General features: G+C 36.4%; 4 protein-coding genes, 1 long non-coding RNA gene, 1 other non-coding gene and 1 pseudogene across 6 annotated transcripts; 2 read left to right on the top strand and 5 right to left on the bottom strand.

The window, feature by feature from the left end:
• The first annotated feature begins 1,566 nt into the window (after nt 1-1,566).
• On the top strand, nt 1,567-7,250 carry LOC142181959 (uncharacterized). The gene is made up of 11 exons (XM_075255676.1): nt 1,567-1,671; nt 3,011-3,838; nt 3,942-4,145; nt 4,335-4,466; nt 4,549-4,654; nt 4,743-4,823; nt 4,940-5,020; nt 5,085-5,481; nt 5,585-5,711; nt 6,380-6,918; nt 7,004-7,250. Exons 1-11 carry the CDS (start codon nt 1,567-1,569, stop codon nt 7,248-7,250), a joined length of 2,847 nt encoding a protein of 948 aa, XP_075111777.1.
• Nucleotides 7,251-7,933: 683 nt separating this feature from the next.
• Nucleotides 7,934-10,771, bottom strand: LOC142181958 (uncharacterized). Its single transcript, XM_075255675.1, has 7 exons — nt 10,444-10,771; nt 10,067-10,271; nt 9,368-9,918; nt 9,061-9,192; nt 8,582-8,928; nt 8,299-8,377; nt 7,934-8,244 (listed from the first exon to the last, which is right to left on the bottom strand). The coding sequence occupies exons 1-7, from the start codon at nt 10,769-10,771 to the stop codon at nt 7,934-7,936; spliced, it is 1,953 nt and encodes a 650-aa protein (XP_075111776.1).
• Nucleotides 10,772-13,817: 3,046 nt separating this feature from the next.
• On the bottom strand, nt 13,818-15,723 carry LOC107772985 (transcription factor SCREAM2-like). Its single transcript, XM_016592441.2, has 4 exons — nt 15,495-15,723; nt 14,706-14,840; nt 14,389-14,562; nt 13,818-14,202 (listed from the first exon to the last, which is right to left on the bottom strand). Exons 1-4 carry the CDS (start codon nt 15,573-15,575, stop codon nt 14,107-14,109), a joined length of 486 nt encoding a protein of 161 aa, XP_016447927.2. The 5' UTR covers nt 15,576-15,723; the 3' UTR covers nt 13,818-14,106.
• A 4,623-nt stretch (nt 15,724-20,346) lies between these two features.
• Nucleotides 20,347-27,374, bottom strand: LOC107822964 (uncharacterized). Its single transcript, XM_016649549.2, has 6 exons — nt 27,220-27,374; nt 27,058-27,118; nt 26,477-26,584; nt 26,282-26,380; nt 25,285-25,410; nt 20,347-20,614 (listed from the first exon to the last, which is right to left on the bottom strand). Exons 1-6 carry the CDS (start codon nt 27,247-27,249, stop codon nt 20,469-20,471), a joined length of 570 nt encoding a protein of 189 aa, XP_016505035.1. The 5' UTR covers nt 27,250-27,374; the 3' UTR covers nt 20,347-20,468.
• Nucleotides 27,375-33,264: 5,890 nt separating this feature from the next.
• Nucleotides 33,265-43,761, top strand: LOC107785317 (ATP-dependent 6-phosphofructokinase 2-like; annotated as a pseudogene).
• On the bottom strand, nt 40,928-40,998 carry TRNAG-GCC (transfer RNA glycine (anticodon GCC)). The gene has a single exon. It is a non-coding gene; the product is annotated as a tRNA-Gly (tRNA).
• LOC142181659 (uncharacterized) lies at nt 43,222-47,369 on the bottom strand. The gene is made up of 3 exons (XR_012710547.1): nt 47,202-47,369; nt 46,354-46,453; nt 43,222-43,761 (listed from the first exon to the last, which is right to left on the bottom strand). It is a non-coding gene; the product is annotated as an uncharacterized LOC142181659 (long non-coding RNA).
• Nucleotides 47,370-72,089: the final 24,720 nt, after the last annotated feature.

Here is a 72,089-nt window from a genome sequence, read left to right as displayed (position 1 = left end):
TCATGTCCTTAACTTTTGAACTTAACTTCAGGACTACATGTCGTTAACTTTTGAACTTGTAACTATAAGTTCAGGACCAAGTATCCTTAACTTTTGAACTTGTTAGTCTAAGTTCAGGACATATTGTCCTTAATTTTTGGGCTTCTTAGCCTAAGTTCAGGACCTATGTCCTTAACCTTTGAGCTTGTTAGTCTAAGTTCAGGACTTCAAGACCTATTGTCCTTAACTTTTGAACTTGTAACTGTAAGTTCAAGACCTATTGTCCTTAACTTTTGGGCTTCTTAGCCTAAGTTCACGACCTATTGTCCTTAATTTTTGAGCTTGTTATTCGAAGTTCAGGACTTCAGTACCTATTGTCCTTAACTTTTGAACTTAATTTCAGGACTTCAGGACTACATGTCCTTAATTTTTGAGTTTCTTAATCGAGTTTCTTTTAATTTCTACTTAAATATGTCATCCTTTATGAAGACGATTTAATATGGAATGTGTTTTTCTATAAGTAAATTTACTCCTCCTTCCAAATTAATTGTCTTACTTTTATTGTGAACTGGACCAAATGCTTCATTTACAATTCAATACTTGTTTCAGTGTTTTGGTTTTTGGAAATAGAGAATAACTTTTGTTTTGAGAAACTAATTCTGTGTTTACAACGGAGAAGACAAAACCGGTATGCAGATTATATTTTAAGTGAATGCTTAACTGAATTTGTAGTAAAATTGGTGTTTGAGAGAAGAGAAATTAGGAGCGAGGGTTACTGAGAGAAAAAATACACAAAAGAGATTGAGAGAGAAACACACATAGCCAGTCACTTCTGTACAAAGAGAAGCGAGGGTTTGGGAAGAAAAGAAAGGGAAGAAAGGGTAAAAATGTCTTTTCGAAATAATTTTAATAGAATAGTGGCTATTTTTACTTAGCATTAGAATTGGTGAATAAAAAAAAACATCACCGTATTTAGTGGCTACCACACGCCATTTTTACAAAATTACATTGCTTCCTTGTTACTTTTATTATTGGGATTTTTACCTATCTATACCATACATCAAACTTTATTACCTTCATTATTTAAGGATTGTGTTAATTACATTTAAGCATACCAAATTACCTTTTATATACAAATTAAGGGTATAATTATTCCTTCATTTATTGTAGGCGTGATTTTAGGACAATATTTTCACGTTATTTCGTTTACCCGCCTTTCTCTCCTCCCACCCCCTCACGATTTACCTTCAGTTAATTCCCCCCCCCCCACCCCACCCCACCCCCACGATTTTCCTCCATTCTCGTACAATCTCTTCTCACCCACAATTACCATCACTTTCTTCTCCACTTAATTACCTTCAGTTGTATCCCCCACGATTTGAATTCACTTCCATCTTTGTCTTCAACTCCGAAATCATGAAAAAAAACAACACTCCCCAAAAAAAATCATCAAAAGCTATATTAGCTGATATTTCAACCTTTGATTTGGGTGTTTTAACACCAAAATCACCACCCAAAAACCCACAATCGACGCATGCAAGTGAACAAACTACTGGTATTTCATCTCCTAGACAAATTCGTGCGGAAATGAGAAGCAAGCATTTGCACGATGTTGATGTTGGTGGAGTTGATAAACTAGTCGAGAATCAACTCAAACGCAAGGGGAAAGAGTTGAGTGTAGATGACGATTTTGTAGATGATTCCCCAAAGTTCCATCTGTGAAAAAACACAAGGTCTCTCCTTCTTCATCAAAACCAAAAAAGAAGAAACCCTCAAAAAAAGTACCAAAATTGGTTCACCAAAAAATTTCAATAAAGGTAAACACTATTTATGTTTCCTCACTGTTTTGTAGTTTGATTTTGGTTGTAAAAAACTGTTGTTCAAGTGTTAATTTAGTGTTCAAGTGTTTTTTGGCCAAATGTGGTATTGTCCTAATTTTGTAGATTATTTGTCGCAATTTTGTAGGTTTAATGAAACTGTGATTATTAGACAGTGTATAACTGTAGTTAGTTTGTAGTTGATTTGTAGTCTGATCGTTAAATTGTAGAGATGGTATTTATCATTGCAACCTGTATTGCTGCTACATTTAACTTCATTCTAAATATAATTAATCTACATTTTGTGAGTTACTTGAAGTAACTGTTACATTCTGTAGATAATGTTTACACGTGCATTGTTCTTCCTTGATTGTTCAAGTGTATTTTGGTAAAATGTGGTGTTGTCCTAATTTTGTAGATTCTTTGTCTCAATTTTGTAGTTTAATTGGAACTGTGACTCTTAGACAGTGTATAAATGTAGTTAGTTTGTAGTTGATGTGTAGTCTGATGGTTAAATTGTAGATATGATATTTTTTATTGTAGCCTGTATAGCTCATATATTTAACTTCATTCTAACTACAGTTAATCTACATTTATGTGAGATATTTGAAGTAACTGTTTTGTAGATTCTTTGTCTCAATTTTGTAGTTTAATTGGAACTGTGACTCTTAGACAGTGTATAAATGTAGTTAGTTTGTAGTTGATGTATAGTCTGATGGTTAAATTGTAGATATGTTATTTTTTATTGTAGACTGTATAGCTCATATATTTAACTTCATTCTAACTACAGTTAATCTACATTTATGTGAGATACTTGAAGTAACTGTTTTGTATATTCTTTGTCTCAATTTTGTAGTTTAATTGGAACTGTGACTCTTAGACAGTGTATAAATGTAGTTAGTTTGTAGTTGATGTGTAGTCTGATGGTTAAATTGTAGATATGTTATTTTTTATTGTAGCCTGTATAGCTCATATATTTAACTTCATTCTAACTACAGTTAATCTACATTTATGTGAGATACTTGAAGTAACTGTTACATCCTGTAGATAATGTTTACACGTGCATTGTTCTTCTGTTATTGTTTTGTAGTTATAGGTGTGGGTAGGCTATTCTTCTTCTAGTTATATTTTGTATTTGTCATGTAGTTATATGTAGATTACTGCTTCCTTTTTATGCAAACTACTAATGTTCATTAATTTTATATTTTCTACAGAATGGACCTTACTTTGCACAACAAAATGTTGATTATGGTGTGCTTAGATTCCACAGTTTGTGTGATCCTAGCATACCTAGCCAGATACAAGCTTTACTCTCTCCGAATGCTTTAAGGGTTTTCAGAAAAATTTGTTTTGGTTACTTATTAGGTCTCCCCACAATCTGTATGCAAAACCAATCACTTCATCTTCTGATGAAGTATGAATTGACAAAGTCTACTGACTCATATTTTTCAGTACTATTTAAGGGTGAAAAATTGAATTTTTCCTTGAGAGAATTTGGGTTGATAACTGGTCTTAATTGTGTGAATAAGTTTTCAGACTATGGTTACACTTCCACCTATGTTAGCCCTTTAATGAATACATATTTTCCGAACAAAGAAAGGGTTGAGAAATGGCATTTGAAAAATGTAGTGACTAATAAAGCATGGGCAAACGATGTGGATGCGGTGAAGTTGTGCATTCTTTATATGTTGGAATTTTTTGTTTGTCCTTCTGATAAAGACCATGTGACTTTCATAGACAAGTTTATGTTCTTTCTAATAGAGTCTGGTAATTTTGAGTCATACCCATGGGGTATCAAATCCTTCAAGCAGGTTATTGAATCTGTCCGACATCGTCTTAATCCCCATGTATATTCTTATCTGATACGGGGATGCTCATTAGCCTTGCAAGTGTGGCTATATGAGTGTTGCGCGTCCGTCAGCACCGAGCTTGCTACGAGATGTTCTGAATCTATACCTCGCATTTTAAGATGGTCAGCTACAAAGGGGCAGATTTGGTTAACTTCAATTGAAGAGAAGATGATCAAGCCTGAGTGGATCAAGGTATTTTTTCCACTTTTGTATGATGCTACAATTACATTCATAATAACTACATTGAATCTACATTTTTTTGTCACTTGAATTAACTGTTATTTTCATCATTCAGTTCACAAACATGATTGAATCTGGAGAAGAGCTTGGAGTGCTTAATCTGCCAGACAAGATTCAGTATGAAGATGAACATGGTGCTCAACCATCACATGTTCCAACTGCTGCTTCTCCATCATTTGAACCCAAATATACAGATTGTCAAGAGGACATTGAATCTGTCAGTAGCAAGCTCATGAAGTTGGAAAAGGGGATTGAGCAGGTATTATGAATAACTACAATATATTGACATCATTTGCTACATTTTAACTTCATTACATAACAATTATAGTATGTTATACATTGTAGTTAATTTGTGGTATAAATCTATAACAATTATAGTTTGTTGAATTGTAGTGTAATTGTAGCAGTTAGAATAAGACTACCAACTAATTATATATTTAATTTTTAGGTTGATGGAAAGTTAGATGCCTATAGGAAGGCTGTTTTTGAGGAACTCTCAAGCCTTCGAGAGTTCATAGATCAATCTTTGAAGGGTGTTATGAATGTGATAAACAAGAGGTTTGATTTGGACGAGTCAAAGGTAAGAATTTACATATAATTTTGTACTAAGACTAATTAAGACATATGAATAAAGTAGTCTCAAATATTCCCCAAAATTGTAGTTTGCTGGTAGTTCAACAAAAAATAATTACCAACATCAAGGAGAGAACAACCAGCAATTCCAGTTCAATGCTGCTGATCAACTGCATGGAAGCACAAGCAATACATGTATCTACAAAATTCCTACATACATATCTACAAATTTCAAGACAGCATTATTTAATTATACTAATCATTTTTTTACTATGTGTTGCAGCTACAATTTCTCCAGAACATTTTCAACCACATGTTGACTTATATCCTGACTTCCAAGAAGCAGTTGAGGCATATAAAGCAGGTACAGAACCATTCCTTCATTACAATAAGGTTTTTATGCAAAATTTTAATAATTTACACCTTAACTACATATTCCTACATATATCTACAATTCTCATTTCTAATTATTCATTCAAGCTGAAGTTTCAGCAGAACATCTACAAGGAAATATTGAGGAAGAACCAGTAATTGATGAAGTAGCTGAGGCACAACAAGCAGGTAATATATTCTCTATAACTCCATAATACTGTTCATATCTACATAGATCTACACTTATCTACAGAAGGTGAAGTTCCACAGTCGCCAATTCACGGTGTGACTGTGACTGAAGTTGTTCCTGAAGGCATTGATAAAAAAGTTGTTCCTGAAGGCATTGACAACAAAGGTTTGACATTGGATGACTTTGAGCTGCCAGAAAACTTATCACAGTTGGTCATGTATGGCGAGCCCATACCAGATGAATCAACCCCTGTTCATCCCGGTAGAACCAGGCAACCGGGAAAACATGCACGATCACCTTTCACATCTTTGTATAGTTCTGGAGGCAGCACATCTGTTGGACCTAAATTTTTTTACCTCAAGCACCCCTTCACAAGTGTCATAGGTGAAAATGTAGATCCTGAATTGACAGAAAGGTTCACCAACTGGTTATACATTCGTAGTGATAAAGTATCTAGGAGGTATGAATGCTTCATTTTACACTGTTTGTTCACCATTTTTATACTTTAAAATTGTAATTCATTTTGTCAATTTTTTGTATTTGATATTTTTTTGTTATTACAGGAGGAAATATTACTTTTCCAAGAAGGATAACCAAATCAAGCCTTGGTTGGATTTTGGTTGTGAAAAGATTGATAAGAAGGACTGGTTTTATGATCTTGCTCACCCCGGACAAGTCATCAATAACACAGTAAGTATAAAGAACAGAATCATTCACAATATCTGTTTTATCTTCAGCTGTGTAGTGTAATTGTAGTTTATTTTTCAGCTATGATGTGTAATTGTAGTAATATTGTAGACAACATATATATGTTACTATATTTATGTCTCAGCTGTGAAATTTTGCTTTTTATGGACCTTATGTATCATATGTGATGATGATTGTATGTACAAACTAGAATTTTGGTACTTTTGACTGACTTGGAATATCTGTGTGCCACAACTGTAGTTACCTTGTAGTAATATTGTAGAGCTTGTGTTTGTGCCTATTAATATTAACTATAGGTTGAACTTGCTGATTATTAGGACCTTAAGTTAGGTGGTATGTTTCATTTGTTCCTCTGTATAGTGAATAAATGTAGACAGTGCATAAATATAGTTAATGTGTAGTTGTTTTGTAGTCTGATGGGTCAATTGTACATATAGTACTTGTTCACTATGGTTCATACAAACTACAATTAAATTACATTTTGTGAGGTACTTGGACTAACTGTAATATTTATGTAGTTATAGTGTAGCTAATTTGCAGCAATCTGTTAGAGTTTTTAATAAATTCAAATTGTAGTTAATCTGTAGCTGTCTTGTAGACAAGTGTGGTTACACCGTACCTTATTGTATATGTTTATTCTATTTTGGCAGCACATTGATGTTATTATGTATTATCTGCGAAAAAGAGGCAAATATAGCCCCAACAATAATACTAGGTTCACAACCACGGATTGCTTGTTCAAGACAAAGATTGAAAGAATCTATGACAAGTTCATAAGTTCTCCACCGGAACAAAGGTATTCGGTTATTAAACCCGAAGATGATGTTGGAGAATATATTCTCGGGTACAGAATTCTTGCTAATGTTGCCTGGGATCTTGTTGACTATATGCTCATGCCTGTGAACCTTGTAGAGAACTTCCATTGGTTGTTGCTAGTTTTTGACATAAAGGACAGGCAACTTTATGTTTATGATTCCATGGTGAGAGCAAACCGTCATAAAACAGTTGAGACATTGGTTGACAAGTTTTCAATCATTATCCCTCTGTATTTGTCATGCACTAGTTTCTATGGTAAACGTAAATACATTAACTTCAAGACAACAAAGGCATACATCGAGAAACCAGTTACGGACCCTCTCGACATACAATGGATGGTTGCTGAGATTCCACAACAAAAGGAAGGCTCAGTGTAAAAAAATAATCTCCCTTTCTATATGTTTAATTTTTTTATTTTAATCATTTGTTATATAATGAAAAATTCTCATCTTATGCAGCGATTGTGGTGTATTTGTGGCTGCATTTGCGGAGTATGTTAGCCTTGGAGATTTGGCAATCCCAAAGGAAGATCTTTCTGATATTGACCAACACCGTAGACGCTATGGAGCTCTACTGTGGGACTATGCAACAAAGAAGCAAGAAAATGGGTCAATCAGTGAGAGTGAGGTTACTGGCAGGCTAGCAAGAAGGAAGGGTGCTCCGGCAAAAAACGAGAGGACTAGATTGCAACGAAAGAAGAAATAGACTATTGTGTTCCTAGTTTGGTCTGTGAAATTTGGTAGTTGAATTGGAAAACAATGTAGGAAATATGTCGTTTTGGTTTTCTACAACACTTTTTGTTGATTACATTATACTCGAGTACTCTGATTACATTTTTACAGCAACAGCTTTGTCTTACAATTTGACTTTAATCTTCAAGTTATTTTTATAAATACCTTCAAGTGCCAAGTAATATCTGTATATAACTGTCATTTGTTACACAGCATAAAGATAAAATAAATATATGAATCATATAAAATAATTTAGCCATCTTTTATCAACAAGGTTTATCAAAAAAATTCAATTTATCTACATTTAAACTACGTCAAACTACATTTTAACTACAACTCCTCTACATATGAATAACAGGACTACAGTTCTAACACAGTTAAACTACATATTCACTACAATCTGGATACAATTTACGTTGAATGTATTCTTTATTAATATCAGTTTTTTTGTATACAGTAAATATTAAAGTTTAACTATTCTATAAAAAAAAGACAACTTTAGATGCTTGACAGAATACATAAAAACATAAATAGTGCAGATACACAAATTGATGTTTATACTTCTTATTCATCTTCAAAAAAACAATTACACAAGAAAATCCGATAATTTGAGCTCACTAACATTTATTTTGAATAACTATTCTAACTACATGATATTCATTTCTTTTTCGGCGCATTCTTGCAAGTTCTTTTGTTATGCTCTTCACCTCCATAATTTCCACATGACACCTTGTATTTCTTTGACTTTATTTCATCAAATATTTTATATCTTTCCTTGTGAGGTCTCCCTGGCTGCCTTTTATCTCCCGCCGGTGGCTTTACTACCTCATCCAAAATATGCTGTGGCACATCCCATTTGCCTTCATCAGGAAGAGGATTTACTGGCATTTCATAGGTAAGCAGAAGGCTCTTCCTTGTGTAATACGGAGAGCAATAGTTTTCGTATGTTTCATTCCTATGCCTTAATGCTGCCAAAGCATGCGCGCATGGAAGTTCATCAAGTTAGAATTGTCCACAGCTACATTTTTTGTTTTCTAGACACACAATGTACCGCTTCACACCATCTAACACAGTATGTATATGATCTGTTGAAGCCCTCACCTACAATTGAAGACCAAACAGAAATAATAATACATCAATCATTAAAATGGATTATCAACAATTTACCTACAAATCAGCAACAAATATATTACAACTCATCTACAAACTATTATTACCGACAATTTGAACACAGTTTAACTACAATCTGGAAACACTGCAGCTAGTACTTTTTTGATTCTACTGCACCAAAAAAAAATATCTTACCCTTAGTTTATGAGATAATGTACTGTTGTCTTCCAATTCTTTGTTGTATTTGTGACCAAGGTATGTGAAAGTACCATTTGCCTTCGATAACTTTTCTTTTATCCAACGTTCAAGAAGAGTCCTCATATACTCAAATAGATCAAATATTGGAAGCTCTCTTGCATCTTTTGTTACAGCATTCAACGACTCGGCAATGTTTGACGTCATAGTAAAAGTTCTATTCACCGTTGCATGTACTCTTGACCATCTATGATAGCCAATATCATATAGGTAAGACTTTACACGCAGGTCTACCTCTTCAATCTTCAACATCCTTTCATTAAATTCATCCAGAGTGTATGACCGTGCTGTAGCAAAGTACAATTCATGTAATTGTAGATGTCCCTTCTTGAATTTTGACCTTATATTTGTCTATATATGCCACATGCAAGAGTAGTGTGCCAATTCCGGATAGACAACTGATGTTGCCTTCAGTATACTCTCATGCCTATCTGAAACAACACACATTGAAGGTCTTTCACCATATGCCTCCTTGAATTGCTCAAAGAACCACTTCCAAGACGCGTCGTTTTCAGAATCAACCACAGCATATGCCAAGGGAAAAATAGTACCTACATTTTTAAGACATAAAATATGATTAAATAACAACTACAATATATATTGAGAAATATAGACATGTTAACTACATTCTTTTATATAACTACAAAATAACTACAACATAACTACAATTTAACTGCATTTTAAAGACTGTCTACAAAATAAGTACAAAATTATTCCATTATTTACCTGCTGCATCCATGGTGCTTGCTGTCAGCATAATCCCCCTGTAGGCTGACTTTAAGAATGTCCCATCAACCACTATTACTGGCCTACAATGTTGCCAACCATTTATTGATGTACAAAGAGTAACAAATGCGTATAAGAAGCAATCATCTGCTGCCTTCTTCAATTTAACAACAGAACAAGGATAATTCTTCTCAACAATATAAAAATATTTGGGTAATTTATTGTAAGAGTCACACGGATTCCCTCTCAAAAACTGTAAAGCTTTTTCCTTTGCTCTCCATGCTTGCATGTAGCTTAGGTTCAGTCCATGTTCGGATAACATGTCAGTTTGTATGTCCTTTGGTGTGTAAACAGTCTTAGGATCACAATACTTTGGAACGACCATGCTACCAAGTACTGCTGCAGTACGTTTGCGTTGTATGAATGTTTCGTCCATTAGGCAGCATGTGTGTTGACGGCTGAAACTTCTTATCTTGAACATTGCCGAATCATTAATTGAAGTTGCCTTGAAATGCCATTTACAACTTTCAGCAACACATATAAACCAGTAGCTACAAAAGAAATACAATATTTACACAAATTTATGAAAAACTACAATTAACTACAAACTGACTACAATTTAACTACAATTTATAAAACCCACCTATCTTCAATCATACACTAATTTTGCTGATATATTATCCACAAATAACTACATACCTTCTATGACTAGATCTTTTTACTCTGAACTGGAACTTGTGCATCACTGAATAATTCTTCATTGCAGCAGCTACTGTTTGCTTGTCCTGATAAACTTGTCCTTCTTCAATATATATTTGCGTAGATTCAGTTATTATTTCACTTTGATATTCCTCTATAGCTGGTGAGGATGGAAATTCAAGTAAGTTTAGGGATCCAGACGAACCTGCAAACAATAAATTCATAAATGTAGTTTCTATGTAGATAATTTTGAAAGCAACATTGCTTTATCCTTTTCAGTACTATGTGAGCTTTGTAGTTTAATTGTAGGTAATTGTAGTAATATTGTAGATAACATAGTAACACCATAACTCTCTGCAATGTCGAATCAAACATACCTGCACTGGTGCTTTCATTGTTGATTGCCAATTCCATATTGAAATCTCTTACGCTTATACATAAAGGATACAAACCTAAGTTTTTATTCTCCTTTTTGGTTTCCATGTACACACGAACCCCCATATCATTCCTAATCTCCATTGGAGGACAATTCTCGTTCACAATGTATTTGATTTCTATAATTTTATCCGATGTATCAATCGATAATTGTTCTGCAATTGTAGAACTGAGAATTCCGTAGCTTGCATTATCATCTACCACAATGGCATCAACTTCAAAATCTCTAAATCTGCCATAGTTATCCCAATTACCATTCGATTTCAGCATTATTGGGATTTTTGACATGATTTCATGTAGTTGATAGGAAAAAAGACGAAGAACAGATATAGTTTCTACAATTTAAGTACTGATATCGACGAAGAGCAATTTTGTACAATTTGAGACGAAGAACAGATATAGTCTCTCTTCAGTAATTGTACAATTTGATTGCGTTTTTTGTTGTAGCTGATATCAACAGAGATCTCTTTCTGTTGAGGAAGGAGAGAATTACGCAACTGGTGCCTTCATCAGGAAGAGAGATCTCCTTCAGTTTCAAAATTCCTTCAGTTTAAAAATTAGAATAAAATCGTTGACAGAATCACATCAGATATGGTGCCTTCATTTTAGGGCTTTTTAGTGGCAAAATCTACCTATTTTTGGATTGGTATATAATTTGTAGTAAAAGTGTGGACTACATGGGTAAATAACAAATTATGAACATTTTTGGTAATAAGATTTGATATATTGTATATATAGGTAAAAATCTCTTTATTATTTTTCTTCTTATTTTAGACTTCGGCGCGATATATTATGTGCGCGATGGGCTTAGAGTCAATATCGGGCCTCAAGCCATATCATAGCCCATGAAATTTGCTGCTCAGGCCCAAATTCCTTGTGGTGTAGGAACTTATGACACCAAGTTTCACGAGATCTTTATGCAAATAACCCGTTGGGTTCATTATTTATTTTTTTTAGTTAGTATACATAGATTATATATACACAGTTATACACATATTATAATTGTGTATATATTATATATCCGCCAATTATTTTTAATTTAAGCAATTAAATGAACAGTTATCTAAATTAATTCTTAAGTTTTTCAATATGGTGGGTTTGTTGACATATCTAGGAACTTGTTGGTTTCCTAATATAAGATCCTAAAGTACATTGTGTAATATTAAAAAAATGTTGCGCTTGGTGAAACTACATTGAATTATCATGAAGCAGTGATAAATAAAAACGAAATGCATATTTAATTTATTAACCTTGATCAGGAGTGAAGGTACATAGCCCTAAGGGTGGTCAACTGATTACCTTTCGTCCAAAAATTACACTGTATATATAGGTAAAATATTAGATTTAAATGGTATATAACATATATTGAACATCCTTTATTGAGGATTTTTTTTTACTTATTTCAAGTTTGAACACACTAGATGAAATTTCTGGCTTCGCCACTAATCTTGATTAAGTGATAAACGTGTATATATATGCATATATGTAATGCAGTAATGTGAAGAGTGTAACAATATTCCAAGCTGATATTGTCCGGGCGGGACCATCAAATTGAAACTCCAATTTTCATTTTCTTTAGGTCTTAGTTTTGTTTGAATGAAATGGAAATAAAAGCAAAAAAGTAAGTAGAAAAAGAGGAGAAGAAAAAGGTGATGGAGCTAATTCAGTGTGTCATGTTTGAATGAAAAGGAAAGGAATGATAAAAAGGGCTAAACCATCGCTCTACTTCTATACTTCCATGCATCTTTCTCCTTTCTTCTCGCCCTCGCTCCCATTTACCCCACAAATTTTAGTCCTCCGATCCTCTCCTTTTCTCATTCTTTTATTTTCTTTTAACTAAAACGAAATTCCTTGAAATCTGATTGATTACATGTAACTCTTCAGTCTCCTTGTTACAATTAGGTAGGGATACATTATATTTCACCCCTTAGTGGTCCTGCTTGACGCGAATCATATATAATTAGTCGAGTCAGTAGAACCAATTTGGAAACCGAATAGTTAAACGGAAAAAGAAGAAAAAACGTAATGAATGCTGTAAAAGATTTAGTCCCTTTAATCTAATGCGCACTTGTGTCATCAAATTGGATTTAAGATAAAGCTTATGCATGACTCCAGAGCTTAAACTACGACCATATCATATCTATCTAGTACACCTTAACCTTGATCATGACAATTCCAAGCATTTTAAAGGGAAAAAAAGAACAATTTTAGTACACTTTAACCTTTGATAATGACACATGTCTAGCCCTCTGGCCACTCAATTTTTAGCAAATTTCATTTTTGGTTTTTGATATGTGACTAAACACATTTAACTTTCACTTATAGGCTTGTGCTGCTCAGCCATGCATTAATTGTGTGCCGACTGTACTATGATAAGTGCCGAACAATTAGGTACTTTTCTTTTAGGCAAAAAGATGATAAAACTTTAGGAAATTTAGTCAATCTATAGAAATATGTTACCTTTAATTTGGAGCCACATACTATAGCAATCCTGGCTTACTTTAACACGTGGTAATTCGGTTCATAATCTATTACTCTAGATTATTATGTTCGGTCTACTAATTAAAGGTTTAATAGCCGAGTATCACGAGGAAAAAAATTAAAAGCGCCGACCGTCAATAAATGATGCACTAAAAGAGGAATTTCCCTTTTAAAAAATTTTTATTTTATTTTTGCTTAGGGTTCCATTTTCTGAATGTAAGATTACCTTTTGGCATTTATCACAGGTACTAGGCTGGCAAGAATGGCCCAACTGTACTTTACAAAATGAAGATTTTGCGTTTCTCAAACAAATGTTGTCAGGTCAGAAGTTGGTAAAATGGCCAGTTTTTATGATGGCATTTATTATTTATACATCTGTTTTCACTGATCAGAATCTTAAATTATTGTATATAACAAACAGAAACACCAGGAGGTGTCTTAATCTCACATACATGAATCACACACTTCAAATTATTTTCTAATGTACCTCAGACAAAGACAAACAAAGATATATATATATATATATATATATATATATATATATATATATATATATATATATATATCTAGCATGATATCAACTATAGTAATAAATTTAAAACCAATAAAACATTTTTTTAATTTGCTGCTTAATTAAGCACCCATTTAGGCAATTTAATTAATTATGGAATAATAAAACACCTTGACTTCTTGTCTTAGATACCCATAAGTAGAAGGCCTATACATTTCCCACTTTCCAGGAGACTAAATTTGAATAAACTGACATAGGAAGTACTATTTGACAGGATAAACATTGTAGGGCTAAAATTAATCAACTTATACGCAAAGACGCAAATTTTCTGCTAAACTTTAGATTGTACAGAATAAATAAGAGTACAGTTTTTTTCTTTTTTCCAGATTGTTACAAGTTACGTGAAAATAAAATCTCTCAAGTGTCGATGAGAGTCATTTGAACTGGGCAAAATGAATATTGATCTTTGATCATCAATAATATTGTTGAATTAATGGACTAGCCAATAATTCCTGATTATATAACTAGATGAGGGGAAAGTTAAACTTAAAGATCAGAAAAAACGAAAGAGAGATTGTAATTAATAGCTAATTAAGCTACATTGATTGATTAATTAGCCTTGCTCGTTGCTTTCCCTCCAGTTCTTAATAGCTTCAAAAACTGCTTCTGCCACAACTTGGGCATTGATGGTTTCTTCATTCTCCTCATTCTATAATTGGAAAAAGAATTTTGGTTATTAGTCCAATGCAAGAAATAACTGATTAGTCAAAGACTAAAGTCGCATGGAAAAAGAGAAAACTCTTAAAACCATCAAAAAATAGAGAGAAATGGATTAGTTACATAGTTCTTTTTATAATATATGGACATTTTTAATTTATGAAGACATGAAAATCACCTCTCCACTAAAAGCTTCTAAACGAAAGGTGTCGGTGCATGAAACCCTAGCTTCGAGCACGTTAAGGCCAAGCTCCTCAACAACTTCTAATATAGAAACAAGCAAGCCAGGGCAACTTCTTTCTGAATATACATTTACCAAGAAACCTTTTTCTAGGGTTTCCACTTCAACTTGCTGCAAAAAAATTCCAGGAAATAAACAGATGGAAAAATAATGAGAAAGAAAATGTCACTTTTGAACAAAGGAAATGTCAAATTAGGTTATGAGTATAAAATTAGATGTATATACTAAGTAAAGAATTATGGTGGAGATATTACAGGCCATGAAGAAGTATTGTTGGTGGAACTTTGAGTAGTAGTAGTAGTAGTAATGTCATGATTCAGCCTTTCCACTTTGTGTTTCAGTTCTTGAATATACTTTGACGCATCTACTATGATTGAGGTTTCACTAATCTGCATGCCATGAAAACACGAAAAATCAAATTAAGTCACACTTGGGAGTTGCAATAAAGAAGCAAATTTACTTGACAGGATCAAAGGAAACCTCAAAGTTCGTTTGTACTTGTATGCTCGTCTATTTTAGTACAGATATGCATTAGAAAAAGAATGTCTATGAATGAACAAAGATCAAGTTATGTTTCTTCGTTTTGCCCTTTTTACTCTTTTTTAGGTGGAGTAAATAATGAAGCAGAAAAAGACTCCAAAGAAATCAGAAAAACAATTCACGTTGTTGAGGGAAGTGAATCAATAAATGCATGGTAATATCTCCTTCAACTGCCTAATTTATCGGGTTTCAGTAACTCTGCATAATTTACTGATGATGTACAGGTTTCCTCATAAGAAAAGACTGAAAAAATTGATGTAGAAGAATGAAGGTATGAAGAGAAAAAAATTAATGGGTATTTCTTTTTCTAAGGAAATGAGAAAGGAAGGGGTGGGGTGAAAAGGAGAGGACACGAGAATTTCAAAGGCAAATTTTTTTTTGTTTGTTTGTGATTTTTCACTTCATATATAAATAATGTTGTTGTTCAACAAATATATATAGTTGAGATGTAGTGGAATCCATTGAAAAGGGGAAATTGAAGGCTGAGAAATGCAGAGAATTACAGCATGAGATTTAGTGATTGAACGAAGAAGTTGCAACTTCTCATGCAGTGCTGCCGCTCTTTTCTGCTCCCTAGATACCATTCTCTTCTCTTCTTTCTTTTCCTTTCTTTCTTTGTTTCTCTTTGTTTTTCTCTATTCTTTCTTCCTAAGTTGCTGCTGCTCTTTAAAGAGAGGGAAAAGGAGCTCTCAAATCAATATCAGCTCTTTGTTTGCTTCCCACATGGCTGCCTCTCATGAGCGCAGTTTCTTATTCACACAAAAAATATTTCAAATTGTCATATTATTATCCAAGATGCCCTTTGGATAAGAAACATATACTATAACAAAATAATTCACTGTCCTTTTAAGACAAAATAAAGACTTAAGCAATTTCTAGGGTAATGTAAGTTGTGGATAATGGCAACTACGAAGACTTGCCCAACATAAAATGGTGAAACTTTAAAATGGATTATTATGATGGTTAAAAGTAATTTATTATTACTAAAGTCGGGGATAATTGTCCAGTTGCTTTATGATCATTTTCTCTCTAAATATCACATGATCCAATTGTTAATTTTTCGTAACGAGTGACCATCATACATACCGCTTTGTATTACATTTGCCAGTAAACGAAGCCTTTGATTCTAGCTTTTCAAACAGTAACATAGAAATCCTTTTGTTTTTGTTGCATTGTGATGTCATTGATTAATATTCCTAGTTTAGAAAATGCTGATTAAAAGCCAAAAATTCAGAGTAAGAACGTTTAATATCAGCTTAACTTTATACACTAAAAATGTAAACATGCACTCTCAGGTCATTTATAATCAGTTAGATGTAACTATTTATAGCAAGTATATATAGATTTATTGCCTATAAAAGACTATAGGAGATCTTTTACGCAGTTAAACTAATACAAATTATTTTTATACTGTAAACATATGTACTTAAAATACCATAGAAAAGGAGGTGAAAATGATAATATAATTGATTGTCTAGTAGAAGTAAAACTTTGGAAAAGCCATCTAGCAGTGAGATGGAGAGTGGGGGTTAGGATATGTAGAATGGTTAAAGACATAAAGGATTGGAAGGGTGGATAAACCATGCATATATAGTTTATAAAATATAGAAAGTAATAAAGGGAAAGCATGAAAAGAAAAAGGGTAGATGTTTATATTTTTGTGAATTTTGGATGAATCCAAATAGTTTTCACGGGGAATTTGGAGTTCCCCCTTTTCTCCAGCCGTCACCTTTGTCTTCACTCCTCAGTCCTCCTCTTTTCCTCTCTTTCTACACGTGCCTTTCTTCCTCAATCACTATTTTTTCCCCTTTTTTTTCCAAATAAATATCTCTGTCTCAACTCTTATCATTATTTGAAATTTATAGTATTGAATAATATGCCTAATGCATGATTAATTTGCCTTTTTACCTTTCTACCGTACACACTACAATTAGCAGTATCACGACATCTCGTGATCATATTGGAATACTATATACACATTTAATTCTGTTTTTAGTTCTTTGCCATGTCATATTATCCCCCACCACATTTCAATCTGATCATTTCTCAAATGGAGAACCAAGAAAATTGATCATTATACCCAGAGCTGACGTAACTTCATATCAACTTTTTTTTGTATACAGCTTAGTGACTTCGTAACCTTAACATATTATTCTTCTTACTATAGGCTCCCACGAATGCACCAAAATTACCTCTCTCCTCATAACAGAAAACATTTAATTTGAGCCTTGATGCCTTGTCATTATCTCCTGTGCAAAGCCAAAAACAGTAATGCCGTGTATAATAACATGATTTGTTGAGTCAATAGGGTAACAAATTGTTCACGAACTATAAATAGGTGAAACAATCGAGCTAAGTAGATCTAAAAATTCAAAATAAACTGAAAACATCGAGACAACAGGAATCAAGAAAACAGGAAAACGGCCCATGAACTTCGTTTGGATTTAATTAATAAAAGATAATATATATAGAGGGGGGAGGACGGAAGATATATAGTAGGAGGAGTAGGGGGAGGTAGCTAGTATCCAATATATCTCCACAGAATGGTGTCACGAGATGTTATCAGTATTGCAAATAGGAACAGTTCATTAATAAGGAAGTTGGCATAAGGTTCTTGCTTCAAAGATTGTCTCCATTCCTCAAGGACAAATGCACGTACCCAACCTCTTCACATGTTCCCCTTTTATCATTACTACAAAACAATTCTCTCCATACATTTCTCCTGCTTCAACCTTGTCTCTTCCTCATTTCTCTGCTTATTTTGTTCCCTCTCTAACCCTTTTGTTAATTATTAGCTAAACTAATAAATAGTGTATATCTCTTATCTTTCCTCCTAGTAATTTTGTCATGTAATCACCACTAGCTAGCCTACGCGTCATATGAACCATGGCAGTGGCGGAGACACTCTTTACTACGGGGTGTCATTATTAGACACCGTTTCGCAAAATATTTTTCTTATATATGTATGTAAATAATATTGTTTTTAAAAACAAATATGTATACACGCGATATCCTGACGTAGCCTAAAAATAATATCAACTACCCCCTTCGTCCTAATTTATGTGGTTGTTTGCGAATTTTAGAGTCAAACGAGTTAACTTTGACAATGAATCCTGACATAAAATCTTTAAAAAATAAAATATATTTTGAAAACTATGTAAAAAGTACAATAAATCACAATAATTATTATTCAAAATATTTAAAAGATGTGTGAAAAAATCGCGGTAAAAATAATTCGTTTAACTCTTGAATTTCGAATATCGCCACATAAGGAGGGAGTAGTAAATATCAATTTGAGACAGGAAGTAATATAACGTCTCAAACCCATACCTATTTACGAAATGAATTGTGACAAAAGGCTAGCATTGCTTGTGCAAACTCATGTGTATATGTCACTGCAAAAAGTGTAATGTAAGGAGAAAAGATTTATTTGTATTTGAAATCTCGGAAGAATTTTGTTTAATCACTAAAAGGCTGAAATGTATATGAAGGAGACGTATATCGCTATATCTACTCCTCTCCGCACTAACCAATATGTTAAAAATCGTGTGTCATCCTGTGTCTTATGGACTGCTTGTTGATTTATCTCAAACTCAAAGATGCAACTCTTGGTGCCGTTTCCGTATTGACACAGGAATTGCCACAGCATGTAGCAAATAGTCAGCTTACGTTTAGGACAAGAAACGACCAAGAATTAGAGGATGCCGAGTTTGAATTGATGCCTCCTAAACAGACGTATGAAATGGAAAAATAGTTATCGAATCCTATCAGTCTAATGGACATGAAACAACACCAAGAACTGATCTTTTATTTAAAATTTCAAATAAAAAAAGCTTGAAAAACGAAAAAAGAGAACATATAATATAATGTGACGAAACAAAACGTAATTTACTACAAATTAGGGAAGCCAAACTTAAAGTTATCCCTGAGAATACAAATTGTAGGATTCTCAGGCAAAGCCCTCACGTGAGTTGTGGAGAGTATCACTTCGGGAAAGTACATTCACATGCAAATGTGACTAAAACAAAGCAAATCTGTATTTAAATTGCAAAAGTTGAGTGATAAAGAGAGAATGTACGGGAATGGTGGGGGGCCTATTTCTATATACACCACATGACAAAAGAGTCTCTTTGAACTAGTGAGCTAAGTTAATAACAACCTTTCCTCAACATTGAAAATTAGTTGAATGCAATTTTTTTTTTCCTTCCAGAAAATGCTTCCTCTAGTCTCTGCCTTCTGGTATAATACATACTTGAATAATGTCCCTGTTGCTTATAGCCTTTTAATAGGTGGACGTGCAGGTATATTCTCCCCGCAAAATCTCTTAATTTTAATCTTTGCATCCCATATAAGCCACAAACTCTATACAGCTATAGGTTTTTTGTACTCTTCTAACAGAATACTATTTTGAGATCGTATAACAAATTAACTATTGGCATCGCAGGAACCATTGGAGTTTCCTACCCAATCTTGGATGACACAGGCTGTAGTGTGAGGACCATTGCTTCCTCCCATGTACAAATGCGTGTAACTTTTTAAAATTTTGTTTCATACACAAGATTGATCACCCTTTCCGGGAATATTTGGGTCATAAGGTCCCGGTTCTTGAAATGAATATGAATCATTATTTCACAAGACACTAGGAATATGTATGTTCCCCACTCCCTACGACATGTAGCCAAATTTACTGAAGGAACAAATTGATCGAGCACCAGATAACATGGTTATAGACAAATACTCATTTGCATTGCTGGACCGTCGAACAAAGAATCCAAAGCATATATGTCCTATTGATACTTGTCCAGACATCTGAAATCAAATCTAATGGCCCCCATTTGTTTCATGCTCAGTGGTACAGAATTCCGGCCATTTAAATCTCGCTAAGATCAAGATCACACAAATTTTGCTAAAGTTATCATGTGCACAATGACATTGAAGAGAAAGGCAAACCGTGTAGTCTTGCCAAGTGCATCTTCTAACTTTGATTGTGAGGATGGCTGAGCTTAATTCAGGTCAATTAGGGGCTGGATTAGCTCTTGAATACAATTCGAAATTCATCAATCTATTTAGGAACTAAAAGGTCCAAATGGACATAACTTCAGTGCTTGTCCGTTATTCGCATGTCATAGAACCATGAACATTCACTGGCAAAACAGGATCTTGTGTGCTATGGCAACTTTGCATGATATCCGGATTATTTTTCTATCCTAATGCCCCTTGAAGAGTTTACACCATCATAGCAGAATTCCGCCACTAGCAATGCTTAAGATCCCATTAAACAAGGGACCTTTTACTTCAGAAGGTGTGGAGGCATAACCACGGATCTCTAGAAGAGGACATGTAACACGAATTACATGTAACAACCATGAAAGGATTCTCTTAATTTTGTTCAGGAAAAAAAATTCTTATAGGTAAGCGATCTAATAAAACATCTATGTAAAACGTTATTGCCAAGTTTTAAGAGAATGATAGGAATCTCAAGACCTTATATCATGTGATAAATCTTGAAATCTACTCAACAAATTTGACTTGTATGTCCCGACTTCAGCATCCTCAGGAGACTCGGGGGTCGACCTGATGATTGATGCCGCTCCAGCTTGATGTAAGACCATAGCAGCCTCATCTGCAGTATAAGAATGAGCACTACATAATACATCCATTCTAACAGACATACAAGCATAGATCAGAAGTGCCTCAGCAATTGGTCTAAATTGGTCTTAATATCCGACTAGCTTCATCAGGCAAAATAGCATAAGCTAGCAAGGGCCACATAAATAAAATAAGACGTCTCCTCACATTCAAAGTTATATATAAAGAAAAACTGGCCCAAATTGTACGGCGTTTTTTTGCCATAAACACGTCTAAAAGATCACAAGCACCACAGAGTTTCCTTTTAAAGCTGAGAATTCCTTTAGCCTGGGGTTGATTTCGTAAGTACTGGCGCTAACCGGGCTTCTACTGCAAACCATGCAATTAAAGTGACCGTGTTTTAAAGGTTTGGTGGTTATAATTAGAGCTTCCAAGCCAGCACATTTAGAGTCAACTTTTGTTCCGCATTTATTTAGTCTATAGCATGGAAGTATATCATTTTGGAAGTGTATCATTTTGGAAGTGTCCAGCAATTACTCAATCACAGAATTCTTTGGTCTAGCCAATAGGTAGAAGAACTGCCAAGAGGTTCAACCAATAAGCAGACTCCTCTCATTAACATTTCTTTAGAGCGTGAAGAATTAGGGTGCTATTCTCTGACAGCTCGATGAATTTTGTCTATAGAAGTTCTGTGGCTAGATTCAGGAAGATAGCACCCAACTGGTGATTTGACATAAACAGGAAGTCGTCCACGTGTATCCTTCACTCGTGTTATATACAGTCTTATCCAAAAGACAGGAAAATGGAGTGATCAGCTGGTAAAAATCATTTACTTCTCTGAGTAACTACCAAGATGGGACAATCAATCAACACTTCTCAATGCAGCTTCTTGGTATATATTAAACTCTCTGCTTCACATAGAGGAGACTAGGATTTTCCGCATATAAAAAGTCAACATATAGTAATGAAATATGGCTCCATGAGATCATCCATGCACAGCATATTGCATTTGCCTTCAAGGAACGCACAAGAAGTTGAACAGCAGCAGCAAGGATACTGAGATTGTGTTTCAGAAATTAATGATAGAAGTAAAATGCAGCTAAAAGGTGGTCAAATTCTCAGAAACGTGGAGAACTTTTTGTAGTTGTTGGTTTCCCTGATATCCTAACAATGCTCCATGTTTCCATACGTCCACATAAGGTGCATCCACAGAGCAGTGATTCAGCAGCAAAACATGACCAGCAGGACACGGACAAAGGGAGGAGATCCCGTTTGCAGAATCAAGGGGGAATCCTCATGACTCCAGTTTGGAAGGATGGTCAGAAGGCTGCGTCCGGCAAGGTCTCCTTTGCTCAACCTGCTCAAACATTGAAAGCAAGGAGGAAGAAAGGGAGTGAGCAGGGACAATGGGTGTTGGTGAAGGAGGGGATTTGAAGCAGGGGAAGCAGGTGGCTGGGCTATTAGGACTTAGTGCTGGCGAACAAAAGGGGGATGGGGACCAATACTGTGCCAAAAGTAAGGGTATGTTAAAAGTAAGGGTAAAGGGAGCATCAGGGATAAGGATAGGGTACTTATGCGGTAGAAATTCATAGAGTAAGAGGAAGAAGCAGAGTGGGCAGGGGAAAAATCCTTGGCTTTGGGGAGTCATAAGGGTCGCTAATGGATAGACTAACCACAGCTTTCGTTCAACAATGCTGGAACACAGTAAAGGAGAGGCGATGGAGATGACCAAAGCAATTCCAGGAGCATCCGAAAAGTTCGAAAGGAGCCTCAATGCCTCTTTCTTAGCCATCATACCGATGAATGAGGAAACACAAATTATCAGGGAGTATAATGTTGTTAGTCTAGTACGAAGTTCCATAAGATAGTGAAAAAGGTGCTTGTCAATTAACTAAAGAAGGTACTACATGAGACAAATAAATTTTGGATGTTGTGCTCATGGAAAATGAATCGGTAGACTCCAGTAGGAAAAAGAGCCACAAGGCATCTTATGCTAGATCTGGCAAAGTCACATGAATTGAGACTTCTTGGACCATGTGATACAAATAATAGATTTGGGGAAACTAGACTACTAGAGAAGGTGGATAAATTAGATTTCCCGTGCTGGTTAACAGCAACAAATGGTTTCTTCCAAGCTCCAGCAGCCTACGATGGGGAACCTGCTTTCCTCTACGTTGTTTATATTAGTCATGAAGGCATTGAGTAAGATGATGGACACAACTGTAGAAGGATGATACTTAAGGGGATTCCCAACCAAAGAAGAGGGCAGAAAGTACAAAGAAACATAGGTACAAAGAGACAAGTTTTGCTAAGCTTTTTAACAGTATCAAACTTTAAGATCAACAGGACATCGCAAGATCATCCCTGCGTTAAGAATAGGCAACATTGGAGCATTACTAACAACCTATCTTGTCCTACCGCTTGGAGCATCAAAAAAGGCCCCGGCAATATGGAATCCAGTACATGAGAGGGTGGAAAAAAGACTAATGGGTGGCAAACAAGCTACTTGCCAAACGAGAAGGAAAAGGTACTGACTAAGAGCATCTTATCAAGCATCCCAACATACTCTATGTCTCTCATGCATACTCCTGCAGCAGTCATGGAGAAAATAAAGAGGATGCAAAGGAGTTTCATGTGGAATACTAACAGGACAAAAAGTTCCATCTAGTTACATTTCAAAAAAATGTTACATCTAGTCAGTGGGAAGGTGGTCACATCTCCAATCAGTCACTCGCTATGGGATGGGGCGAAGGATTTGAAGGTGCTACATACTCCCCTCGTTTCAAAAAGAATGAACATATTTGATTGGGTACGGTGTTTAAGAAAGACTAGAAGAATTTTGGAAATTATGATCCAAAACAATTCATAGATATTTAAGTGGCTATAAATCATTTTATTTAGGGTACAATGAGAAGTTTAAAGTTCCATTGTTTCCAAACTTAGAAAGGGGTAATTCTTTCTTAAACTGACTGAAAAGGAAATAGGTTCATTCTTTTTTAAATGGAGGGAGTAGAACATTGGCGGTGAAATGGTTATGGAGGTTTGGCAATGAGGAACAAGCACTTTGGACCTTTGAAGGACACTTTGGAGGGCAATCATAGTTGACAAGTACGGAATGCAAGGAGGGTGGAGGACACAACATCGCAGTACCATATGGATGCGGATTATAAGGGAAGAAAGGAACATAATGGAGGTGTGGGAGGATTCAATGTACATTAGATTAAGGTGGGACAAGAGAGCAGAATAAGTTTTCTGGAGCATAAACGGAATGTAGATGAGTATCGGAGTATGTTTTCCACCATGTTCAAGATCTGCCGCTCGGAAATGGAAAAAGTAGCATAACTCTTACGACTAAAAGGTAGTCGAATGATATGAGAAATAAGGTTCAGAAGAAATCTACAAGATATGAGATGAGCAAGCTCCGAATTTTCATGGCTCTACTCTCCAGAAACATTACTCAAACAGAACAAGAAGTTCTGGTTGTGGTCCAGAAAGAGGAAAGGCGCTTTCAAAAAGGAGCTTGTTCTGCAGAGAGGAGCCGAGTATTCATGCTTATCAATTTGGATCCCTTGGCACCAAAGAAGATATGCTTTTCATTTGGCTGGTAGCAAAGAGGGATTCCGTATCAGATAATCTGAGGAAGAAGAGGACAACTTATATCTACTGGTGTTTAATGTGCGAGAGATTGGGATAGAATGTAGACCACTTGCTGCTACACTGCTAGGCTGTAAGTCAGCTATGGTGGACGACGATTGATGTATTTAGCACAGAGTAGGCAATGCCAGCCACGGTGAAGGACATGATATTTAGAAGAAGAAAAGAAGTAGAGCATGAGATGTGGCTCCTCTAGCGACAATGATGGTCCTTTGAAGGGAAAGAAATAGGAGAGTTTTTTAAGCAGTGCAAAACAATTTTCTATAGATGAGATGAGTGCAAGCATATTGTTCTTTGTTAATTTTTGGAGCACGCATGAAGTTCAAGATAGTACAGATTATTCGGTGCTTTCTGTAGAGGATCATATTTTTGTGTACAGTTCTCTACTTTTGTCTATCTTTTGTATACCGAAGCATTTTACCTATACATCAATAAAATCTTCACTTAATACAAACAAAAAAAAACAAAGTTTGCATCAATAGTGATATTTTTACTCATAAAACAAAATAGTGATCTTTTAGATCATTCAGACACTTTCCCCATATTATGACCTGGGACCAGTGAATGTAAGCATAATTAGTCACTTCACTTAATAAAGAAGGAGAACTAAGTTTATGTTCAGAGGATAAAGAATGTATTTGCCACATTATTTGTTGGCTATTGGTTGGGTTTGCAGATAAGTGCCCTGGGAAAAGAGGCAAATGCTCTCATCTGGGTAGCTAAAGATATCGCTTTCCCAAAATGGTGATATTGCTTTCCCGAAAGATATCCACTTCGGGGAACCAAGTTAACAGATACTTAAGTGGTGTAAATAACAATGGTAATAGTTTTGTAACGGTTCAAAGCTCATTCAATTGACTTGTGTGTATTATTACTGTAAAGGGAAAGTTTGGATAATATTAAGTCCTGGCTTATACTTAAAATTTTCAAAATAGCAGCTTGAGCATTCCAACAAATACCAGTTTATTCCCAAATTCAACAAAAAACTAGCTCGAGCATCCATGAGTACAGACAGCATGATGCAAATTGCAGATAAATTTGGAGCCTGACCTGATTTAGATATCGCAAAAAGAGCCTTCAAGGCTTCCTTCCTCGTGCGATCATCTCTAGCAGCCTCTAACATGTTCAGAAGATGTTGAGTCCCACCAATTTCGACTATCTTCATCCTTCTTTCATCTAGGAAGCAACAAAGCACAGGGATAGAAGATTCAGTTATAAGCATCTTATAAAATCTCAAGTTAAGTCCAAAACAGCTGTTGAATATGCTTTGACTACAAACTTCAAATATTGCACTTTAAGCATAAACTGTAACCTACATCGCTAGTCGGTTACAAGATATCATATAGAAATAAAGCAGCACGTAGATCCTCTTAAGTTGTATAATGTATTAGATCTTTAAAGACAAGCAAATGCTGTTTAAGAAACACAGCTGCCTTCGTCATAGTACCAGGAAAAGGAACAGTAATCAAATACCTTACACCGGTTGACTAGGGTACTACATCTAAGGTACTAGAGTAGTGTCAATCTTATTTTGGGACAATGAAAGGAATTTCCTAATTTTGTACAATTAATCAGTAGGGAGTTGCATTAGCTTTAAGTTTCACAGGAAGGTGATGCAGTAAATAAATCACAAAGATTGGGGAAAGCATCCAGATGCAAGGGACTCGACTCCACAGAATTGTTGTCCAGCATGTTGATTATTTTCATATAAGAGGATGCTGTGGAGGTTAACACCATCAACATCAGTTAAATTTAAATGAGCCTCTAACAACACAAAAAGGGTGCAACCTTCCTACCTCACATAATAGCTATTTTGGCTTTCACATACCAATTATAGATTATCTTTACTACTTTTCATCAACCTTAAAGCTTAAAGTTATTGCTCCTTAGTCCTTACCATTCTTAAATCAAAGACATATATGCACCAATTACTAAGAACATCAAATTCCTTATAATGTGCACCAAATTGCCAGCATATACTTCAACCAATTAAAGAATTGGGAATGAATAACTGCTCAATTGCCAAAATACTGTGACACAAGCTTACCATCTACAGCAAAACGAGCTAATCTGGATGCACCCATTCTTTTAAATAAGGGATCCTTGACTTGTAAAAGTGAGACAGACTGCTGCATCAAATTGTCTCCTATGAAAATCAGACATTAATATGCCAAAGACAAATCAGACAAGGCAAGAGATCATGGTGCAATTGATTCATTCAACCATAGAAATGAGACCTTACCCATGTATGGGAAAATCTGATACCCAATAACTGTAGCAGTCCCAGCAAAAATTAACTTTAAGAGCCACCCTACTTTCTTTTCAGCTTCTTGTTCTATTGACCGTTCATCTACAAAATCAATCAAACTATAGATCTTAAAGCATTCCAGTGGTACGAACACACGAACTGTAACCATAACCAGACTTTGCATAACGAAAAGCTAGAAAAGAACATTGTTTCATGTTTGATCCAATGTACCTATAGAAAGGTTTCGGGCTTCTCATTATGTTTCATATTAGCCTGAGGCAATTCTGAGATCCGCAAAAAGAATAGTCATTTATCTTCTTTGTTCTTTGACAAATTGAAATCCAAAAAGTAAACTAAGAACAGCTAGGAAAACACCGGGGAAGTAACAAGATCCCCAATTTTCAGAATAAATCAGTTTTTCTTAGTAGCTTTACTTAACTGCACAGCTTATTTCTATACTTGGTGAATAAAAACCTACAAAATCTCTTGAAAAAATAACTCATTAAAGAAGTGGCAATATAGAAAATTTGTGGCATAGCCCTAAAATCCATTCGAAAGTTAAAAATAAATGTTACCAAAGCCGGAAGTAGAAAAATTCCGGGGCTGTAAATTTATAGGCTTTCTCCTCCATAGATACTGCATTAACATCATTACAAAATTCCATCAACAAAGGAAAACAATGAACATTGCAAGATTAAAAAAATGTAAATTGATAAAATTCCAAGTTAAGAACTTACAGGGGTGAGTCGCGCTGCTATTGTGCGCATGCTGCTAGGTGAAGAATGGTGAATCCCTCCTGGGTTTTGGCTGTATAGCGAAATTCCCTCGGACGAAATATATTATAGAGTGGTGGGGGACTCTGACTAACTTATGAAAGTGATAACTCCAATATTGATATAGTATAGTCTTAGGGCGCGTATCCTTTAGCTCAAGTGAGTAAATTATTTTTAAAAATTGCCTAAATATTAATATTAAAAATTGTGTTTGAGTTATAAATTGAAAATGTGATTAAAATAAATTGGAATTGAAACTTTTGGTCAGTTAGAGCACGAAATAGGTTGCATTTTCTTTTATAACTTCTAAAAGATGATAAAATTTGTAACTAAAGGGAAGTAAGAAAATTATTTGTAACAATTTATAGTCTAAAGATTAACTAACGTTGAACCAATATTCCACCAAAACTAACTAAATATAAAGACTTAGAATTAAATACTTATATTAAATTAAGAAAGAATCATAATTTCTCATATCCTATAGTTTTGCAAGTAACAAAGACCAACAAAATTAGAAAAAAAAAATATAATTAGAAAATACTTTTACTCATTTAAACAATATTTTATTTAATATGAATTGTGTATCTAACCATAACTCATTCTTTACTGCAGTTGAATAATGTATTTAAATCCGGCTACAAGAAATTTTTGGACTCCAAATTTTATCATAAATTATTGTTTTCACTATAGCAATAATTTGAAGTGAGCCAATGGCAATCACTAAAAAAGGTGACCTCAAAGTTCATTTTTTTTTTATTTCTACTCAAACATAATGCTACTTCTTTTATTTAAAAAATTAAGAATTGTTAACTGTTAAATTTTTTTACTTTGATGTATTCTAAAATAAGTAATAAACTTGAAATCTATCCTAATTTTACATATTCCGATGAAGGCTTAATATGTTTAAATTTAATTGGAATAACTCAAAGTTCAAGATCTCCTATTTTAATGCAAACTCAGTGCTATATTATTTGTTATTACTATGAGTTTATTCATGTTTTTCGACTGGAGTATATAAAAAAATAGTCTCCTCATATAAAGAAATAGTTTTTTAATAGTAATTAAGATGGTCAAAATTCCACTAACAATAAAAGTAATAATTTTGTAGTTAAATTCAAAGTTGTTTTTAATAAATGTTTAGTTCATTAAAATTTTAAAATAACTGTAATGTTTAACCCAACTCCTACTTATAACCAAACATCGAAAATGAAATACTCGTAATACTGAAAGAAATTAAGACAATAATGTGTGATGGAAAAAATTAAGATAGTATAATGAGCGACATTGTATTTTTTAAATGTTTTTCTTGTTTTAAATGTGAAGTGGTTATTTGAATTCAAAATATGAAGCAAAAAATAAATATCAGCATTCAAAATACTTTTTACAAATATAATTTCATTCTTTTATTATTTATTAACGGCTATACTTGTTTAACACATCTCTTTTTTCTTTTGGTTTTCTTGCCATCTCGTCTATTCTTTCATTTATCTGTTTTGGTTTCTTCTTATTTCTCTTTCAAAGGAAAAATTAATTTGCCTCATGTCCGACTTTATAGTGAAAATTTCAAATATTAACTCCGCATACTAAAAAAGAAAATTATATTTATTATACATGATTCCACTAAGGAAAACTTTTACATAAATGTAATCTTACTCTAATTTAATTCCTAAATTTTAGGACTTCTTACTAGTTCAATAAGTAAATATTTAATAATCAAAATTTTAGTCGATTTCAAAGTACTAAATATTAGGGTAATAATTAAATGACTATTTTGTCTAGTGCGAATTCTGTCTTTTAAGGATAAAAAAGGCGAACGACATTTCGTTAAGGGCCTTCGTGCTTTTAATATAGTATAGATATAGATATAGATATAGATATAGATATAGATATAGATTCTACTATGAAAATAACCTCCCCCATCTTAATGTTAGCCGATTTAAGCAAATGTTCTTTTTTTTTTTTTTTTTTGGTGAAAACAACACGGGCTAGTCAGTTTTCAGACTGGTAATTGAAAAATAGCCAGCGGTTGCAAATTCATTGAAAAATAGCCACTATTTTGCTGCAACACGAAAAGTTCCAGCATAATATACTGGAGATTGGTGTACTTGTATATGAACTTCCAACATATTATGCTGGAACTCCAGCACACGAAAAGTTTCAGCATTATATACTATGCTGAAATTCCAGTATATTATGTTGGAACTCTAGTATATTAAGTTGAAGTTCACATGTGAAAAATTCGAACTCTAGTATATTATGCTGAGATATTTTTCGGATTTTGAACAGTATTTTTCTTTAGATTTATCTTTACATAAAAAGTGGCTATATTTTGATTATTTTTAAAAATATGACTATTTTTCAATTGAGATTTTTACCTATCTATATCATATATCAAACCTTATTACCCTCAATGTTTAAGGTTTGTGTTTATTACATTTAAGCATACCAAATTACCATTTCTATACCATAATTCAAATTAGGGATATAATTAAGGGTTCATTTATATTAGGCATAATTATAGGACTGTATCTTCCCACTTTCTCTTTCCTTTCATCTCAACTGTTCACAACACACACAAAACTCACGATGCTCCTATGCTTAGGGATCTCAAATGCATATTCTTAGTAATGAATTAATATCCAGAGTTATCTTTAGGATCCTATGCTTAAATTATATATAACTGTGACTTACAGAGATCAATTTTGCATATCGCGTCCAAAAATAGTTAAAACGGATGTCCTTTTCAAGCCTGAAGGAAAGCAAAAACTGGCTTTATGTGAGAATATGGTTCAGTATGCAAGCATTAGAATTTGGTGCAATATGCAAGCATTAAGTATATTTAAGAATAAATTAAGTATATTAAGCATTAAGATTTTGTAGAAGCTTTAGTCGTTTTGGATTTGTGAAAATAGAAAATAATGCATATACAATCAGAATACAAATAATCTACAATTTATCTACAAGATATCTACAAAATAGATACATTGAATTTTAATATCCAAATTCTCATTTCAATTGTAGCATAATTGGCATTTTCGACATAATTGTAGAAGATTTGTAGAAGTTTTAGTCTTCCCAATCTACAATTCATCTACAATTTATCTACAATATATCTACAATTCTACAATTTAACTACAATTTATCTACAATTTCTGGAAATACGTCTTCTTCTTCTTCTTCTTCTTCTTCTTCTTCGAGTTTCAATCTAAAATTCAGTCAAAACCAAGTCTAATCTTCACCAAAACCCCTCAAAATTGAGATATAAACTCCTAAACATATTCCGAATTATTTACAACAACACTCAATCCAAACAAATAATGATTTTTGAAAACCCAAATTTGAATTCAAAGCTTTCAAGCTTTTTAATGGCTATCAATGGTGGAAAATATATGGAAGAACAGATGAAGATAAAGATGAAGAACAGAAATCTCCTTTCCGTTTGATTACTGGAGCTTCAGCAGCTTGCGTTTTTTGAGAATTATAGTTGAGTGAGAGAAGAGAGATCTCTTTCCGTTGAGGAAGGAGAGAATTACGCAGCAATTCGAATTTAATGTTGACAGAATCACACGCAGATCTGGTGCCTTCATTTTAGCGCGTTTTTTATGGCAAAATCTATCTATTTTTGGATTGGTATATAATTTGTAGTAAAAGTGTGGACTACACGGGTAAATAACAGATTATGAACATTTTTGGTAATAAGGTTTGATATATGGTATAGATAGGTAAAAATCTCTTTTCAATTACCACTTATAAATCTGATTATTTTTGAATTTTTCCCTTGTTTTAGGCTACTGTTGAGATTTTGTCCTTAGTTTATAAAGTTGTGCAAATATAGCCATTGGAAAATTATCCTTTCCGGACAACTTTAGACTCGACTCTAATGTTTACTTATATATTTTAGTTTGCTCAAAAAATGACAACTTACATAATTTTAGACTGCAGTCTAATAATTTTTCATTAGATTTTCAATTTGTCGAAGGGGAGCCTTGGCGTAATTAGTAAAGTTGTTGTCAGGTGATCAAGAGGTTACGTGCATTGGCGAAGCCAGAAATTTTATTTAGGATGTTCAAACTTGAAATAAGTAAAAAAACTCTCCGATAAAGGGTATTCAATATATGTTATATACTATTAAAATCTAATATTTTACCTATATATATATTGTAATTTTTCGACGAAGGGTGGTCAGTTGACCACCCTTAGGGATATGTACCTTCGCCCCTGGTTACGTATTCGAACCGTACAAATAGTCTATTATAAAAAAAAAAAAGGGTAAGACTGCATATAATAGACTTTTTGTGGTTCAAGCTTTCTCCGAACCCCGCATATAACGGGAGCTTAGTGCACCGAATTACCCTTTTTAAATTTTTAGTTTGCTCAAAAAATAAAAAATCATACTTAATTTTAAAAGGTTCATCAATTACAAGAAAAATAAAAATAAAGTAATTTACTAAATAACTGATAAAAAGAGAGACAACTAGCAAACATTACGCCTTTTAAGTATTACCACAATCAACTAAACCATCATCCGCCATTTTTATCACCAATTACCTCTTGTTGCTAGCCTCCACCATTAGTAGTCACCTTACAATACCATTCACCTTCATCCTTGAACACCACCAACAACCAAAGGTGGAGCTAGTTTATTAGGAATGGTTCGATATTTTTTTCTTAAACATTATATTTGTCCTAGAAAATTTATTAAATATATCTTAATATATAATTACGAATCCAGTTACTATCAAGAGCTATATATTCTATAACAAATGCAGAACGCATAAGTTTCAAATTCTGACATTGCCTCTGCCAACCAACAGCTATTTCACAATCAAACCATCACTGTATAACCATTACTTCTAGCCATCACTGCATAACCACCGGCCACCATTAAACAATTACTATCGCCTATAATCACATACACGTTCAAATGCTTAGAAATAATTCGTCTTAATCATTCAATCATCATATGTTTATTCAAACTTAAATATCTTAATCTTAACAAAAATTGAAAAAAAAGAGCTCTTAATTACGTACAGGAACCATTAAGAACATTTCCCTAAAGTAAGGGCAGGGAGAAGTGCAACAATAGCCACTTTCAAACCTGTTATTTAAAATATATCAACAATTTATGATATATTTAAAGATTAGCCAATTCATCCAAACTTCAGGACTAAGTATTCTGAATTTAAAATTCAGGACATAGTATCTTGAACTTTTGAGCTGCTAATTTGAAACTCAAGACTAAGTATTTTAAATTTCTGAACTACTAATTTAAAATTCTGGACATAAGATTCGAACTTCTGCACAATTTTTGAATTTTAGGACACGATATCCTGAAGTTTCAACTTTGAGGTTTAAAGTCTAGGACGTTGTGTTCTAAAGTTTGAGCGAAATTAGCTAATCTTTAAATACATTGTAAGCTATGGATAGGGGTGGCAAGATGGTTAAAAGAAAACAGTTAATCACCCATATTTTTTACTAAAAAATGGTTTGGATAATGAACTTTTTAAAAACGGGTCAAATATGGATAAGAACCTGCATATTATCCATTTAGAAAATACATAACCAATGGATAACTAATGGGTCTAACTTTTATATTTGTAAAGCCTCAAATTGGGAGTTCCTCAAGTTAGGGAGACTAAGAATTCTCCCAAAGGTGATCATATGCAAGAAGTCATGGATAATATGGTTACCCATATTATCCGTCGGTTAATCCATTTTTTATCCGTATTAAATATGTATCTAATTGAATAATTTATCCGTTCGTTTTCAACCCGAATTATATTCGATCCGACCCGCTCGTTTATCGCTCCTAGCTATGAATATATTTTAAAAAACATGTTTAAAAATGACTATCGGGGCTGGTGTCATTTCCACGTAAGGGTACCCAAGTGAACGAACCCATTCTATGTTCTTCCTTGAACGTCAAATTCAACTATTGAAACGTGTCATGCAAAGAGCTTCCAAAAGCACCACGTACGTAACTCTACTACTCTCTCTTTCCCTATACATCCTGCCACGTTCGTCTCCCTCTCCTCTAACTTTCTTCTTTATTCTACTGCCCATTATCTTGCTAATTCCAGCTCTCTGATTATGGCTAACTCATCCTCCATTTCCATCTCAAATATTCAACTCCAACACTTAACTCACATCACAGATTACTTGAATACTCTCCAAAATTACACTAACCTGTAAGTAATTTTCCTACGTTATGTGGCCCAATAAAATTTCTATAATTAATATTTAATTAATGAGCAAATCTCATTCGTCCGATTGGTTACTTGATTGACGTACCAGATTAAGTGAGAATCTCTATAAATTGGTCCTCCCCCATTAGGGTTACTGCTGTTTTCCTCTCTTCCATCCTTAAAGTTGGCGGTAACGAAAGCTAGGGCAAGGGGCGAGAAATCAATTACCGATTAACGCTTCCGCTTAAAGATGATGACTCACGATTCAGGTATGTTTTCTATAACGATTACATGTAAGATTATCATGTTCAAGATCCTGGTAGAATTACAGTTTATGCTTACATGTGGTATCACGAGTCTGGATTATTGAACAATTAATCTTCGTAAAAGAATTTTGTATATCGCAATCCTCAAAAGAACGATTAGAAAGACGCATACTTTTATAAAAAATAGTAAAGCTTTATGGTTTCTGGTTTTGTACACCGACGAAGAGCTGCTTGGATTTTGTCAATATCCTTTCAAGGTTATTTTGAGTTGACCTTTTACGGCACTAAGCCGAATATATCCAGTTACATAAAATTATGTACAATATATAAATCTGTAAAGGTGTTTAGCCAATTACGTTGAACAACTAAGGTGGTAAAGTTTTATCTCAAGTTTTCCACCATAATTTTGAATATTATGTAATGATTTGCCTTACTTCCCACACTGTGCAATAATGAAAGTTACTAACGGATGTATGTTATTTTAAAGCTATATAGAATGTTTAAATTTACACAAATATTAAATTCATGTTTATTTTATGCATGTATTGATGTTTATATAGTTTGTTAGTCACCAAAGTGAACAAACTAGATTGTTTAAAGTATTCACATGCATAAAATCTTATGATCTCTATTTTGTGTGTGCACTTATGTCATATAGTTTGTTAGTCGCCAAAGTGACCAAACTAGTATGTTTAGAAATATGCATACATAAAATTATAATTTATCCATGAAATTAATGAAATGCCTATAATTTAAAAAATAGTGGATAAATTAATTTTTACTATTGCTAGAACTTAAGGATTTACCCAAATGTGCATCAATTATTCTATGAATAGTGAATATGATGGGGTAAATTAATATTCTTAGTCAAATATATATTGTCTGTCCGAAGATGACATATATATTTGGTTAAAAATATTTAATTACCTGTTAAGACTGAATGGCATTTAAATTATGATAGTGTGTCGTAGTATCTACCCAAAGGAGAATTGCGATATGCTTTAACTGTTTTGTTGAATCCATATTGATTTGTGAGCATGTATTATCTATTTTGCAGCTATTCCTTTTCATTCGCTTGCTTCGTCTGTTACTATGTTCAATGGATTGAACTTCTCTGAATGGCGTGAACAAGTCCAGTTCCACTTAGGTGTAATGGATCTTGACTTGGCTCTGTTGAATGATAAGCCCGCTGCCATTACTGATTCGAGTAGTGCGGATGAGAAGTCTTTCCATAAAGCATGGGAACGCTCTAATAGGCTAAGCCTTATGTTTATACGAATGAATATTGCCAACAATATTAAGAGTACTATTCCACAAACAGAAAGTGTCAGGGAATACCTGACGTTTGTGGAAGAACGTTTTCGTTCTGCAGATAAGTCTCTTGCTGGTACACTAATGGCTGAACTCACGACCATGAAGTTTGATGGGTCGCGTAGTATGCAAAACCATATCATCGAGATGACTAACATTGCAGCAAGACTTCAGACCTTGGGGATGAAAGTGGATGACTCCTTCTTGGTTCAGTTTATTCTGAACTCGCTACCTCCTGAGTATGGACCTTTTCAAATTAACTATAACACTATTAAGGATAAGTGGAATGTTAGTGAATTGTCCAGTATGCTTACTCATGAGGAGTCAAGACTTAAGAAACAAGGGTATCATTCAGTTAACCTCATGGTTCAAGGAGCTGGTAAAGGACTTAAAGTGAAGGCCAACAAGTTCAAGAAGAAGAAAGCACCTGCTAAAGCTCAACATGATGCTAACAAGGAACATAAGGCAGATACGTGTTGTTTCTGTAACAAGGAAGGACACTATCAGAAAGATTGCCTGAAACGCAAAGCTTGGTTCGAAAAGAAAGGTACAATTAGTGCTTTTGTATATTTCGAATCAAATTTAGTAGAAGTTCCTAATAATACTTGGTGGTTTGATTCTGGTGCAACTACTCATGTATCTACTACGTTGCAGGGATTCCTTACGATCCAAACTACAAATCCAAATAAGGATTTCTTGTTCATGGGAAATCGTATGAAGGCTCCAATTGAAGGCATATGGACTTATCGTTTGATCATGGAGACTGGACGTCACCTTGATTTATTACAGACTCTTTATGTACCTTCAGTTTCTAGGAATTTGATTTCTCTTTCAAGACTTGATGTTTTTGGATTTGATTTAAAGTTTGGAAATGGGTGTTTCAATTTATATAAGAATGCTATTTTTTATGGTTCTATCTTTCTCAGTGATGGTTTATATAAATTGAAACTCGATATTGCTTTTTCTGAATCCCTTCTTACTGTTCAACATAATGTTGGAATTAAACGTAGTTCACTAGATGAAAGTTCTGCTTACTTGTGGCATAGACGTTTGGGTCATATATCCAAAGAAAGGTTAGAAAGATTAGTAAAAAATGAGATTCTTCTGAATCTAAATTTTACTAATCTTACTATATGTTTGGATTGCATTAAGGGAAAGCAAACCAAGCATAGTAAGAAAAGTGCCACAAGAAGCACCCAGCTTCTTGAAATTATATACAACGATATTTGTGGACCCTTTGATATTCCATCTTTTGGTGGAGAGAAATATTTTATCACTTTTATCGATGATTTTTCATGTTATGGATACATCTATTTGCTGAAAGAGAAATCTCAAGCAACAGATGCTCTCAAAGTGTTTGTTAATGAGGTTGAAAGGCAATTAGATAAAAAGGTGAAAATCATTAGGTCAGATAGAGGTGGTGAATATTATGGAAAATATAATGAGTCAGGACAATGTCCAGGTCCATTTGCAAAGTTCCTCGAGGAACGTGGCATATGTGCACAGTATACTATGCTAGGACACCTCAACAAAATGGTGTTGCAGAAAGGCGCAATCGAATACTTATGGATATGGTTAGGAGCATGATAAGTAATTCCTCATTACCCAAATTATTGTGGATGTATGCTCTTAAAACCGTTGTATATTTATTAAATAGGGTTCCTAGTAAGGCAGTTCCAAAGACCCCTTTTGAACTGTGGACAGGAAGGAAACCTAGTTTAAGGCACCTGCATGTTTGGGGTTGCCCAGCGGAAGCTAGAGTTTATAATCCACAAGAAAAGAAATTAGATCTCGAACAGTAAGTGGTTACTTTATTGGTTACCCAGAGAAATCTAAAGGGTATGTGTTTTACTGTCCAAACCATAGTTCGAGAATTGTTGAAACTGGTAATGCAAGATTCATTGAGAATGGTGAAGTTAGTGGGAGTGTTGAAAAGCAAAGTGTGGAAATTAAAGAGGTGAGGGTCAATATTCTATTACCCAAAAATGTGCCTACCTCCACACAAATACCAAATATTATTCTAATTGTTGAAGAACACTTTGACAATACTGAGCAACATTTGGATGAAACACTTCATGAAGAAACTAACTCACAAATATCTGACACAAATGAACCACAAGAAATGCCATAAGAAAATCTCAAAGAGTTAGAAAATCGGCTATTTCGGATGACTACGTGGTTTATTTGCAAGAGTCAGATTTTGACATTGGTCCTAATAAGGATCCGGTTTCATTTTCACAAGCCATAGAAAGTAATGAGTCTGACAAATGGATTGATGCCATGAAGGAAGAGTTAAAATCCATGGAATACAATAAAGTCTGGGATCTTGTTGAATTGCCAAAAAGTTCTAAAAGAATCGGGTGTAGATGGGTCTTTAAGACCAAACGCGATTCAAATGGCAATATTGAGAGATACAAAGCCAGACTTGTTGCCAAGGGTTATACTCAGAAAAGAGGCATTGATTATAAAGAAACTTTTTCGCCGGTCTCAAAGAAAGACTCGTTAAGAATTATTATGGCTTTGATGGCTCATTATGATTTAGAGTTACACCAAATGGATGTGAAAACTGCCTTTCTTAATGGAGACCTCGAGGAGGAAGTTTATATGGACCAACCAGAGGGTTTCGAAACTAAAGGAAAAGGTCAAATGGTGTGTAAACTGAAGAAGTCAATATATGGACTTAAACAAGCTTCACGACAATGGTATATAAAGTTTAATGATACCATAACATCTTTTGGATTTGTGGAAAATACCGTTGATCGGTGTATATACCAAAAGATCAGTGGGAGCAAGTTTGTATTTTTAGTCTTATATGTTGATGATATTCTACTTGCTGCTAATGATTTAGGCATATTGTGTGAGACTAAAGATTTTCTCTCTAAGAATTTTGAAATGAAAGATATGGGTGAGACATCCTATGTGATAGGAATAGAAATATTCCGTGATAGATCACAAGGATTATTGGGATTGTCTCAGAAAGGCTATATCGAAAGAGTTCTAGAGAGATTTAATATGAACAATTGTTCAGCAGGAATTGTTCCAATTCAAAAAGGGGACAAATTTAGTCTCATGCAATGCCCTAAGAATGATGTAGAGCGAAAGGAAATGGAATCAATTCCTTACTCTTCTATTGTTGGCAGTCTGATGTATGCTCAGACTTGTACAAGACCGGATATTAGTTTTGCGGTCGGAATGTTGGGAAGATATCAGAGTAACCCAGGAATTGATCATTGGAAAGCTGCAAAGAAAGTTTTGAGGTACCTGAAAGGAACGAAGGATTACATGCTCATGTATAGGAGATCCAAGCATTTGGAAGTTGTTGGATACTCGAATTCAGATTTTGCTGGATGTTTTGACACTAGAAAATCCACGTTTGGTTATTTGTTCCAATTAGCTGAAGGAGCAATATCGTGGAAAAGTGCCAAACAGTCTGTTATTGCTACATCCACGATGGAAGCAGAATTTGTGGCATATTTTGAAGCCACAATTCATGCATTATGGCTGCGAAACTTTATTTCAGGACTTGGGGTTGTCGACACCATTACCAAGCCGCTGAAAATTTACTGTGATAATTCTGCAGCAGTATTCTTCTCCAAGAACGATAAGTACTCCAAAGGTGCCAAACATATGGAATTAAAGTACTTTACTGTCAAGGAGGAAGTTCAGAAACAAAGAGTGTCACTTGAGCATATTAGAACTGATCTCATGATTGCAGATCCATTAACGAAAGGTTTACAGCCAAAGATATTTAAAGAACATGTACATAGAATGGGTCTTGGCTGTATTTATGACTGATGTATTTATGATGTTTTGACACTCTGAGCTCATTTATATGTTTCTGATATACATTAGTGATTTCCTGTTTCTCATAATGGTGTACACATTATTGTTTTGAGATATTACAGGATAAGTCTCAATGAGATATTATTGTGGACCATAATATTTTATAACTTATGGACCTGATATGATGAGTTGCTAATGTTGTAGTATATGGAAGGGAGTATGTAGATAAATTATATATAACCGCCATAACTCACATTTAGTAGTTTATCGTATTATGGTATTTATGATGGACATTATAGAAGAGATTTGTTTATGCGCGACTAATGTTCATATATTAAATATTAATATTTATGTGATTATTAGGCCAAATGGGAGAATGTAAGTAATTTTCCTACGTTATGTGGCCCAATAAAATTATGCCCATAATTAATATTTAATTAATGAGCAAATCTCATCCGTCCGATTGGTTACTTGATGGACGTACCAGATTAAGTGAGAACCTCTATAAATTGGTCATCTCCCCACCCATTAGGGTTACTGCTGTTTTCCTCTCTTCCATCCTTAAAGTCGGCGGTACGAAAGCTAGGGCAAGGGGCGAGAGATCAATTACCGATTAACGCTTCCGCTTAAAGATGATGGCTCACGATTCAGGTATGTTTTCTATAACGATTACATGTAATATTATCATGTTCAAGATCCTGGTAGAATTACACTTTATGCTTACATAACCCCCTGACAAAAACCCATTTTACCATTCAGTCCCTGGGTTTTACCTTACCCCAGCTGATTTCGTCCTACGCAACAACATCATCGATCTTTCTGGAACTTTCCAATCTCCTACACCTTCTTTAGCTTACCACAGAGCTGGGCCCCGCAAGCAAATCTTGTTCAACCCTAGCACTGTAAAAGCCGCTATTGTAACGTGTGGTGGTTTGTGTCCTGGTTTGAATACTGTTATGAGGGAATTAGTTGTTGGGTTGTGGGAAATGTATGGAGTTAGAGAGATTTTTGGTATCAAAGCGGGTTTATCGCGGATTTTATAGTTATGAGCCTGTTTTACTGAACCCTAAAATGGTTGATGATTGGCATAAGAGAGGTGGTACTGTGCTTGAGACGTCTTGGGGTGGTTTGATTTGAATAAGATTGTCAATGCTATTCAAGATCATGGCTTTAATCAGGTTTAATTTTTATTCTTGCTATAATGTGCTTGTACTTTTTTATCAGTGGCGGAGCCAAGAATTTTGACGAGGGGTTTCAAAGAAATTGAAAAAATGCAATACTTGGTACTTGAATCTATATTTGCATTTGTTAAGAGGATTCAAATTTTTTGATATACATAAAACATTGTTTTTATCCTAATTAAGCAGCATTAATTTTCGTCGAATTGATTCATGGCTTCGTCAGTATTTGGTGTCTTTTGTTTCAAAAACATCAATAGTCAAATATATCTCATAGAGAGAAAGATGGTGTCATAGGTATTATAGAGAAAAAGATGGTGTCACTTATACTCCCTCTGTTCCAGTTTATGTGGACCTATTTCCTTTTTGGTCCGTTCCAAAAAGAATGAACCCTTTCTAAATTTGGTAACAATTTAGCTTAAAGTTACAACTCTACCCTTAATGAGAAAGTTTTTATAACCACACAAATACTCTGGGCCCCATTTGGACTTGTTTAGGACCACAAATTCCAAAAGTCTTCATTTTTTTCTTAAATTCCGTGTCCAGTCAAACAGATTCACATAAATTGGAACGGAGGGAGTATAATTTAATAATATTTACATAGTAATTTTTTAAATTTGTGTAAATATGGGATAAATGTGCTATTAATTTGTTATTTTTTAATACTATTTTACTTATTGACGCAGTACACACGTGCACATACATTAAAACTAGTTGAGAAAAAGATGGTGTCATCGGTATTGTTAGAAATTATTAGTACTTAATATTAAGATGACTTAAATTTGTAAAATATTAAGACGACTTAAATTTCTGAGCATATAAGAGCTTAATTTTATTTTCGGAGAAAAAAAATGGTGTGTGAATGAATGGAAATGGTTCATGAACTTTCTAAACGTTCATTTCAAAAGAATCTAGACAAAAATCCCAACGAATTTGGATAAAAATAAGTTGCACCAGCCGGGAATCGAACCCGGGTCTGTACTGTGGCAGGATATTATTCTACCACTAGACCACTGGTGCTGTAATCATCGTGTTGCTCAATAGTTTTACAAAACTATCTGCAGTTGGATACATCTGTTCTAAAGTAATATCAACCAATAATTTACCAAACAAAGGGATATATATGAGCTTTTCATAAAGTAATCCCGGTCAATATGATATTTATCTTGATTTAGATGGCTAAAACATGGCAATACGTAAATAAGTTGGTGTATGTGGTACAAGTTGGTTATTCTTCAGGTTTTTTTGTGTGGTGGAATTATATATTTGAGCTACCTCCTTCTAGTATGATGTATATACATGTGAATGTTTATTGGGACGTTTATTCTCTATTTATTGCTAGATGCTTAAGAAATTAGCTAACTGCTAGTGATATATATATATATATGTGTCCAGAGGCGGATCCAAAATTTTAAGTTTATGAGTTCCTATAACAATCTCAAGTTAATCTACATGATAACTGGACCAACGAACTGGGTTCCAAGCTAAATATTCTTATACTTTTAATGAATTTTTTAGTACAAATACAGGGTCTATGCAAAAGTTACTGGGTTCACGAGAACCCGTAACCTTTGCTCTAGATCCACCCACGATTGTGTCAAGCTGATCAGGCGGGGGCGTGTTTTTCACTTTTAGGTTATGTTGTTGCTTGGATTCTCCGAAAATGTGGACGGGTGTGTGTCGGATCCTCCAAACTTAGTGCATTTTTGGAGGATCGGACACGGGTGGGGAAGCAATTTGGAGAGTCTGCGCCATAGCTTTCGGATTAATGTTGCAGCTCTTAATTAAGATATCAACTGCATATGGTGCTCATTGAATTATTTGTCTCTGTGAATATATGATTGAGCAGGTTTACATCATAGGAGGAGATGGTACAATGCGCGGAGCAGTGAAGATATTCTGAGGAAGTAAAACAACGAAAATTATATATGTCAGTGGTCGGAATCCCAAAGACAGTTGACAATGATGTTGGCATTACAGACAGATCATTTGGGTTCCTAACTGCAGTAGAGATGGTGCAACAAGCGATTAATGCTGCTCATGTAGAAGCTGAGAGTGCAGTAAATGGCATAGGGCTGGTTAAACTTATGGGTCGCAGTACAGGTCATATTGCATTACATGCAACGTTAAGTAGTCGTGACGTCGATTGTTGTTTGATTCCCGAGATTGACTTCTACTTGGAAGGTAATGTTGAATTGTACGACCATCTCAGTATTTATTTTATTTTTTGGGTGGCGATATGTTGCTTGCACTCCAGTATCGTGTAAAATATAGTACCGTATATTTTTTGGGTAGTGATGAGACTTGAACCTAGGCTCTGTTGCTTGCGCTCTGATATCATGTTGAATTGTTTGATCAATCTCATTTAAAAGGTTAAGCCGTTAGAGAGAGCATATTTTTAATAGTTAATTATATTGTCTCAACAGGCAAAGGAGGGTTGCTGGAATTTCTTGAGGCTCGACTAAAGGAGAGCGGACACGCGGTGTTGGTAGTTGCCGAGGGTGCAGGACAAGATATAATTCCGAGGACAGAATCTCAGAAAACAGAGAAGGACGAGTCGGGCAACCTGGTTTTCTTGGATGTAGGAGGGTGGTTGAAGTCAGAACTCAAAAATTGGTGGAGCAGGGATCATCCGAACGAGTTGTTCACGATAAAATACATAGATCCTACGTATATGATACGCGCAGTTCCTGCAAATGCAACGGATAATTCGTACTGCACTCTGCTGGCGCACTCGGCGATTCATGGAGTTATGGCAGGGTATACTGGATTTGTTTGTGGACCGATAAATGGAAACTATGCATATATTCCAGTAGATGAGGTTGCTAAGGCAAAGAACAAAGTTGATACTAAAGATCATAAATGGTCATGGGTCAGATCTGTTAGCAATCAGCCCGATTTCATTAGAAGTTAAAAAGCTTTTGGAAGGCTTCTGCTGTAGCATCGAATACTTGGGACAATTCTGTGTACTTCAATGATCTATTTGGACACACTGTTAGTCCGCCTCGTTCTTTTTCTTTTTACTAGCGCCCAATGTGTACTCCGAAATTCTTAAATATGCGTAATCTACTATTTATAATTGAAAACTTTATCCTTTTAGTCAATAAAATTTTCACCAACACCTGCTACCATCACGGTCCAGTTCCAAGTGAGAACTTGGAAGGTTGATAAATCAGTGAAATTTACAGAATATAGAACACAATGCACATGGTCACCACCACTTTCATCTAAAACAATTCACACTTATTGAGAAAACGATATTATTCCAATCATTTTCATTGTTCTGTCAATTTGTTGGCGAGATGGCATTGCCTTTGGTCGGACCCTTTGTCCGAATAAGAAGGTTATTCTCAGAACAAATGGGAGCTCTGGCAAATTCCTTAAAAATAGTCTTTGACTATTTGCCATTTTCTTTACACAACCTGGTCCTCTTATCCACTACTCGTTGGTGGTTAACCAATTTCAAGCGTGTGCTTTCCAATATGTGATGTAGTTGTTATCCAGCTTCATGAGTGCACTCTTTATTCCTGAAACACTGTGCAGGCTAGGGTAGTTCTTGTGTGCTTTCCAATATGTGATGTAGTTGTTATCCAGCTTCATGAGTGCACTCTTTATTCCTGAAACACTGTGCAGGCTAGGGTAGTCCTTTTGTTCTGAATGTGTTGTAGGCACACCTCTTTTATCCACAGATGTTCGAGTTCAAGTATGTAAGCAATTTTACCGAAAAGATTGCAATCAGCTTATCCTGTAAAGCAGAGTAGTCACACGTATAACTGGGAGTACCTGCAAAGAGAAAAAGGAGCAAACATTTTACAAACATAGGCACATGTTAGCTGAAAAATAACACTTGCTATATTAACTTTTTATCCAATTGTATATCCACCAAAATACAAAGGTAAATATGGGAAAAATTCTACGAATCACTTATTTATGAGACAAAATTAACAATTTAAGCCATCTGATAAAAAATTAAAGGCAAAAAAATATACTTTGCAACAATAGAGTGCATCGAGGATTTGCATCAATTAAACGACAAAGAGAACAAACTGAAGAAGAATCATAATAAGCACATATGGTCAAGCACTAACCATTCAAGCAGCCATAGAAGGACAAGAACAAGTGAGAACCCATAGAAGCACTTATAACCCAAACCCGCAGAAACCAAAGTAAACCGAGAAACACATAAGTTTAGTTGAGGCTTTGATCAGAGGGAAAAGGATTAAAGCAGAAAGAGAAATTTTCTCAAACACCTAGTAAGAGAGTGGAGAAGAAAAACACAGAATTAAGAATTAGATGCAAACAAAACCTAGAGAACGAACAAGAATAACAGAATTGGTACCGAGCAAAAGCACAAATAAGAGCAGAAAATGCAACCAAACTGTATGTGTAAAAATGGGGGAGGACGTGTGCTACCAACACGGGCAAATGGGAAGAGCTCTGTGTGTGTAAAACAGGCAGCACTTGAAAAGCATGTTGATGCGTTCTGCATATTTACTATGTCCAGAATTGTGCAAGATGTGTCATACAAGAAAAGATTAGTCTTTTACAGGCTCAATCTATTATCCAAGTCGGAGATGGTTTAACGGAAAATAAATTATAAATGTCAAATCTACGAAAACAGAAAAAGGCACAAAGTGGATGCAAATAGTTTAAATATGCAATCAGATATATTGGATCCGCTTAGGAACAGAAATGGAATGCAAATGATACAGTTGCACCATATGGTAGCAGAGAATACCTTCGTAATGGTAGGACCAAAAATATATAGCTCAGAATCAAACTCTTGCAAGCGCGCAACCTCTATAGCATTCCCAGATAACAGATGCACTGGAAATTGGTTCAAGCCTCCTATATTAGAACTAATGGTTGAAAAGCCAGTAGAAAAGACAAACGGAACAGGATTAGTGCTCGATCACCCAAGCCCATTAAATCCAGCTCATATAACACATGTGACGGTAGAGTAAACAATAATACACCAAGAAATACAGCATCATCTAATCATTTATTTACTGTAATTTTGAAAGAATTTTAACTAAATTTGCTAGTTTGCCTCTGTAATAAATAAATGAAAGAATGTGGAAACTAAAAAGAAATAGATAAGTAGAAGAAAAGGGAGAGTATGAATTAGTGGAGAACAATTAGGCACCACAAGAATAAAGTTAATAACATAGTGCGGACAACATTACAGAGCTAAGAACACTAAAAGTTTGTTTGCTCAACTACTGAAGGATTACATGCACCAAATCCCCTAAGCATTCACAATTATTAATTTACTAAATATGTATGCTTTCTTACCTTCAGAGGGTCAAAATACTAAGCAGAAAATAATGACAAAAAACTTCCACAGAACCAACTGTCCAAAATCGTGATGTATTTCCTTCGGTAAGCAAAGTGTCCAATTGCAATGGTGTCAAATGATTTGAACAGCTTGGACATTTACATTAATACTTATTGTACTTTTTCATTTTATTTTTGTAAATACTCTCTGTGCATCTTACTAATAGGAGTAGCAAGATTAGCTAGTCCTTCATATGGAAGTTGTTGTACTATAATGTGTATAACCGGGAGGAAAAAAACCGACACAACGAAAGAATTCGATAAGATTACCAAGTATAGACAATATCCTCAAATAATGGTAACGATGAAATTGGAAAAAATTAGAAAGTCAATAAGTCATCCATGTACTAAATAGATTCTTCATAGTGCTTATATATGAATTGCATTGTGAAAACAATCATACTGTATTGACATCTCAAGCTCCAAAGATGAACCAAACAAACCAAAAAACAGATAGATAGCTTATGATATTTGTAGAACTTTGGAGGAAAAGGATAATTTCAAATGGATGAACACTTAATCACACAAGTTTGATTGTGGATCAATAAACCCTCCTCCTTTATTGGGGCTTGGAATGCTGTGTTGTAGTATAACTGAAATACAGGCGGAGTTAAAATTTTTGCCATTCAGTTCTTCAGGTAGACAACAACAACAACAACAACCCAGTATAATCCCACTTAGTGGGGTCTGGGGAGGGTAGTGTGTACGCAGACCTTACCCCTACCCTAGGGTAGAGAGACTGTTTCCAAATAGACCCCCTACATCCTTCCCTCCAAGAACTTCCCACCTTGCACTTGGGGAGACTCGAACTCACAACCTCTCGGTTGGAAGTGGGGGTTGCTTACCATCAGAGCAACCCCTCTTGTCTTCAGTTCTTCAGGTAGAGTTCATAGGAAATTCTATTATAACAAAGTTTTTGGTGGAATAAGGCTCAATATGGTAGAATTAACACTGAAGTACAATAAACCCGCACAGTGTTCCACTTTATTTGATGCTTCAACACATTTAAAATGAAAAGGAAGAGTAGAGGACATTCACCTATATGAGGCTGTACAGTAAAAGATAAGCTGTATATTTATGAACACTTGTTTGGTTCTTTGGAATCCATCAATTATGCCAGTTCAAGTTTCCTTTTTACCTGTAAATATTTCCATCCGAAGTTCTCAATGAGATGTTTAAAAAATATCACCGTATCTATTAAAGATTCTATCTTTTACCCACCAAATTAAGTTCTGTCACCGCACATAATTTATCTAAAATCAAAATTAGCAGCCCGTTCTTCTCCCAAGTGGAACAAGAAATTAAATTGACAAACAAATAATAAACATTTAGTAAACACTCTGACTCATTCAAGAATTTCCTCAAACACCTAAAGAGCAAAGACAACTCCACATATTAAACTTTCCGTGCAGCAAAAGCCTAGCATCCCATGAAAGATGGCAGAGAGAAACAAAAGATAAGAAGAAGAAAACTCACAGGAAAACAATAACCGAAACGAAAAATTCGGCAAATTGTACAGCTAACAACAAGAAGAGCGAGGGGAGAGAAGGTCGCAGTCGCAAAGGAGTTTGAAGATTGTTAAACTTTTCAGATGTTGCTAGATTAACACACAAAGCGTTAAAATTGGACGTATCTCAGTGCTCCCCTCCTGACCATAAAAACAATTTACTGCTAATACTATAGAATTGAACCCAATTATTCCACAGTCAAGAAATTAAACCCAAAACAATAGTAGAAATCTAGAAAAAGGCTTAATTCATTCAATAATTGCCTCGAACACCTAAAGAACAAAGGCGATTGAGACATTAAACTTTCTGTGCAGCAAAGCCCTAGCATGTCATCAAAGATTAAATAGAGAAACACAAGATGAGAAGAAGAAAACTCACAAGAAACAATGATCCCAAGAGGAAAATTCTCGAAACTGCAAAGATATCAGGGAATTCGCAGACGGCGGAGCTTTTGAACTATTTCTAGATGGGTACAAAGCGCTGAATCTTTTTAATGCAGAGAACGCTGCGTCTGCCACGTTTCTCAAATTAAGGCAGAAGGACAATATTACCCTTATAAAGACTAGGCAGACATGTCGTTCAGGTGCCTGCTGACTCCCTCTTATAAGATAGTAGGAAGTACTCCCTCCTGCGCATTATGGAATCACAAATACGAAGTATTTTTTTTTATTAAATGTGCACTCCATTAATATTGTTTATTGCATTTTTCGTTGCTATGGGATTACACCAAGGATCTAAACTCAGCGGATTCTTATTTGCCATTGTGATGGGCGCACTAACACACCCATACTTAAGAGGAGGTGTCACGGTATATGTTATTCGCTGACAACATAGTTCTGATTGATGAGATGCGAGCCGATGTTAACGAGAGGCTGGAAGTTTAGAGATAGACCCTTGAGTCTAAGGGTTTCAAGTTGAGCTGGACTAAGACTGAATACCTGGAGTGCAAGTTCAGCGTCGAACCGAGGGAAGCGGGGGTGGACCTGAGGCTTGAATCACAGGTCATCCCAAGTAGAGGCAGTTTCAAGAGGTGGGGACATCGACGAGGATGTCACTGTATTGGGGTGGGGTGGATGGCGTGAAGGTTAGCATCTAGAGTCATGTGTGACAAGAGAGTGCCACCGATACTCAAAGGTAAGTTTTATCCAGAAGAAAGTAGCAGAAATGAGGATGTTGAGGTGAATATGCGGGCACACTAGGATGGATAAGATTATGAATGATGATATTCGGGAGAAGGTGGTCATACCTCCCATTGATGACAAGATGCGGGAAGCGAGGCTCAAATAGTTCGGGCACGTACAGAGGAGAATCACAGATGCTCCAGTAAGGAGGTGTGAGCGGCTGACTTTGGAAGGGATGAGAAAAGATAAAGGGCGGCCTAAGAAGTATTGGGGAGAGGTGATCAGGCAAGACATGCGTGACTTCAGATTTTCGAGGACATGACCCTTGATAGGAAGTTGTGGAGGTCAAGTATTAGGGTTGTATGTTAGGGTAGTTGAGTCTATTTCTACTTCGTACCTATGTGAGGCTAGTCTGGTAAGATATTTGTCTTATAGCATGTTTGGCCAAGCTTCTTTTTGGCCAGAAGTGTTTTTTTTTTTTTGACAAAAGCCCTTTTGGCAAAAAATTGAGGTGTTTGGCCAAACTTTTGGAAGGAAAAAAAGTACTTTTGAGGAGAAGCAGAAGCAGTTTTGGAGAAGCAGAAAAAGTAGCTTATCTCCAAAAGCACTTTTTGAGAAAATACATTTAGAAGCAGTTTTTTAAAACTTGGCCAAATACTAATTGCCGCTCAGAAGTGTTTTTCAAACTAATTAGCCAAACACAAACTACTTCTCACCAAAAGTACTTTTGAGAAAAACACTTTTGAAAAAAAATACTTCTCAAAATAAGCTGATTTTTGCAGCTTGGCCAAAAGGGCTATTAGACTGCTAGCGGCTAATATTGTGCTCTCACTACTCTTTCATTTTTCATAGTGCCAGGTCTATTTACTGGCTATTGCTTTTGCTTTCATCTATTTTCTGGTCTTTGTGATGCTGTTATTATTCATATGGTATCTATGGTACTGATATATTGTCTCTTTTTATCTTCTTGAGCCGAGGATCTTTCAGAAACAGTCTCTCTACTCCCTCGGTGTAGGGGTAAGATCTGCGTACACACTACCCTTCCTAGACCTCACTAGTGAGATTTTACTAGGTTGTTATTGTTGTTGTTGTCGTCTATTAATATTGTTTACTTTCAAGAACAATTAATATTATGAACAAATAAAAAAAACGATTACTTTTATCTTGATTTTATAAATTGATAAGTATATTCGGATAAATACTTTTAGTAACCTTAACAACTAATACGGGACCGAGGAAGTAATAAAAATATTCTATCTTTGCATATAAAGGGTTGTGTGATGTTTCATATTTGGCCTCTAACTTTTTTATGTTTGATTTTTGGTATTTTGGTGTGTAATGATGATTGACTTTTATTCCCCTCTGGCCCTCTCAACTTCATTATTTTTTTATAACTCATTCTTGTTTAATAAGTAAAATACAGGGGAAAAATCTCAAAAGAAATCTTGTTTTATGCAATATAACCAAAAAAAACAACAACAAAGGAATACAACTTGCAAAACATGTAGAATAAAATTATTGACACATTAACTGTTTACCCGTTTCAGATGAATTTTTACAGTATTATATTCTTTTTAAGTTTCTATGTAATTATAGCATGTTTGGTCAAGCTTCTAAAATAAGCTTATTTTGAAAGTGTTCTTTTCAAAAGTATTTTTCAACTTTTGGTGAGAATCAGTTTGTGTTTTGCTAATTAATTTAAAAAATACCTTTCAGCAGTAATTAGTGTTTGACCAAGCTTTTAAAAGGTGCTTTTAAGTGTATATTTCTCAAAAATACTTTCCCAAAAAAGTATTTTTGAGAAGAAGCTATTTTTTTTCTACTTCTCAAAAACTGCTTCTACTTCTACTCAAAATCACTTTTTTCCTTCTAAACAAACACCTTAGTTTTAGAAAAAACTACTTTTAGCAACAACAAAAAAATATTTTTTGTTGGACAAGCTATTAGTCTTATAGCTTGTTTGGCCAAATTTTTTCAATCCTAGAAGCACTTTTTTCAACAACAAAAAAAAACTTTTTTTTTTCAAAGTTGAAGTATTTGGCTAACCTTTTGGAAGGAAAAAGAGTGCTTTCGAAGAGAAGGAGAAGCAGTTTTGGAGAAGTACTAGAAAAAAGTAGCTTATCTCCAAAAACACTTTTTTAAAAAGTACTTTTGAGAAAAATTCACTTAGAAGCAGTTTTTAAAAGTTTGGTCAAACACTAATTGCTGCTCAGAAGTGCTTTTCAAATTAATCAGCCAAACACAACATGCTTCTCACCAAAAATACTTTTGAGAAAAAACACTTTTGAGAAAAAACCCTTCTCAAACTAAGCTATATAATATATCGTTATAACAGATATAATTATGAACATATAATGTATCAAGTACAATTTAACAATCAAAATAGCCAAATCAGAGAAACTTCTACTTAATTAATTTAATAAGGGAAACTACCAGCTATGTCCATTTATAAATAGCTTATTACAAAAATTTGTCAATTTACTAAATATAACTAATATTAGTCAAACGTTACCAATATTAGCCAATAGTTATTTGTTGACAAAAAAGGTCAAATATTTACTTTCTTTTGAGCGGGTGTTATTAGAATAGATTTGGTACATTTTAAGGAGTTTGAATCTCAATTTTTGGGATGATTTGGGAGAGCTTTGAGGTGATTTGAATTGAAAATTCAAAGTAGAAGATGAAACATGAAAAAACAAATGATATGTGTATCATACTGTGTATCATTTGTATATCGCATATCTATATCAAATTCATATCACATGCGTATCACATGTATATCCATATATACCTATATGTGTAATACATACGTGATATATGTTTGATACATGTATCGCAGGAGAATTTTTTGAACTCAATTTAACTACAAATTTTGATACCAAATCAGTCGCGTCACGACCCAAAATCCACTAGTCATGATGACACCTAACCCAACCCACTAGGTAAGCCAACTAATAACTGACCAATTTCAATAATATTAATAAGACAATTAAACAAAGGAATCATCTGAATCTTAAACATTTTCCAAGGACTGGCAGTACAAATCATGAGCTTCTAAGAATAGAATTTACAAAGCCGATATAAAGTAAATACATCTTCTGTTTGAAAAGCACATAAATAAAATTTTATGAATCTATAATCTACGGCTACCATGAACAAGAGGCAACTACAACCGGAACGCTGGTACATCTTCAAATCCAGCTCCCATCGAACACTGCAACCTCAACAGCCAACATCTACAAGTAATGTGCAGAAGTGTAGTATCAGTACAACCGACCCCATGTACTGGTAAGTAACAAATCTAATCTTAGGTTGAAAGTAGTGACGAGCTGGAACATAGGTCGGGTCCAACACCAATAGCTAACAACAATTAATAACATCGTGAAGAAATTAAATAAATAAGTAACTTAGAAGAAAAATGCTCAGCCTTTTCATAATTTTTCCGAAAATAATTTCGCTCTTCAAGTATATCAGTGAAAATCCAACACTTTTACCGAAATCGTCAAAAAATATGAGTAAGTTTGAAAACTGTGAGTTTTACCAAATATCCTTTCAACAATAAATATGATGTTTCATTTTCTCTCCAGATAGCAAGTGTAAAATACCTCTCTATGCCTATATGTAATTATATGTGAGAAGTCATGAATGACGTGATACCGTACAACATGAGGAAAATGCATCTCTATGCCTGTATGTCATGTGCATGTCAAATGCAATGCGACTCAGTGATAGAACCATATGCATACTCTCAGAGTATCAATTCACCCAATCCTCCCAATCTCTCAGTTCTCACAGTCACTTAGTCCTTCCAATCACTCGGTACTCGGCACTCGATACTCGCACTCAGTAGGTACCTGCGCTCACTGGGGTGTATACAGACTCCGGAAGAGATCCTACAGCCCAAACAATATATCAAGCCAATCATGGCATAAATTAATGAAACATGTTGCGGCGTGCAACCCGATCCCATAAATATCCTAACAATCAGGCCGTCTGCCTCACTCAGTCATCAATCTCTCCAGTCTCTCGGGCTCTCAATGTCATGAAACTAGCCCGATAACAATGATATGATGTATCAATAAATAGCAGTAGAGAATGAGACATGATATGCATATGAATGTGTATGATTGGCTATATAAAGCAATGAAAACAGATAGTTCAACAGCATAAATGACCTCAGCGGGTCCCAACAGGATAAACATGTAGCCTATACATGGTGTTTAATATGGATCACAGCTCAATAGCTCAAGTACGTAGAAATTTCATAATTACAAGTAAGGTCAAGTAACTACACAGTACCACAGAAATAACGGAGTCACAATTCTCACAGTGCACGCCCACACGTCCGTCATCTAGCATGTGTGTCACCTCGACACCGATCACATAGCACATAATTCGAGGTTTCATACCCTCAGCACTAAGTTTAGAAGAGTTACTTACCTCGAACAAGCCAATTCAAATACAGAGCAAGCCAATCAATGCTCCAAAAATGTCATCTTGTGCGTTCCGAACTTCGAACGGCTCGAAACTAACCAAAAACAACTCAAATACATCAAACAATACTAAAGGAACCAATCCCAATCGAAAAAGATCAAATTTTTAATCAAAAGCCCAAAATCAGCCAAAAAGCGTAACACAAGACAACACCTCGGAACCCGACAAAACTCACAAAATCCGACAACCCGTTCAATTATGAGTCCAACCATACTAATTTTATCCAATTCCGACTCCGAATCGATGTTGAAAACTCAATTACTCACTTTAGAAAAGTTTTTGATAAAAATTCTCAATTCTCCAATCAAAATATGGATTAACTCAAAAATTAACTTCTGTGATCATATTAAAATATAAAAATATAGTTAGATACTCACCCCCATGAAAAAACGAGAAGAACACCGTGAAAATCACTTTAATCGGAGCTCTAGAACTCAAGATATGCTCAAAATACCAAAAGAATGCAATCTGATTTTTTTTATACATAGGGATTTTTCGCTTTTGCGATAAAAACTCCGTACCTGCGCATTTCCAGCTGTCATTTCCATTTTTCGGACCATTTATCACACCCGCGGGGCTGCAGATGCGGACCCAACTCCGCATCTGCGAAAACACCAGCACCAACTCTCTTCTCCGACACTAAAAGGAGCATAATTCCCTCATATGATGTCCAAATTCGATGATTCTTTTTGCTATGACTCCGTAATTACGATTCAGATCTAATGCTTCAATCAAAATAGAAATTGGATATTATTTGATTAATGTGGTACCATTTATGCTTGAAGAAACGACGTCGAAACATCAAAAACGAGCACAACACAACCCAAACCTATCCGAAACTCACTCGAGTCCCTCGAGAACCCGTGAACATGCCAACAAGTCCCATATCATAACATGGACCTACTCGAGGCCTCAAAACACACATAACAACATCGAAACGATGAATCACACCTCAATTCGAAATCAATGAACTTGAAACTTCAAACTTCCACAACTGATGCCGAAACCTATCAAATCACGTCTGATTGACCTCAAATTTTGCACACAAGTGAAATTTAACATTACGGACCTGCTCCAACTTCCGAAATCGGAATCCGACCCCGATATCAAAAAGTTCACTCCCGGTCAAACTTTCCAAAATTCCAACTTTCGTCATTTCAAGCCAGATTCTACTATGGACTTCCAAATCACAATCTGGACGCACTCCTCAGTCCAAAATCATCCAACGAAGCTAACAGAACCATCACAAATCCAATCCGAGGTTAAATACTAAAAATCTAAACTTGGTCAAACCTTTCAAATTTAAAACTTCTAGCTGAGAATCATTCTTCCAAATCAATTTCGAATAATCTGAAAACCAAAACTGACGATTCACATAAGTCATAATACATTATACAAAGCTACTCATGCCCGAAAACTACCGAGCAAAGTATAATTGCTTAGAATGACTGGTCGGGTCGTTACATCCTCCCCCACTTAATCATACATTCGTCCTCGAACGTACCCAGAGTTGTTCTCAAAGACATCAAACCGCAGTGTGACCTTACCATGCACACACCCGGGGGTGATCCCACGTCACCCTATCCTATATAGGTCTGATAACACATCATGATTGAAATTTCTTAATCCAACCTAGCCCATAAGTCTTAGAACCAAATTTCCAACATCAAAAATTTTCTATAAGATCAGAATCTCGTATCTACACACTGTATAAGTCGGAACAAGCTGTATCAAGCCAGATTCGTAACCCAGATGTAATCACATGATATACCTCAAAACTCAAATACTCATAGCGATACTTTCTAATCACAGTAGCTGCTCAAAAATAATCCAATGCCAGTAATAAACCTCTTATCAAACAAAGCCTCGTTCCAACACCTTCATATATTGCTAATGATGAAAGAAACACGGAGAAACTCATAACCATTCGTCAAATCAACAAGTCATAGAGCTCTCTCTCCTTCAACAAGAACTATAGCAAATTTCTAAGCCGACTTTTGACATTATCCTTCCAACCATGCTGTAATCAATTCTGATAGTATCCATTCTAGGTCCAGTAACCTCATCTCACCCAACACGACCACTCTAGTGATATGACACATCAATACAATCTAAAGCCACAACCCATGCAATTCGCGCACTAATAAGAAACATTCCAAATGTACTCAAACATGGAAAATGACTCAAACAAGAGAACCGTCCCGCAAGCTCAATGGGTACCACTACAACGCAATGCTAAGAATCCATCACATACCGCAAAACCAAAACACACGAACCTAACACAAAGGATCATACCTCAATATAACTCTGCTACAATGCATGACCCCATCCAAATTTTGATCCATACGAAATACCTCAGCCACCATGCTCAAAATCAATAACCACGCGCAATTCGACATCAATTACCCAAAGTGAATTAACATAACCACGGAGAGCAAGTAACATAGTGCCATACAAAACCCAAAAGAACATAACCAATGCGCAATCAATCATGCATCACCCAAATACCCATCTCGCTCAAATTCCGCTATAAAGTCCAAATAGAACCGCACCGTATGTGCATATAACTAACGAAACATAACTCCTCGCCCGAATATCTAACACATCTCTCATACACAATCATCCCATGAGGATTACTTCTATAATTCTTCCGTGCTACATAGCAATATCTGTAAATCAGCAGTCGATCAACTAGGAGAGTGCCACAATGCCAATGAAGTATCCATAAATCAGAACATATTGCCCCTTCTGAAATGTATACTCTCATCAAGCCATACTAAATAATAATATCATTTACCTAGTCATCTAAAACCATCCATGCTGCCTAAGAATTTATATCATTCCCTTTAAAACTGAATCGTGACCTTGCACATGCCAATCTCGATCCCACACAACACACCGCATATACCATGCTATCATATGAAAAATACGAGAACTTTATAATCCACTTCAAGTCACAAGCAACTACATACTCAATTAGCCAAGAACTTTCCATTTGATTTCATCCGGAGAAAATTGTTGTACATCACATGCTCCTTACGCTAGTAGGAAATATACTCCTCGAATCGTGGTAGAAACTATTGAGATCTCTTCGAAACCTATTTGCATATGATTAAGCCATCAAAACTAAATCTCTCTAACTCAACCAAGCCACGCCGATCACCAAAAACCCAAAATATTTCCACGAAACACCTGTAAAAACCCACCACATCATAAGCACCCAAAGAACCGATCATATCCATTACCATGTCGTTCCAACCTACTACCAAGCTGCCCTATTTCTCCGAGTTCCTTCTGAATTACCTTCAAATTGATACTTCTCCTCGCCATAATACCACAATTCTCAACCAAGACTCACCACACGATACCCTAACATAAAACCACACCGCCCTAAGGCTTATAAGCCATTGAATGCTCTCTTAAGCACCCCAAAAGTACCACAACTAAGATACCCACTCTGAAGAGACCTTCTGTGAATTTAAAGTTGTTTATCTTACCTTCCTGATACTGAATGTAGAATCCATAATGATATAGAAATACTACGAGTCTCGACACCATCCAATGTAACTCTCATCTTCTAGCCATATACAAATCCGCAACATTCTCAATTGCCACGTATAAATCTTGAATTCATTAGAACCATTCTCTAGAGTCATCCACTCTACTCGAATCTCAATAGCACCGCCCAAATGGATCGAACAACTTGTTCCCATTTTTACCCCAACATCCTAAGAAGTAATTCACACCTCTAAGCAACCAAGCAAATTTCTACTCCATGAACGCTACATCCTTCACGAATAATCACTTAATCATTCCATAATTTCCATATACCTATAGAGTGTAATACAACCCGTATCCAGAAATTCCCTTACTCGAGTCATCCTCGATCTCAATCTCTATAAGCCATAACTGATTGATCAGTATACTCAAACTGAAGCCAATACAACACATAACTGCGCAATCAACCCGTCGATAGCAGACTCTCCCTACTTGGCTCAAAGCCAAGAAATAAAGCATTTGATAACTTATTATACCCATATTTTGTTGCTGCCCAAAATCCCGTACTGAAATTCAACTAAATCCTTCATAAGCTTATGTAAAACAAACCATCTAATATCTCAAATCATCTACAAATCTCGCATTCACCCTTGTAACAATCAAGCCAACTCTCATAAACGATCCAAACACAAATTGCAACACATATAATTCACTGGTAAAAGAGAACTCGCTACAAAACAACATAAGGATCACACAAACCTCAAGACACCCCGTAGGAGATAACCTACCTGCTTCGCCTCAAACTAACATCTCTTTATACCATTCCACAGTCATAACTATTATGCAATCACTTAATCTTTCTGAGTCTGAACACATATCATGACATGAAAATGTACTTCACTCCTCAACTAAACAACATGAAAAGATCCTTCAACACACCCATAACTCAAGACTATACGTCAAATCAAGCACCCAATAGTTCTTTTTACACCTCAAGCAAACCCTTCTCTTCACAATTAAACCATATAAACACATCTCGCAGTCACATCATACTCATCACATAGCCATCCAGCCACAAATTTCACTAATATGGACACTACCGGATATATAAATCCAAAAGCACATGCTCACACAATCAACACCTCTGTGCTCAAGCTACAGTCAAAACCCGACCTCAAGTCCTCTAGACTGACCCATCATCAACACACAGAAATCACATCTCGCACCTCATCCAGGGAATCCCAAGCCGTCGATGTACATATGATATCAACGCTCAAGTGCGCATACGAATGCGTGGAAGGAATTCAAAAGATTACGCTTCAAGCTGAATCAATGCTGCACGATAAGGAAAGAAAGATGGGAAGTATATCCTAAATGCCCTGTAGCCCCTCGAAAATAGGTATGGACGTCATCATACTGATCTGCAAGACTCTACTAGACACTTGCTTATGACTTATAGAACCTATGAACTTAGAGCTCTGATACCAAACTGTCACAACCCCAAATCCACTAGTCGAGATGGCACCTAACACAACCTACTAGGTAATCCAACTAATAACTAACCAATTTCAATAATATTAATAAGACAATTAAACAAAGGAATTGTCTGAATCTTAAACATTTCCCAAGGGCTGGTAGTACAAATCATGAACTCCTAAGAATAGAACTTACAAAACTAATATGAAGTAAATACATCTTCTATTTGAAAGTACATAAACAGAATTTTATGAATCTATAATATACGGCTACCATGAACAAGAGACAGCTACAACCGAAATGCAAGTACATCTTCAAATCCAGCTCCCATCGAGCACAGCAACCTCAACAGCCAACATCTGCATGCAATGTGCAGAAGTGTAGTATCAGTACAACCGACCCTATGTACTGGTAAGTAACAAACCTAACCTTAGGTTAAAAGTAGTGACGAGCTGAAACATAGGTCGGGTCCAACATCAATAGCCAACAACCATTCATAACAACGTGAAGCAATTAAATAAATAAGTAATTCAGAAGAAAAATGCTCAGCCTTTTCATATTTTTCCGAAAATAGTACTGATTTTCAAGTATATTAGTGAAAATCCAACACTTTTACCGAAATCGTCGAAAAATACGAGTAAGTTTGAAAACTGTGAGTTTTCCCAAAAATCATTTCAACAGTAAATATTATGTTTCATTTTCTCACCAGATATCAAGTGTAAAATACCTCTCAATGACCATATGTCAATATGTGAGAAGTCATGAATGACGTGATACCGTACAATATGAGGAAAATGCATCTCTATGCCTGTATGTCATTTACATGTCAAATGTGATGCGACTTAGTGATAGAACCATATGTACACTCTCAAAGTATCAATTCACTCAATCCTCCCGGTCACTCAGTCCTCACAGTCACTCAGTCCTCCCAATCACTCGTGTCACGACCCCAGTTCGCCCTCCGTGAGCTGTCGTGACGGTACGTAGTCTCTACGACTAGGTAAGCCTAACAAATGCGGAACATAAACGAAACTTGCAGAAGAAAATAACCAAAAAAAAAGTAACTGAATGGAACAATAGTTATAATACTACTCGACATATACAACACAACATTCTCAAAACCAAGTACACTATCCCAAAACCCGAAAACTCACGGAAACACAAGCCTTTGGAATATCTAACAGTCTAACTCCTGAATATCTAACAAGAAAGAAAATACAGAAGGGCAGTGTTTAACAGCTAGAATAGAAAGGGACTTCATGGTCTGCGGATGTGGCAGATAAACCTTGAAGTCTCTAGAGCAGTCGCCTCACTCAAGGATGGTAGACCTGAGTAGCAGTACCTGGACCTGCACATGAAAAACATGTGCAGGAGAGACATGAGTACACCACAGCGGTACTTAGTAAGTGCCAAGCCTAACCTCGGTTGGGTAGTGAGGAGGAAGGTTAGTGCCCTACTAAGGTTAAATAAAATAATAAGGTCAACAGTATAGAACAGAACAGTATAAATAAGTACAACAGTGAAATAACACAGGATATACAGAACAACAACGACCATACAGAAACAAGGTAAACACGGAAAGGAAATACAGCTCAGCACCAATGATAATGATCGGGGATCTCCCAGGATACCGTCCTGTAGTCCCATATGTACATATCTAATGGATCTCCCGGGATTCCGTCCCGTAGTCTAACTCATAGTGCGTGGGAATCTACCGAAATCCCGTTCTGTAGTCCGAAACGTAAATACCTAGTACTGGGGGAATCTACCGGGTGCATTCCCGTAGTTCTATATAACTGTGCAGGGGGATCTACCAGAATCCCACATCCATAGTCCCAAAATAAACAAACAAGGGGGAGCTACCGGAATCCCACATCCGTAGTCCCAAAATAAATACATAGCAGCAAAAGGAAAAAAATATACAGAAATGGCAAGACTTCATATTAAGGCAACAAAAGATTCTAGCCTAGCATGCTGCACAGAATTCAAGTAAGGTAGGTTGAACAAATAAAATAATTAAGTCACTTAGACATGCTTTCCTAAGCTAACTAATAGTGCAAGTAATAGAAACAGGAAAGGAAACATACTAGTAATTACTTAAAGAAAATCGGATTTTCAACAATTAGCACAAGTACACACTCGTCATCTCACATACAAGGCATTTCAATTACCAAATATACCAATCCTAAGGGGAAGGTCACCCACACAAGATTAGACAAGCCACTTACCTCGAACCGGCTCAAAAATCAATCCGAAACCACGCTCTTGCCACGAGTACTCGACTCCAAATGGCCCAAATCTATTCAATTCAATTTCACAATGTAAATAACACTTCAAGTAATTGATTCTACAGTTAAATTCTCAGCTAATACGCAAAATTATGAAAAATGACCAAAACGTCCCTCGGGCCCACATCTCGGAATCGGGTGAAATTTACATTTTCAGAAAACTTGTACTCTCACAAGTCTATACATAACAAAAACAATGAAATCGGAGTCTAAATGACTCCTCAAATCCTCATTTAAAAGTCTCTTAAACTCAAGCCCTAATTACCCATTTTTCCCAAAATTTTCACCACTAATTAGGTCTTTAATCACATAAAAATGAGTTATGAAGTCAAGGATGTTACCTCCAAGTGATTCCCCTTTGTTTTCCTCAAGAATCTCTCTCAAAAGCTTCAAACCCGGATGAAAATGGTGAAAGAATAGATCAAATTCGCGAAGGCAACTATTTATATATTCTGGCCAGCGATTTCCGCATCTGCGATCCCGCTCGCATCTGCGACAACTCATTAAAATCCCAAATTCTGCACATGCAACCTTCTCACCGCATCTGCGGTTACGCAGGTGCGTAAATCCTTCCGCATCTGCGGCCTCTGCTACTCCTCCTTATTTTCGCTTCTACGGTGACAACGCCACTTCTGCGGCTGCACATCTGCGGAACCCAAACCACAAGTGCGGTTATGACAGATATCAGCTGAAGCTGCAACCTTCCAACTCCAAAATTCTTCCGTCAACCATCCGAATTCATCCCGGGGCCTCCGGGACCTCAACCAAAGGCACAACAAGTCACAAACAACTATCCAAACTTGTACCAATCCTTACAACACCTAAAACAACATCGGAACCTCGAATTAACCATGGATTCATGCCTAAGAACTCCAAAATTTTCAAAATACGCTTTCGATCAAAAAGTCTATCAAACCTCGTCCGAATGACCTGAAATTTTGCACACACGTCACATTCAACACTACAGAGCTACTCCAACTTCCGGAATTCCATTCCGACCCTCGGATCAAAATCTCACTATCGGACCGGAAACTTCAAAAATTCAACTTTCGGCATTCCAAGCCTAAATTAGCTACGGATCGATCACGCCCCTAAGCCCGAAACCACCTAACGGAGCTAACGGAACCATCGGATTTCCATTCCGAGACCGTCTTCACTATGTTCCAACTACGGTCAACTTTCCAACACTTAAGCTCTCATTTAGGGACTAAGTGTCTCAAAACTCTCCGATGCTCAAAATCGAACATCCCATCAAATCAAAATAGCATAATTACACTTGGGTAAAGCAGTTAATAGGGTATCGGGGCATTAATTCTTAAAACGACCAGCCAAGTCGTCACATCTTCGCCCTCCGTGAGCTGTCATGACGACACCTAGTCTCTACGACTAGGTAAGCCTAACTAATGCGGAACATAAACGAAACTTGCGGAAGAAAATAACCAAAAACCAAAAGTAACTGAATGGAACAATAGTTATAATGCTGCTCGGCATATACAACACAACATTCTTAAAACCAAGTACACTATCCCAAAACCCGAAAACTCACGGAAACACAAGCCTTTGGAATATCTAACAGTCTAACTCCAGAATATCTAACAAGAAAGAAAATACAGAAGGGCAATGTTTAACAACTAGAATAAAAAGGGACTTCTCGGTCTGCGGATGTGGCAGATGTACCTCAAAGTCTCTAGAGCAGTCACCTACCTCAAGGATGGTAGGCCTGAGTAGCGGTACCTGGATCTGCACATGAAAAACATGCGTAAGAGAGTCATGAGTACACCACAACGGTACTTAGTAAGTGTCAAGCCTAACCTCGGTTGGGTAGTGAGGAGGAAGGTCAGTGCCCTACTAAGGTTAAGTAAAATAATAAGGTCAACAGTATAGAATAGAACAGTATAAACAAGTACATCAGTGAAATAACACAGGATGTATAGAACAACAACGACCATACAGAAACAAGGTAAACACAGAAACGAAATACAGCTCAGCACCAATGATAACGATCGGGGATCTCCCAGGATACCGTCATGTAGTCCCATATGTACATATCCAATGGATCTCCCGGGATCCCATCCCGTAGTCCAACTCATAGTGCGCAGGGATCTACCGAAATCCCATTCTGTAGTTCCAAACATAAATACCTAGTATTGGGGGAATCTACCGGGTGCATTCCCGTAGTTCTATATAACTCTGCAGGGGGATCTACCGGAATCCCACATCCATAGTCTTAAAATAAATAGACAAGGGGGAGCTACCGGAATCCCACATCCGTAATCCCAAAATAAACAGACAAGGGGGAGCTACCAGAATCCCACATCCGTAGTCCCAAAATAAATACACAGCATCAAAAGAAAAAAATAATATAGAAATGGAAAGACTTCATATTAAGGCAACAAAAGATTCTAGCCTAGCATGTTGCACAGAATTCAAGTAAGGCAGGTTAAACAAATAAAGCAATTAAGTCACTTAGACATGCTTTCCTAAGCTAACAACAAGCTTAATAGTGCCAGTAATAGAAACAGGAAAGGAAACATGCTAGTAATTACTTAAAGAAAATCGAATTTCCAACAATTAGCACAAGTACGCACTCGTCACCTCACGTACAAGGTATTTCAATTACCAAATATACCAATCCTAAGGGGAAGGTCCCCCACACAAGGTTAGACAAGCCACTTACCTCGAACCGGCTCAAAAATCAATTCGAAATCACGCTCTTGCCACGAGTACTCGACTCCAAATGACCGAAATCTATTCAATTCAATTTCACAATGTAAATAACACTTCAAGTAACTGATTCTATAGTTAAATTCTAAGCTAATATGCGAAATTATATAAAATGACCAAAAGGCCCCTCGGGCCCACATCTCAGAATCGGGTGAAATTTACATTTTCAGAAACCTCGTACTCTCACGAGTCTATACATAACAAGAATACTAAAATTGGAGTCCAAATGGCCCCTCAAATTCTCATTTAAAGGTCTCTTAAACTCAATGGCTATAACTCAGTCGCCTGTTAAAATCAACATAATGAATAGAAATCATGCTTATAGGAATTCCAAAGTGAAAACCTGCCTGTTTCCATTGTCTACTAGATATTTTGCCTATAGGGGTTTGACATTATTTAGATACTATGTACGCAAAGGTTTAAAACCGGAAATTATGTCTATAAGGGTCTAAAATCAGTAATCCTAGATACCATGTTCATAGGAGTAAAAATCAGCTATAATGGATACTAGCATCTGTAGAAACTGAAACTAGTCCAATTTAAAATTCATCCATTATGAATTTTTTTTATAATCTGATTCCCTTATTTTAACGAGGTTTAGCAAACATGCCTATAGGATTTCAAACAATTCGCTTTGAGTTATCACTGTTTCACCACCTTTTGAATTAAGTAGATATCATGCCTATAGGACCCTGTCTAAATACTTAGGCAAGCCTTAGAGTAATGACTGTAAAATTGAGTCCGCCTTTGTTAATTGTTACAACCAGTAGGCAAACCTGATTCGGACTTCTTATCTGAGTTATGTAATAAACAAATCGGCTTCAATAATCAAACTACCCTCATCTTTAGTATTTTAATCGGACCTAAAAAGTATGTGCAAGTCATGCTAGTTATGTGTTTTTGTTCAAGGAGGTATATTTGAGCCTTTATCTGTTTATATGCTTCCCCAACATGCAGTATGTATTTTTTGTATGTCGCCTTAGATTCTTATCCTTTGAAACCAATCAGCTTAATATCCCATCCTTTAGGACTAGCAGTCCTAAGTGCCTTCGGGATTGATAGGAATGAGACGGGTAATAGCATGTAATAATAATCGAGACCAATCCACGCTTTAATATCTTAACGGGGTGGGAAGAGTGGATATGGATATGATGACCGGTGCACTAACGCCACGTGTAACCCCTCTTTTGAGGAGTGATTACTGGGTATTGCATTGACGTGATCCATATTAAATATAAACCTAGGATCCCCTTTCCTTTTATTTGCAAACTCTTTTTTTAACTCTTCTTTTAAGTGTTCTTTTTTTATGTGTTTAAATCCCCTAATATTTGAGCCTGTACTTGTATATTTGCTAAATTCACAATAACTGTCTGGCCAGGAACCACACTAATGGATCCTGAGGGGTGCCAACACCTTCCCCTTGGGATAACTTCAAGCCCTTACCCTATCTGTGGTTATTCAAATGACTTAGAATTGAACCCCATTAGTGTCCTAATGCACCTTAAATCATTAGGTGGCGACTCTTCAAAAATGCAAAACCCAGTTCCTGAAAGGAACGAGTTGTCCCATACCAAATGTCACAAACCCGATTTCGCAAGAAAAAGGGGCGCGACTGCATGACGACTCTGCTAGGGGTATTTAGGCTTTTACCATTTCAGACTGTTATTGTGAATTTATACCTCTTTATGTGGCAATTACTTGTTTAATTTCTTTAAGAATTCAGTTCCCTTTTCAATTGCAAAACTGACGTGTCTTCTTTGTTTCTTTCCTTTATTACTGCTTCAAATAATGAAACTGCTGTATTTACTACTTTCTTAACGTGCAAATACGTGCCAACATGCTTTTAATTATTGCATAATCATGCTCAACATCATATCCCACTCGTGCCCAAACAAATACCATTGCAACGCTTATAATGAGTAGTTGCGCTCTTCCTATATTATTACCCCATAAATCCGGAAAAGGCATATTTGCGGTAAAACCAGTCGATCAATAGTGTAGTCGATGGTTCCGTGCCTTTCCCCTTGAGTTGTCTGCTCAAGGGTACCAGTCTAAAACCCCATAGAAACCTTACTCTGTTTAAACTGTGCATGCATCATGGTCAAACCTAGCCGAGTCAGTTATGTTGTCCGCATAATGACTCTTTAAGATAAGCCTTGTCCAAAGTCCACTGGGTTTCCCTAAACCCAAACGGACATCACCACGTTATGTGAATTTGTTTGGGGAACTAAATGCTTCATGGTAATTGTTGATGTTAAATAGTCAAGTCTGGTGGGGGGTAGGGTCTTAACCTTTTTGTTTGCAGAAATGAAGAACGAGGTCCCCAACTTTGGTGTGGTTAGCATACCCTCACTCTTGCTAGATTGGTGGAAGAGTCTTCCATCAAATGACCAAATCAATGAGTGGAAAGAGAGGGCTGCCAAAGTAACCGAAAAGTTGGAATATCTGGAATACAGTCTGCTGGAATTGGAAGGAAAAGTGAGGAAAAGAGTCACCGACTGCCATAACGCTAAGGGAAACGAAGGAGAACACCTGGCAAAGGCATTTTTACTGGTGAACCTATGCGAACTGGAGGATCTGATCAACGAGAGCATTCAACCTGAGGAAGGTCCTTTAGGGACCAAGTAGATAGGAGTTTTCTTTTTTCGCTTTATAAAATGTAATAAGGCCAATGGCCTGTAGTGACATTTATTTCCTGTTTATTTAGTGTCAATTTGGGTTTCGTCTTATTTTCTATCAATAAAATGAGGCATTCAGCATTCTAAGTTCTCCAAATCAATTTGTTGCTAGGCCTACCTCAGGCACAAAGAGGTTCCCAAATTAGGACACGTCTTACATTATGCATTATGTATTTAAATATCGCAATGTTTTTATAATCCTCACTAACTTGGTTACCTTTTTGTTTTTTAAATTTTGTTTATTATTCCCCTCCCCAAAGGTTAGTTCGTGCACTCTGGCAACATCATCTTATTCCACGAGATCCAGGGGCCCTCCACCCACTCCTCCTCTTAGTCCTGTCAAAAACAAGAACAAAGGGAAGATGGAAGATTTGAATAATGTCAGAAAAGAGAACTCAACTGAATGGGTAGAGGTCACTCATGGTCACGGTACTCAGGTTTCCAAAGAAAATGCATTCCAACTCGAACAAAAGCTGCTGAAATTCTAGGAAGAACTTGATCAGGTTCGGAATCTGGCAAATCTGTCATTTTCTCTCACCACTCCAGATATCAATTTCCCAAATGCTCAGAACCCTACACCTCTACAAAATATCCCAAAGCAACAAAACTATCCCGCTCCTCACCATCACTGCAACACCTGCCATACCTCAAACAACACCCCGCTGCTCATCCCAGAACTCCAAAAATCCACAAATGACCACTTCCACACCCACCATAACACCCCCATATATGTGGATACTATGCCACACTCCACCCAACCCATCTCAAGCACACTCGAGTCTGATGACAAGGATTTGCTCATCAGGAACCTGGCTGAAGAACTCAAGAAATTGACTAGCTGAATTCAAGGTGTTGAAGAAAGTAAGGGAATTGAAGGGCTGAACTATGAAGATCTTTGCATACAACCCGATGTCAAACTGCCCGAGGGGTACAAACCTCCGAAGTTCGAAATGTTTGATGGTACAGGGGATCCAAGGGTCCATTTGAGAACTTACTGTGACAAGCTGGTTGGAGTAGGGAAAGATGAAAGAATCCGCATAAAGCTATTCATGAGGAGTTTGAAGGGAGATGCTTTGTCTTGGTACATTAGCCAAGATCCAAAGAAGTGGTCAAATTGGGTAGGCATGGCATCCGACTTTGTGGACAGGTTCAGGTTCAACACAGAGAATGCGCCAGACATGTTCTATATTCAGAATCTAAAGAAAAAGCCCATAAAAACATTTTGCGAGTATGCTACTCGCTGGAGGTCCGAAGCTGCTAAGGTCAGACTTGCCTTAAAAGAGGAACAAATGAATAAATTCTTCGTTCGGGCTCAGGACCCGCTATATTATGAACGACTAATGATGATCGAGAGCCACAAATTTTCTGACATTATCAAGCTGGGTGAAAGGATCGAAAATGGCATCGAAAGTGGTATGGTTACAAACTTTGAGGCCTTGCAAGCTACAAATAAGGCCTTACAGTCTGGTGGTGTGTCTAAGAAAAGGGACGTAGGGGCCGTAATGGTTGCACAAAGAACCAAATCTTCCATCAAATACCAAACCTACCCAATGCCTCCACTCACATATCAGCCTACCCCGAACTACCAAGCACTCTCACCCTCTTACCAAACTCCGCCATCCGCTTATCAATCACCTCCACCCCCCACATATGCCTACTTTACCCAGATATTCCCAACCCGCACATGTTTACCAAGCCTACAATGCTCAACCATCCCACTATCAATCCCCTCATGCACGCCAAAACATCCCTAGATCTCGACCAAATTTTGACTGCAGACCTTCGAAACAATATACAGCCATTGCTGAACCTATTGACCAGTAGTACGAAAGACTCAAAGCTGCTGGTTATGTCACCCCTATCCCAGCTGCAACTCCTGAGAACCCTTCTCAGTGGGTTAACCCAAACAAATCCTGTGCATACCACTCCGGCATGAAGGGACACACCATCGACGAATGTCGTTCTTTGAAGGACAAGATCCAGACTTTAATTGACAACAAAATTATTGTGGCAAAGGAACCCGCTCTGAATGTCCGCAATAACCCGTTGCCAGACCACAAGGGTGGAGGCGTTCACATGATTGAAATAGAGGATAATTGGGATCCCGAGGGATCGATCGGGTTGATCACAGAAGGTGATGACCCAAAGAAGCTAATAGTTACTCTCAATCCGATCGTAGTCCAGATTCAGCCCTCTAGGGATGCTGAGGTAAACATATCTGTGCCATTTGAGTTTGAGGCAACGTCATCTGCAAAAACACCAGTGCCAATTGAGGTCAAATTCGTGTCTCCAACAAATGCACCTACACCGTTTGAAGTGGTAGTCTTACCACCCAGGGCACATACTCCATTCAGAGTAAAGATAGCCACGCCAATCCTAGTGGCGATGTCGACCATGATGCCATTCCATACGAAGGCTATACCATGGGACTATACAGCCGAGGCAAGGAGGAAAGGCAAGGTTAGGTTCGACAAAACTATTGTGGCACAGGGTATGACGAGAACTGGTAGGGTTTATACCCCGGAACACTTAGTTGAGTCAAGTAAGCAAGCCTCCAACCGGCCACCCAATATTGAGACCGGTCCAGACGATCTTTGGAGAAAGATACAGGCCAAGGACTACTCGGTCATTGACCAGTTGAACAAAACACCAGAACAAATCTCCATTCTTGCTTTGCTACAAAATTCCGAGGCGCACAAGAATGCTCTGTTAAGGGTGTTGAGTGAAGCATACGTACCAAGATACATTACTAGCGGAGAAATGGCTAACATGGTAGGACATGTATTGGAAAGTTATAAGATCACATTTCATGAAGACGAGCTACCACCTGAAGGTTTGGGACACAACAAAGTACTGCACATCACTGTGCAATGCGAGGACTATTTTATCACCAGAATCCTGATCGATGGAGGTTCCAGTCTCAATATTTGTCCACTAGTAATACTCAAAAGGGACTACACGAGATAAAGGACGGAGCTATCAATGTGAAAGATTTCGATGGATCCTAAAGGTCCACCATTAGGGAGATTAGTCTATGTTTGCAAATGCGGCCAACCTGGTTCGATGTTGATTTCCAAGTGATAGACGTGCTGACATCTTACAATCTGCTCTTGGGACGACCATGGATCCATGCCGTTGGGCCATAGCATCAACACTACATCAGGCATTCAAATTCGAATGGAATCATCAAGAGGTGATCATTCACGGCGACGGGAGCAACCCTATATACAGTTTCCAGACCATTCCATCAATTGAAGGGAAAAGGAAGCTAGGAGGAGAAACTTACCATCACATTGAATGGGTAAATGCTGTGAACAAAAATAAATTGTGGGATAACAAGATTGAGAGTATACTGAATTGGAGTGGGTACGAACCTGGCAAGGGGCTCGGTAAGAACCTCCAAGGAATCACTAAGACCATAAAACTCAAGAAACATGGCACCACTTTTGGTTTGGGATACTAGTACACCTGGGAAGAATTCAACAACTGGTCGCCACCATGGCACGGTACCTAATATCCGCTGGAGCAGCCAATACCACATTTGGAGCAGACTTTCCAACTGGCCGATATTATCTATGGGTCTGATGAGGAGGAAGCCCTGGTAGCGGTTAAGAACTTATTCCTAGAAGACAATGATATGCACTGCTATGTTATTCTCGAGGAGGAGGGGAGAAAGGCCCTTTCATACAGGCTGTAAGCAGAAGAGCACGCCTCAATAACTGGACCATCAGGACAACTAGAGCTCGACAAGCCTCGGGGTAGCAAGGCTAAAATAAGCATCATGCACTGTCTTTATTTTACTAAATGATTTTATTTTTGCATTTTAATTCCCGCAATAAGATCTCTAATGTCCCAAAACAGTTATGCAATTTATCAAAGCATTTTGACTTTTCTTATGAATCAACGCTCATTATTATTTTTCTCTCATTACTTTACTTATACAGCATTACCATTACTTATGTTGATGAGCCAATAACTGTGACATGCAATGAGACAATGCAACAAACGGACATAGATTCAGAAGAAGATGACATACCGGAGGAAATTGTTAAAGAAGTTGAGAATTTTGAAAACAGACCTAAGTCCAACCTGGATGAGACAGAAGTTGTTAACCTGGGAGATGTAGAAAACGTCAAAGAAACACGAATCAACATTCACTTATCGCCGTTAGAAAAGAAGGAATACATAGAATTTCTAAGAGAATATGAGGACATATTCGCCTGGTCGTATGATGACATAACTGGTTTGAGTACATCTATTATTGCTCACAAACTGCCAACCGATCCAACATGTCCACCGGTAAAGCAAAAGCTCAGAAAGTTCAAGCCTGATATGAGTCTAAAAATCAAGGAAGAAGTCACTAAGCAGGTCAAAGCTAAGGTTCTCAGGGTAGTAGAATACCCGACATGGTTAGCCAACATCGTGCATGTACCAAAGAAAGATGGGAAGGTCAGAGTCTGTGTCGACTAACGAGATCTCAATCGGGCCAGTCCAAAAGATGACTTCCATTTACCAAACATACACATCCTGATCGACAATTGCGCCAAGCATGGGTTGCAATCATTTGTAGATTGTTTCGCTAGTTATCATCAAATCTGGATGGATGAAGAAAATGCTGAGAAAATGACTTTTATTGTGCCGTGGGGAATATATTGTTACAAGATGATGTCGTTTGGGTTGAAGAATGCATGGGCCACCTACATGAGGGCCATGGCTACCATTTTACATGATATGTTTCACAATGAGATTAAGCTATATGTAGATGATGTCATCATCAAGTCCAAGAGAGCCACTGATCACATAGAAGATTTGATGAAGTTCTTCAATAGACTGTAAAGGTACAACCTGAAACTGAACCCCGCAAAGTGCGCATTTGGGGTTCCCGCTAGGAAATTGCTTGGGTTTATTGTGAGTTGCCAAGGAATAGAATTGGATCCGTCAAAAGTCAAAGCTATTCAAGAATTGCCACCACCAAAGAGCAAGAAGGATGTGATGAGTTTCTTGGGAAGGCTTAATTACATCAGCCGGTTCATAGCGCAGTCTACAGTTATCCGTGAGCCGATCTTTAAGATGTTGAAGAAGGACGCCGCTACCGAATGGACCAATGACTGCCAGAAGGCCTTCGACAGAATCAAGGAGTACTTGTCAACACCACTAGTCCTGGTCCCACCTGAGCCAGGTAGACCCTTATTACTCTACCTTAAAGTATTAAATGGAGCTTTCGGTTGCGTTCTTGGGTAGCATGATGAAACAGGGAGGAAGGAGCATGCCATTTATTACCTCAGTAAGAAATTCACCCCGTACGAGGCCCGGTATTCTCTGTTAGAGCGCACCTGTTGTGCTTTGACTTGGGTAGCTCAGAAGCTAAGGCATTACTTCTATGCCTATACTACATATCTCATATCAAGGATGGATCCTTTGAAGTACATCTTTCAGAAGCCCATGCCCACTGGCAAGCTAGACAAGTGGCAAATCCTGTTGAGTGAGTTCGACATTGTTTATGTAACTCAGAAAGCGATCAAGGGATAGGCATTGGCAGATCACCTTGCTGAAAATCCCGTGGATGGAGAATATGAACCCCTGAAAACATATTTTCCTGATGAAGAGGTATCGTTCATAGGAGAGGACATTGCAGAATCCTATGATGGTTGGAGATTGTTTTTTGATGGAGCAACAAACTTCAAGGGAGTTGGCATAGGAGCAGTCCTAGTATCGGGAACCGGTCAACATTATCCGGTGTCTACCAAACTCAGGTTCCCGTGCACCAACAACATGGCCAAATATGAAGCTTGCATCGTAGGGCTCAAGATGGCCATTGACATGAACATTCAACAGTTGCTAGTGATTGGAGATTTGGACCTACTTATACATCAGGTCTGAGAAGAATGGGCAGCCAAGAACTCCAAGATACTCCCGTATCTGCATCATGTACAAGAATTGAGAAAGAGGTTCTCAAAGACAGAATTCCAGCATGTTCCCAGAACCCATAATGAGTTCGTCGATGCATTGGCTACCCTATTATCCATGATACAACATCCAGACAAAAACTTCATGGATCCCATTACAGTGAAAATCCATGATCAACTGGCTTATTGTGCCCATGTTGAAGAAGAAGCAGAAGGAAAGCCTTGGTTTCATGATATCAAGGAATATTTGGCAAAAGGCGAATACCCAGAACTTGTAAATCCTACTCAGAAACGCACACTTTGGAGGTTGTCCAACAACTTTTTTCACAGTGGAGGAATCCTGTATAGGAGGACTCCTGATTTTGGGTTACTAAGGTGTGTCGACACAAAAGAAGCATCTAGGCTACTAGAGGAAATTCATGCTGGGACCTGCGGTCCACATATGAATGATTTTGTCTTAGCAAAGAAGATACTCCGAGCTGGTTACTTTTGGATGACTATGGAAACAGACTACATCCAGTATGTCCGGAAATGCCACCACTGTCAAATACATGCAGACATAATAAAGGTACCGCCAAACGAGCTTAATGCAACAAGCTCACCATGGCCGTTCGCCGCTTGAGGAATGGATGTTATTGGACTAATCGAGCCCGCTGCTTCCAACGGGCACAAATTTATCCTGGTAGCAATTGACTATTTCACTAAATGGGTCGAAGCAGCATCTTACAGAGCAGTGCCTAAGAAAATCGTGGCAGACTTTGTCTGCGACCGCATTGTTTGTCGATTCGGGATTCTAGAGTCAATCACTACTGATAATGGCTCCAACCTCAACAGTGACTTGATGAAAGCTATGTGTGGAACTTTCAAGATCAAACACAAGAATTCTATAGCCTATAGGCCTCAGATGAATGGATCTTTAGAAGCCGCTAACAAGAATATCAAGAAGATATTGAGGAAAATGGTAGAGAAACATAAACAGTGGCACGAGAAGTTGTCATTTGCTTTATTGGGGTATCGCACCACAGTTCACACATCAACCGGGGAAAACCCCCTATATGCTGGTTTATGGTATAGAAGCCGT

The sequence above is a fragment of the Nicotiana tabacum genome, chromosome 6, assembly GCF_000715075.1.
Source record: "Nicotiana tabacum cultivar K326 chromosome 6, ASM71507v2, whole genome shotgun sequence".
Lineage (NCBI taxonomy): Eukaryota > Viridiplantae > Streptophyta > Magnoliopsida > Solanales > Solanaceae > Nicotiana > Nicotiana tabacum.
The sequence above is the reverse complement of the archived record's forward strand: the minus strand, read 5'-3'. Positions and strand labels throughout refer to the sequence as shown.

Excerpts from the sequence above, each read along its gene's own strand:
- LOC142181959 (XM_075255676.1), top strand. The coding sequence starts at position 1,567 with ATGAGAAGCAAGCATTTGCACGATGTTGATGTTGGTGGAGTTGATAAA. Across the intron at positions 1,672-3,010 it reads TGAGTGTAGATGACGATTTT|AATGGACCTTACTTTGCACA; the intron begins GTAGATGATTCC and ends TATTTTCTACAG. Across the intron at positions 3,839-3,941 it reads TCAAGCCTGAGTGGATCAAG|TTCACAAACATGATTGAATC; the intron begins GTATTTTTTCCA and ends TTCATCATTCAG.
- LOC142181958 (XM_075255675.1), bottom strand. The coding sequence starts at position 10,771 with ATGCTGAAATCGAATGGTAATTGGGATAACTATGGCAGATTTAGAGAT. Across the intron at positions 9,193-9,367 it reads AAGCACCATGGATGCAGCAG|GTACTATTTTTCCCTTGGCA; the intron begins GTAAATAATGGA and ends TTAAAAATGTAG. Across the intron at positions 8,245-8,298 it reads GTGTCTAGAAAACAAAAAAT|CATTAAGGCATAGGAATGAA; the intron begins GTAGCTGTGGAC and ends ATGCTTTGGCAG.
- LOC107772985 (XM_016592441.2), bottom strand. The coding sequence starts at position 15,575 with ATGGTATCTAGGGAGCAGAAAAGAGCGGCAGCACTGCATGAGAAGTTG. Across the intron at positions 14,841-15,494 it reads CAATCACTAAATCTCATGCT|ATTAGTGAAACCTCAATCAT; the intron begins GTAATTCTCTGC and ends CATGGCATGCAG. Across the intron at positions 14,203-14,388 it reads TAGAAGCTTTTAGTGGAGAG|AATGAGGAGAATGAAGAAAC; the intron begins GTGATTTTCATG and ends TTCCAATTATAG.
- LOC107822964 (XM_016649549.2), bottom strand. The coding sequence starts at position 27,249 with ATGCGCACAATAGCAGCGCGACTCACCCCT. Across the intron at positions 26,585-27,057 it reads TTTTTCTACTTCCGGCTTTG|ATGAACGGTCAATAGAACAA; the intron begins GTAACATTTATT and ends TTGATTTTGTAG. Across the intron at positions 20,615-25,284 it reads TTTTGCGATATCTAAATCAG|ATGAGGCTGCTATGGTCTTA; the intron begins GTCAGGCTCCAA and ends CTTATACTGCAG.